General features: G+C 47.0%; 2 protein-coding genes across 2 annotated transcripts; both read right to left on the bottom strand.

The window, feature by feature from the left end:
* Positions 1–6423: 6423 nt before the first annotated feature.
* LOC130032352 (TRPM8 channel-associated factor 2-like) lies at positions 6424–7690 on the bottom strand. The gene is made up of 2 exons (XM_056123935.1): positions 7678–7690; positions 6424–7067 (listed from the first exon to the last, which is right to left on the bottom strand). Exons 1-2 carry the CDS (start codon positions 7688–7690, stop codon positions 6424–6426), a joined length of 657 nt encoding a protein of 218 aa, XP_055979910.1.
* Positions 7691–46075: 38385 nt separating this feature from the next.
* On the bottom strand, positions 46076–71002 carry LOC130032459 (TRPM8 channel-associated factor 2-like). The gene is made up of 8 exons (XM_056124016.1): positions 70416–71002; positions 58134–59116; positions 57421–57518; positions 55976–56189; positions 55234–55473; positions 52145–52482; positions 51116–51295; positions 46076–46138 (listed from the first exon to the last, which is right to left on the bottom strand). Exons 1-8 carry the CDS (start codon positions 71000–71002, stop codon positions 46076–46078), a joined length of 2703 nt encoding a protein of 900 aa, XP_055979991.1.
* Between the last annotated feature and the right edge of the window lie 854 nt (positions 71003–71856).

Here is a 71856-nt window from a genome sequence, read left to right as displayed (position 1 = left end):
AGAATTTACCAAGCTGCTGGGTAAACAAGAATGTGGGTCTATGATGATTTCATCTTAAAGGAATTTAATTTAGAAATAGGGATCAAGGGAGTGGAAGGGGAATCTTAATTTTCAAAACATGGACTTGAAAATTAGTACTTAGATTTGACATGTCTGGATTCTTTTCCTGGCAACTAGCACTTCTCCAGGAAAGTTGAGGTACGTTTAAAATGAAGCTAACTGGTTAATCTAGGGCTAGCTGTGCACTTTCTTTGATAAAGCTCAGATGAAAAAACATCCCACGGTAGGATCTAGCTACTTAGGTGTAGGAGACTGTAAACCAGGACAATAGAAACTGGGCCTGGACTATGGAGTGGGGATTCATGGATTTTGCTCCTTTGATAAAGCTTATGCTCCCCATGCATAAGGTCCTGGCTTCCATTTTAGGTACCAAAAAATAGAAAGGAAATATAAAAACTTCTTAGGGCTGGGGATGTACCATGCTTGGTGTGGTACATACCTCACATGTATGTGTGAGGACCTGATTTGACCTTGACAGTACATGACCCCAACCACCTCCTTTTTAAATTTTTTTTAAAATGTTTTTTCTTTTTGGGTCATATCCGGCAATGCTCAGGGGTTACTCCTGGCTCTGTACTCAGGAATTACTCCTGGCGGTTCTCAGGGGACTATATGGGATGCTGGGAATCGAACCCAGTTGGCTATGTGCAAGGCAAACGCCCTACCCAATGTGCTATCGCTCCAGCCCCACCACCTCCTTTTTAAAAAGAAAAAAAAAGACTTGGGTAAAAACATGGTAGTGTTTATAACAAGTTAAAGCTTCAGGAATCCAGGGAGAAAACTGAAATTATTTCAAGGAAATAAACAAAAGGAAAGTGTTTCACTGACTAAATTACATAGAAGGACAAGTACTTTACAGAGTGAAAATGCAGATTTTTTTTTTGCTTATTATTGCTGTTGGCGAAGCTTATATAGAAGAGATGATTTAAACTTTTTTCTTTCCAGTTCTCCTTCACAACACAGAGGAAGCCCTGGGCCCAAGCACAAGAAGGTTACCCAAAAAAAAGAGTTTTATCCTAATGGATAATGAACAGTTTCATTTCCATACAGGTCAGCAAGAAGGAGGAAAAGGGTAAATTTGGAAAGCATTATTTTCCGAGTTTTCTTTCAGTAGAAGCCCTTGTTTATTGAGTATGCTGCTTTTTAAAATTTTAACTTTTTATAACAGTGTAGTCTTTTAAATGCTTATAACTTAGACTTTTTTTGCTGTTTAATTTATGAAGATTATATAGGACTTTGTTTCGTTTAAAATACACTGAGACTTTTTCATAAAATATTTAGTAAATAGTATCCTATCTTCCTGTATTTCATCACCCAAAAATTGGTTTGTTCTGCTCCATTATCTCTTGCACTCACAGGTTAAATTTGAAATATATACATGTATGTATGAATATATGTTTGTATCCACACACATTAACTCTAGAATACATTTTGGAGAAATTATTTTTATACTTCTTAGATTATTATATCTATCCAAAAATGGTTCTCTTTCTACCATCATGCCATGTGGAATAATATGCTATACTTGCATGCCTCAAAAATCATCTTTCTAGGGGCTGGAGCAATAACACAGCTGGGAAGGCATTTGCCTTGCATGCGGCTAACCCGAGTTCAATTCCCAGCATCCCACATGCTCCCCCAAGCATGGCCAGGAGTTATTTCTGAGTGCAGAGCCAGGAGAATATCCTGAGCATCGCTCAGTATCACCAACTGTCTGTCACACTGTCCTCCTGTTATTCATCAATTGCTCTAGCTGATAGCACAGCAGGTAGGGTGTTTACCTTGCATGCGACCGACCCTGGTTCAATTCCCTCATCCCACTCAGAGAGCCTGGATAGCTACCGAGAGTATCCTGCCCGCACAGCAGAGCCTGGCAAGCTCCCTGTAGCCTGGCAAGCTCCCCGTGGCATATTTGGTATGCCAAAAACAGTAACAACAAGTGTCACAATGGAGAAGTTGCTGCTGCCCTCTCGAGCAAATCAGTGAACAATGAGAGGACAGTGCTATAGAATGTAACCCAAAAATTCAAAAATAAATAAAATTTCTTTTAAAAATCATCTTTCTAGTTATAAATACATAGCATAATCTAAAAATAAGTGCCATCAGTGTATTCAAAATCACATTTGGTTGGGAGGGATTATATCCAGAATGTGATTTGGGCATACTATTTTACCATTATCTATAAATAAGGTCATTATCTTAAATAAGGTCACACAACAGAAGATTTGTGTGTATGACTCGAAAATCCTATTAATAATTGTAACACACTGAAAGTGTAATAATGAATGGACAGTGAGTGAGTAGCTATAATAAAAATCCAGAAGAGGGGCTGGAGAGATAGCACAGCGGGTAGGGCATTTGCCTTGCACGCGGCCGACCCGGGTTCGATTCCCAGCATCCCATATGGTCCCCTGAGCACCGCCAGGACTAACTCCTGAGTGCAGAGCCAAGAGTAACCCCTGTGCATCGCCAGGTGTGACCCAAAAAGCAAAAAAAAAAATCCAGAAGAAATTATCTAGATTCTCAGGGTAGAAGAAACACACATATTTTGATTAACCCAAAATCAAGTAAACCTAAAATATATTTTTAACACTAGTTTTAGTTTATAGTGTTTCAGGCATATAGGTAGGGGGCCGTAGGAAAGTGAAATATATTTTATTTTTCTTTTGGGAAACAATAAAACTCAGAAGTGATTTCCCAGCCCTGAAGTAGCCCACAGTCATGAAAAAGACTTCCCTTTTTTTCAAATCCTAAACACTTTTGAGAGTTTCCACCCAGAGGCGGAATTCCAAACTGTACTCCAAAGCAGTAATAATTAAAACAGCATGATACTGGAACAAAGGCAGAACTGCAGACCAATGGAACAGGGTTGAATACACTGACATCTCCCCTCAATCATATGCTCATCTAATCTTTGATAAAGGTGCAAGTAATGTGAAGTGGAGTAAGGAAAGCCTCTTTAATAAATTGTGTTGGCATCACTGGACGGCTACATGCAAAAAAATAGGCTCAGAACTCTGCCTAACACCATGTACAAAAGTAAGATCAAAATGGATTAAAGACCTCAACATCAGACCAGAAACCATAAGGTACATTGAAGATAAAGTTGGCAAAACCCTCCATGACATTGAAGCTAATGGTATCTTCAAAGATGCCACGCCACTGGCCGAGCAAGTGAAAACAGAGATAGATAAATGGGACTATCTTAAACTAAGAAGCTTCTGCACCTCCAAAGAAACAGTGACCAAAATACAAAGACAGTCTACAGAATGGGAAAGGATATTCACCGAATACACATCTGACAAGGGGTTGATATCCAGGATATACAAAATACTGGTTAAACTCCACAAGAAGAAAACATCCAACCCCATCGAAAAATGGGGCAATGAAATGAACAGAAACTTTCTCAAAGAAGAAATCCGAATGGCAAAAAAGCACATGAGAAAATGCTCTGCATCATTAATCATCAGGGAGATGCAGATCAAAACCACAATGAGATACCATCTCACACCTCAGAGACTGGCCCACATTCAAAAGAACAAAAGCAACCGATGCTGGCGTGGATGTGGCGAGAAAGGGGCACTCCTTCACTGTTGGTGGGAATGTCCACTGGTTGAGCCCTTCTGGAAAACAGTATGGACGATTCTCAAAAAATTAGAAATTGAGCTCCCATTTGACCCAGCAATACCACTCCTGGGAATATATCCCAGAGAAGCAAAAATGTATAGTCGAAGTGACATCTGCACTTGTTTGTTCACTGAAGCACTCTTTACAATAGCCAGAAACTGGAAGAAACCTGAATGTCCAAGAACAGATGACTGGTTAAAGAAACTTTGGTACATCTACACAATGGAGTACCATGTAGCTCTTAGAAAAGATGAAGTCATGAAATTTACATACCAGTGGTACAATATGGAAAGTATCATGCTAAGCGAAATGAGTCAGAAAGAGAGGGATAGACATAGAAAAATTGCATTCATCTGGGGGATATAAAGTAACAAAGTATGAGATTAATACCCAAGAATAGCTGAGATCAGCACCAGGAGGATTACTCCATAACTTAGAGGCCAGCCGGGTATCCTAGAGGAAAGGGCAGTTCAGATAGAGAAGGGAGCACCAAATAAAGGATGTTTGGAGGATCCTCCCAGGACGGGAGATGCATGTCAAAAGTAGACTATGGACTGAACAGGTTTGCCACTCAATGCCTCTTTTGCAGACCACAACACCCAAAAGGAGAGAGAGAACACAGAGGATTGCCCTGCCACAGAGACAGGGGGGGATAGGGGGATTGGGGTGGGGGGATATTATCCATGGTGGTGGAAAATGGGCACTGGTGGAGGGATGGGTATCTGATCATTGTATAATCGAAACCCAAGCACAAAAAATTGTAAATCTACAACTGTAAAAAAAAAATGCTGACCTCTTAATTCTGTACATGAAGCTATCCACTAAAATATATGTATATTAAGTGTGAAAAAAAATAAAAATAAAAACAGAAAAAAAATAAAAATTAAAATAAAAAGAGAAAGCCCCAGGCTTATACAGACATTATAAAATACAGGAAAAAGAAAAGCAATGAGTACTTATATTGAGCAACTGAGCAAAGTCTATATTTACTCCTACATTTTAAAGTTAAATGGACTGAACTGTTAAAAATAAAAAGAAAGAAATACTCCTTCACCTACCTTTGTTTAAAAGGTGTATAAGGAGAAGGGCTTCTGCTTTTCTCTGGAATCCTTCTTTAGGAGAACCCTCCCATAATCTGGAAGCTTCCCTCCATTTCTTTTCCTTTCTTTCAATATATTCTTTTATGAATTTGGTAAAAAAAATAATTTTTTTAAAACAAAATCCACACTAATTGTGGATACGCATAAGGCCTAGAAACAATACTGAACCTACTCATTCTTGAAGATGGTACCAATGAGATGGTGGTTCCCAAATGTCATTTCCCTCTAGAAGAGACCAGGGCTCCTTGCAGAAATGGCTGGTGCAGGGTCTGGGGCCACAGACCAATGAGACAGACCTTGTTACACTGAAAAGCCTGGATGTCTGCGGGGCTGGCTCTAAAGGTTCTACAGTCCACAGAGTAGAAAGGCCGCTGGGCGGCTCCACAGTTCCCGGAGAATGCACCAGTTCCCAAAAAGAGCAGAGCTTATGCGGCCACACAACATCTCCGTATATATAAAGTGATCAATGGAAAGTAAATCATGCAACATTTCTCCCTGAAAATCAGGCTTAACTCTTATACAAATCACAACACCCAATAGGAGAGAGAAAACAAAAGGGAATGCCCTGCCAGAAAGGCAGAGTGGGATGGGGAGGGTGAGGGTGGGAGGGATACTGCGATCCGTGGTGGTTGGAAATGGGCACTGGTGGAGGGATGGGTATTCAAAATAAATAAATTAATTAATTAAAAAAAAAAAGGTTCTACAGTCACCCTGCAGAGGCTCTTGGTGACAGGCACGGCTCATTTTAGCACTGACAGAGAGACACGAAATGAAATACTTTCTTTCATGAGCATAATACTTCTACAAAAAATTTCATGAGCATCTCTGAGTTTGTCATGAGACTGAAAGAAATTCTTATGTATTGGTGACCTGGGGGTAAACACAAAATAATTCAATATTTTGGAAACGAGGTTTAGAAAAAGGAGGAAGAAATCAAGCTTGGCCTTCTCGAAGTCATCTAAGCCAACAGCTGACGAAGAGGAATTGTGTCTATAGAAGTTATTTTAACTTCTGAATAGAAGAAACATTAGAATTTCAAAGCTACTGTTTCTCAGCCATGAATGAATCAATGAACTTAGGGCTGGGGAGTGTTCATGGAAGATTGCTAGACAGACAGGGATGTGGAAGTAAGTCACTGTAAAGCGCTCAACAAACAGAATATATATATTCCCCTCTGGGGAATATATATATGTGTGTGTGTGTGTATGTATATTATTTTGGGCTGGAGTGCTAGCACAGCAGGCAGGGCGTTTGCTTTGCATGCGGCCAACCCCACTGACCCAGGTTCGATTCCTCCACCCCTCTTGGAGAGCCTGGCAAGCTACCGAGAGTATTTTGCCCGCACGGCAATGCCTGGCAAGCTACCCGTGACATATTCAATATGTCAAACACAGTAGCAAGTGTCACAATGGAGATGTTACTGGGCCTGCTCGAGCAAATTGATGAATAACGGGAGGACAATGACAGTGATGTATATGTTATATACATGACATAACTTCACTTAATCACTTAAGTGAAGGGAGCCCGGAACATGGCGAACGGTAGTTCATGAAGCAAAACAAAGAAAGAAAGGCCAAGGATGGCAGGTCGCTCAGGAGAGGCAACACCCTCCCTCTGCTGAGCAGACCACAGTCACTCACCTGACATGCAACGGGGTCTCGGGGATATTCTTAGAGACCTTGAACCGGCCCGTGTCCCCGTAGGTGTCGGTGAAGTACACTCCAGCCACGCAAGTCACCTGGTTCCCCGGGAACGCGGACAGCACCTGGTGGGCACCGTGCTGGCTTGCCCAGTACCAGGCCTGGCCCCCGATGAGCAAGCCCCCTCCGCGCTTCACAAACTGCACCAGCTCCTCACTCAGGCCGTCGCTGCAGGCGTCTATGCAGTAAACCCCCAGGGCCGCTCCTGGTTCCGACTCCAGCTGATCCTGGGTACCAGCACCCTGAAGGATGCCGTTGAGCGCTTCCAGGGACGGGTGCACGCCCACGGGAGCGCCGGGCGTGGAACGGAGCCAGTCCACGGCGTTGCAGAGGAAAGGGGACAGGCTGGCGGCCACCAGGTAGCCCTCGTGGGCCACCACCACCAGGCGTCCACGGCCGTACGTGGAGGCAGCGATGATCACCTGGCCCTTGTCGTTCACCATCACCGGGAAGGCGGCCTCGCCGATGAGCAGCAGCTCGCAGGGGACGGGGTCTTTGGGGACATCCCAGTGGGTTACGCCGAGCATGAGAGCCTCGAAAGCAGCGGCAGGAGTTGTCGTCGCTGCCATGGCTGGAGCAGCTGCAGGAGAGCAGGGAAGAGTCTCAGAGAGCACGAAGAACAATTGCGACACGCCCAGCACCCGTCGGGTCCCTAGTGCACAAGGAGCACCCCAGGCCACGCCCCCTTTCACATGGCAATGTGCGAGTCATAGCTTGTATGTGCTGTTAACTACAAAACCACGGGGCCGGAGCGATAGCACAGTGGAGAGGGTGTTTGCCTTGCATGCAGCCAACCCAGGTTCGATCTCCAGCATCCCATATGGTCCCCCAAGGACCGGCAAGAGTAATTCCTGTATGCAGAGCCAGGAGTAACCCCTGAGCATCACTGGGTGTGCCCCCAAAAGGAACCAAGCAAACAGACAAAATCAATAAAATCACACGAACCCCTACTAATTTCAAGGGATTTCCCCTCCTCCCCCCTTTTTTTGCATTTTCCGTCACACCCAGCGATGCACAGGGGTCACTCCTGGCTCTGCACTCAGGAATTATCCCTGGCAGTGCTCAGGGGACCATATGGAATGCTGGGAATCAAACCTGGGTCGGCCGCGTGCAAGCTGAACACCCTACCTGCTGTGCTATCACTCCAGCCCCATCCCCCCTTTTTCTTACTGTGAATGACTTTGCCTGACCTTCGCTGGACATGATCGTAGACCCTTATCTAAGATGTCCTTACTGCCCAGGAGTCCCGGTGTCTTTGCCACCACAATTGAAGTGTATCCGCAGTGTTACTGAGGCATAATACTGAGTGTGAATCCGAAGAGTGAGTTTGCAGAAACGCACCATAAAGCAGTTTGGGAGACCACCCCTCATGGATGATGCTCTCTGACCCCTTTGCTGTCTCGACTTAGCCCTTTGGGGAATAAAGGCTCCTTTGTGAGGCTCAAAAGCAGGCTCCTCAGAAGCCATGACAGGATGCAGCTAACATCAAATCTCAACTAGGCCCCAGTTCCTGTTTCCCCGAAGCAGGACTTGCAGTTTCTGGTAAACTCCCAGTTGAGTAATTCACCTAGATAAGAAACTGGGCAGTTGGATCTGGTCAGTCATGAGGGGTGGCCGCATCCTTCTTGCAAAGAACCCCAAACCGTTACTGGTGCCTATTGTCTAATTGCTGACAACTGTTGTAATAGGCCAATGTTAAAAATAGACCAGCATATAAACCGCTTCTTGACTGAACCCTATATAAGCTGCTTGTGATTCAGAGTCGGGGTCCTTATCAAGACTCCACTGTGTCGGATGAGACTTGGACCCTAGCTCGGGCTAGCGCTGGCTCGGGCTAGTGATAAAGAATAAGCCCTGACCATGACCCCAGAGACTCAGAAACAAATCTTGAAATCCAGCGGCTTTTGGCAGAAGTGAGTGTGGACCCCGCAGTAGGTTATTGTTGCCGGGACACTCCAGGGGTGAAGAGGTGCTGTTCCTACGCCTGCTCCCCCTAGGCGGCTTGGTGGCTGCCATTCTCCAGAGGCCACTGGACAGTCAGGTTTAGGCCCTCAGTGATGAGACACGGGGCCTCGTGGGATGGGGGTGGAGCCGGCCCTTTCCTCCCCATCCCAATGAGACCCTGAGTTGCCGCCCATGAATGGCCTTTCTGGCTCCTGATCGAGCTCCTTAACAGCCATGATCCCAGAGACTCAGTAACAAATCTCAGAACCTAGCAGGTTTTGGCAGAAATCCCTCCAGATACAATTGTTGAAATTTCGAAATTTCAAAATAGCGTGGCCACTACTGCAGCCACGCCACATCATATGTTATTCTTAACCAGCAATAGAAAACAAACTGTCTACTGTTCCTTTTTCAGCAGATCTGAGTGTTGGGGTAAAATCCCAAATAATAATGGTGGGTCTGGTGTCAAAATATTGAATGTGATCAAAGTAGAGAGAGAGAGTAATGTGGAAATCACCTGCCCTACAGGTAGGGGGAAGGTGTGGGATGGGGGCATACTGGGGTTTTTGGGGGTGGAGAATGAGCACTGGTGAAGGTACGGGTGTTTCATTCTATGAACGAGACTTAAACCCAACAGCTTTGTAACTGCTCTCATGGTGATTCAATAAATAATATTATAAAAAATGAATATTATAAAAAGTATGGTGGAGTTCATGCCCAATTCAATTAGCCTAATCAGTGGCTGAATAAATAGCAGTACTCCTACATAAAAAAAAAAGGAAAAAGCCCTGAGCACCTCCAGGTGTGTAATCCAAAACCAAGGTAAAATGATTAAATAACAACAACAAAACCAATCCCATGCTTTCTCTCCCTGAAGGAAGGATAACACGAAGCTTGCCATAATCATGTGGCCGGACCCCACGTCAGCCTGTTTCACTTGGGGCTGGGTGAAACCCCTCCATGCCCCAAGGGACCCAGCCCAGGCAGCCAAAAACCTCCAGAACTCAATTGCCACAATGTTCAAAGCTGCTCTCCACATGCTTAGGCCAAGATTCACCCATGAGTGAACCTATTCCTGGACCGCATGGTCCAGGAATATATTTTTTTACATATATATAGATATTTACACACACATATACATATATGTAAAGCACACAAAGGCTCAACCTGTAACAACATGTTAGTGATCTCTTATAGAAGGTCTTAATGGGCCCTGTTGAAATAGAACAATCTTCACACTCTTTCCTCTAAGGATACTTTTACTCACAGGTTTTTAATAACAAACAATCCAAAATATGTTATTTCAGTTCTGCTTTGGGACAGGGATTGGGGTTCTGGATGGAAACATCCGAAATATGGTGGTGGAACGGTGTAATGGTGTTGGGACTGGTGTTTGAATATTAAATGTAATCAAATTTTGTGAACTATCTTATGAAAAAAAAAACCTAAAATACCCTTTCTCCACTTCTTCCTTAGTAACTGCTCCTGGGAACTCGCCTTCAGAAGCGGGCTGATTCTGGAGGGGGTTAAGGGATGGAGGAGGGTGGGACAAGTGTCTGGAACTCGCAGGCAGGGCCCAGCCAACGCCTGGCTGCCAGGGTTTGATTCCTCTGAACAAGAAGCGACGCTGGCCTTTCACACGACTGCCCGTGCAGCTGGTCTGCAGCCGCTGGAAATGCCCTCTGCTTCCCAGGGCTGTGCCTGACCAGGGGGCTGTCTCTTGGCCCGGGTGTGTCCTGAGCTTAACTATTCTGTGTGACTAACGCTGACCTCTCTGCCCTGGGTGAACCCAGGGTGTAGGCCCGGTGGGCCCCTCTGCAGAAACAAAAGAATGTGCATCTCAGGTGCTGGCTTTGGAGGCTCAAAGGCTGCCTCCTAAGACTCTCCCTGGGTGGGTGGGCGCTGGAGCAGCTGTGGGTCTGGCTGTGCCCTTTCCTTCTTCCCTAAGGGGCAAAGCGTCAGTGGCCAGTGCTATAGCACAGCGGGTAGGGCATTTGCCTTGCACGCGGCCAACCCGGGGTTCGATTCTCAGCATCCCATATGGTCCCCTGAGCATCGCCAGGAGTAATTCCTGAGTGCATGAGCCTGGAGTAAACTCTGTACATCGCCGGGTGTGACCCCCTCAGAAAAGGGGGGTACAAAGTGGTGCAGGATGGTGGGGTTTGGGCACCCCCTGAAACCCCCTACCCCAAGGCCGGCCTCTGAGTGAGCCCCTCTATGTTGGGTGCTCACCTCCATCCACAGGTCACCCCCAGGTGGCAGCTGTACTGTGGGGGTGAGCTGACATCCACAGAGGGGATCAAGGTTACCTCCAGGGAGGAGGTGAACGCCCGTCACCCAGGGTGGCAAAAAGCCCCCTCCTGCCTTCCTCATCCTCCCCAGTTGTCACTCTGGGGGTGTAAGTGGGGGTTCCCTGCCCCACTAAACTACCTGCACTTCAGGCCCATCAAGGACAGAGACTGCTGTCCTCTCAGGGGTCTGCTCCCTCCAGCCTCCGGAAACCCACCTACTGTGACAGTCCACCAAACACCACTGGGGGCAGTTCATATTTAGTCGGGGAAGGACCCAGTATGGCTTTAAACCCAGGGTCTAGCCCCACCCACAAACGAGAGAGTAGACCACTGCAGTCTTCCCTTGGGGTTTCCAAACTCCCAGCCGGCATGTCCCTCCATCCCTGCGCTGTCTGGACTTCCAACATAATGCCCCCAATTTCTCCCCACCACTTTTAGGGGCTTGGGGGAACACAGCTGGCGGCAATATGGAATGCAGGTTGGCAGCATGCAAGGAAGTGCACGACCAGCTATACTACCTCTCCCAGCCCTAATGCAACTCTCCTTATCCCTTAAAAACTAATTTTATTGAGGCATCCCATATGGTCCCCACTGCCCCCCAAACCCCAGCCGGCCAGGAGTGACTCTTGTGCACAGAGTCAGCCCTGAGAACTGCCGGGTGTGTGACCACAAATCAAAGGAAAATAAAACGCATTCAAAAACAAAAAACCCAGAAAATTCCTTTTCCCAACTTCTGCCTTAGCAGTTCCCGGGAAACTGCCCAGGAGCGGGCTGAAGTGGAGGAAAGGGGAAGCATTGGGTGAGCCGCGCTCTGGGCTTTGGGTTTTTTGCTCCAAGTCGCACTCAACCCCCCCCCCCCCCCCCCCCGAGGCCAGGGAACGCCTCAGGCACTCGGACCTCCCGGGCGTTACAGGAAAAACCACCCGCAGCCCAGATGTGCCTCCCTCCCAGGGCGCCTCCTCGCTCCTCTGCTCGGACCCTCGGGCGCGCACACCTGGGAACCAGATCCAAGGAGCGAGAGCGTCTAGGGAAAAACGCAGGAAAGGAAACAGAGAAACCCCGAAGAAACGCACCAATGGGACCCGAAAGGAGACGCAGAGCCGGATCCCTCCAGCTGGGGCCTCCTGCCGGCCCTCGGCGTCCCGGGGCGCAGCTGCGCGTAGGTGAGCGGGGTCCCCCATGCCGCCCGGGCGCGCTCGTGGCAAACACTCACGCTCGTTTCAGGGTGCGCCGGGCCGGTTCTGGGAGCCGCGGCCTCTGATGGGTGCTGACCCCGGGCATGTGGGGCGGGGCGGGGCGGGGCGGGCCTGCGCCCTGCTCCTCCCAGGGCAGCGTTGCGCGTCCTGTCCCTGAGGTCCCTCACCTCCCTGCCATCCCTGCTGGTGCTCCCACCCCTGCAATGCCTGCCGGTCCTCCCATCCCTGCTGTCCCTGGCGGTCCTCCCATGTCTGTCCCTGCCGGTTCTCCCATCCCTGCCGTCCCTGCCCGTGCTCCCATCCTTGTCCCTGGTGGTCTTAACATTCCTGACGTCCCTGCTGGTTCTCCCATCCCTGTCTCTGCTGATCCCCGCATCCCTGTCCCTGCTGATCCTCCCATTGCTGTCTCTGCTGGTCCTCCCATCCCTGCTGGTCCTTCTGTTTCTGCTGTCCCTGGTGGTCCTAACATCCCTGCTGTCCCTGCCGGTCCACCCATCCCTGTCCCTGCCGGTCCTCCCATCCCTGCCGGCCCTGCTGTCCCTCCCCTCCCTGCTGGTCCTTCTGTCCCTGCTGTCCCTGGTGGTCCTAACATCCCTGCCGTCCCTGCTGGCCCTCCCCTCCCTGACCCTCTTCTCTCTGCAGGCTCTGCAGTCCTTTCTCTACCCGCTGGCCCTGCCCCTAAGTCGCCACTGGAATCTGGGTGTCCTCACGCTTTGAGGATCCCCGGGGAGACGGTGCCCAGGCGCTGCGATTCCGCGGGCAGGAGCGAGCTGGACGTCCCGGGAAACCGTGCGTGCGGCCACCGGCTCCTGTCCCCCGTGAGCCCAGTGGAGAGGGAGGGGGGACCCGCCAGGATTAGGTCCTACCCCGGGCGTTACTGCAGTCCGCGCTCCTGCGGCGCCGGCTGCCCCCCAGCGGCGAAGACCGGGCCTGGCACAAGGCTCGACTGAGAAGGATGAGTGTTCCTAAGGATTAATTAAAACTTGCTAAGGGGACTTTGGGGGACAGCCTCTGTCTTGAGCCCTTCTTCAGCCAGGTTCCGAGGGGCTTTGGCTGACGTGCGCAGAACTAAAGCATTTTCTTCTGCAGCCAGGAACAAGAGATTTTTTTTTTAATTTTTTAATTAGTGAAACACCATGAGGTACAGTTATAGACATACAAATTTTTGTGCTTGGGTTTCAGTTATACAATGATCAAATACCCATCCCTCCACCGGCGCCCATCCTCCACCAACACGGGTCCCAGCATCTCTCCCACCCCCTACCCCACCGCCAACCCACCCTGCCTCTGTGTCAGGACATTCCCTCTTTTCACTCTCTCTTCTTTTGGGTCCTGTGTTTTGCAAGAAAGGCATTGAATGGCAGGCATGTTTGGTCTACTTTCAGTATGCTTCTCCCACCCTGGGAGGATCCCCACAACACCCTTAATTTGGTGCTCCCTTATCTTTCTGAAATTCCTTTTCCCCTAGCACGTGTGGCTGGCCTCCAAGTCATGGAGCAAAATTCCTGGTACTATTCTCAGTCACTCCTGGGTGTTAGTCTCCCATTTTGTTGCTTTATATTCCCCAGATGAATGCAATCTTTCTGGGTCTATCCTGCTCTTTCTGACTCATTTCGATTAACATGATACTTTCCATGTAGTACCACTTGTATGTAAATTTCATGCCTTCATCTTTCCTAACATCTACATAGTACTCCATTGTGTAAATGTACCAAAGTTTCTTTAACCAGTCATCTGTTCTCTAGCACTCAGGTTTTTTCCAGATTCTGGCTATTGTAAAGAGTGCTGCAATGAACAAACAAGTGCAGATATGACTTCGACTATACTTTTTTGCCTCGCTGGGATATATTCCCAGGAGTGGTATTGCTGGGTCAAATGGGAGATCAAATTATAACTTTTTGAGAATTGTCTATACTGTTTTCCAAAAGGGTTGGACCAGTTGCCATTCCCACCAGCAGTGAAGGAGGGTCCCTTTCTCGCCACATCCACTCCAGCACCGGTTGCTTTGGAACAAGAGTTTTAAGAAGTTGCATGCGGGATCTGCGTGGGACAGATTGGGAACTGAGGCACATCTCGCGGAAACAAAGCTGTATGGCTCCGGGCACTCTCTCCTCATTCGAACAGGTACTGCCGGCGCCCAGGGCCAGGGACCCTTTGAGCTAATGCGGCCGCGAATTATTCTCCCACTACATATCCCATACGAACCATACGTCACCCTCTTAGATGGAACTTTCTCTAGGTTAGCTCAACCACTAGAAACACATTAGCCAATAACTCGTTAAGCGTGTCTCAACCCACTCTGCATATCAAGCAGAATAGTAACAGTGAACGTGAAGGACTAAACCACACTGGTTACAATGGTAAAGTAACCCAAAAGCCCACCAAACTTTCTTATTGAAGAGGCTAGCCCAGAAGACACCAACAGTACTGTAGTGTTAGACAGCGTCTCTGACAAGGAATTCAGAAGGGAGGTACTTAGGATGATTGGGGATCTAAAAGAAGCAATGGAAAGCCATGCCAATAAAAGACAAGAGGATTTGTAGGCAGAAATGAGGAAAATGCAAACGGAAATGTCAGACCTGAAAAACCTAATAGGCGAATTGAAAAACTCAGTGGAAGGCCTCAGCAGCAGAGTAAGAGCTGCTGAGAACAGAATCAGTGAGCTCGAAGATGAAGTTCAGAGACTCTCCAGAAAAGAGCAAAAAATGGAAAAGAGACTCACAATTCGGGAACAGATGGCAAGAGAAGATCGTGATGAAGCCAAGAGGGGTAACATAAGAATTATTGGAGTCACAAAGGGACAGGAAGAAAACCCTGATGAAGAAGAAACTGTCAAAGACATCATTGCTGCAAAGTTTCCAGAGATGAAGAAAACTTGTGACCACATTCAGGAGGCCCGAAGGGAACCAGCTAGAAGAAATCCGAATAAAAACACCCCAAGACACATTCTGATCAAAATGACCAAAACTTTAGACAGAGACAAAATTCTGAAAGCAGCAAGATCGAAGAAAGAAATTTCTTACAAAGGAGCATCCTTAAAATTCACAGCTGATTTTTCTGATGAAACCCTCATGGCCCGAAAACAGTGGTGGGACATAGTGAAAAAAACTCAATGAAATAAATGCCCATCCAAAAATACTTTACCCAGCAAGACTCTCATTCATAATAGAAGGAACAACACACAGTTTCACAGACAAACAGCAGCTCAGGAACTTCATAGACTCAGAACCATGGTTACAAGAACAACTAAATGGGCTACTTTAAGGCAAGACAGGCCCCTCAAATACACCAAATTTCAACAGAAAAATGGGACAAAATCCCATAACAATAATCTCTCCCAATGTCAATGGGCTAAACGCACCAATTAAAAGACATAGAGTGGCAGAATGGATTAGAACATTGAACCCAACATTCTGCTGCCAGCAAGAAACACATCTCAATAGTCAAAGCAAACACAGACTCAGAGTCAAGGGCTGAAAAACAATCGTACAGGCAAACAGCTCCCATAAAAAAGCTGGGGTAGCCGTCCTAATATCAGACCACATCAATTTCAGAGTGAAGAAGGTCACAAGAGACAGTGAAGGCCATTTCTTATTGATCAAAGGATCTGTACAACAGGAAGAACTTACAATACTAAATGTATATGCACCTAATGAGGGACCATCAAAGTACTTAAAACAACTACTCATAGATCAGGAAAAAGACATCAATAGCAACACAATACTAGTGGGAGACTTCAACACCACTTTGTCACATCTTGATAGATCAACCAGACTCAAGCTTAGCAAGAACATACTTCATCTGAGGGAAACAATGGAAGAAAGGGACTTAGTAGATATATATAGGACCCTTCATCCTCAAAAAGCTGAATACACATTCTTCTCAAGCGTACATGGAGCATTCTCCAAGATAGACCACATGCTGAGCCACAAAACATCCCTCCATAAAATTAAGAAGCTAGAGATTGTATGAACAATCTTCTCAGACCATAATGCACTGAAATTAGAAGTAAATCACACACCAAAACAGAAAACTAAATCAAACACCTGGAAATTAAACAGTGCGCTATTGAACAACGAGTGGCTTAGAAAGGAAATCAAAGAGGAAATCAAAAGATTCCTAGAAACAAATGAAAATGAGGACACGAGTTACCAAAACTTATGGGACACAGCAAAAGCTGTGTTAAGAGGGAAGTTTATAGCTCTACAAGATTTCCTCAGGAAGGAGGAGCGAGCCCACATAAATAACCTAACCTCACAGCTTAAGAGCTTGGAGAAGGATCAATAAAAGGAGCACAACCTGAACAGGAGGAAGGAAATAATAAAACTCAGAGCAGAGATTAACGAGATGGAAACCCAAAAAAAAATCCGAAAGATCACTGAAACCAAGAGCTGGTTCTTCAAGAAAATTAACAAGATCGATAAGCCTCTAGCAAAACTCACAAAGAAAGGGAGAGAGAAAACCCTAATAAACCGAATCAGAAATGAAAAGGGGGTCATGACAAAAGAAACTACAGAAATTCAAAGGATCCTCAGGGAGTACTTTGAGAAGCTTTATGCCACGGAACATCAAAACCTTGTGGAAATGGATAAATTCCTAGACTCCTATAGACTCCCAAGGCTGAACCAAGAAGACCTGCAATACCCAAACAAACCTATCACCATCAAGGAAATTGAAATGGTAATAAATATTCTCCCCAAGCACAAAAGTCCTGGCCCGGATGGATTCACTAATGAATTCTTCCAAATCTTTAAAGAGGACTTACTCCCAATCCTCTTTAAGCTTTTCCACAAAATTGCAATATCAAAAACACTTGCAGGAGGATTACTCCATGGCTTAGAGGCCAGCCGGACACTGTGGGGGAAAGGGCAGCTCAGCTAGAGAAGGAAGCACCAAATAAAGGGTGTTTGGAGGATCCTCCCAGAAGAGGAGATGCATGTTGAAAGTAGACTATGGACTGAACATGATTGATACACAATGCCTATTTTGCAGGCCACAAGTCCCAAAAGGAGAGAAAGAACAAAAGTGAATATCCTGCCACAGAGGCAGGGTGGGATGGGGGGATGGGTGTGGGAGGGATACTGGGATCCATTGTGGTGGAAAATGGGCACTGGTGGAATGATGGGTACTTGATCATTGTATAAACGAAACCCAAGCACAAACATTTGCAAATCTACAACTGTACCTCATGGTGTTTCACTAATAAAAATTTTTAAAAAAAGTTGCATGCAGGGAGGACCGAGCATCCTTTCCCATCATCCCTCCCCACTGCGTTTCCATTGCCCTTTCTTAGTTCTAACACTCCAGTTTCAGTTAGGTGAGGCACCGCCTACAAGATTCAGGAGAAAATGTCATTACCGAATTTCACAGGTCACTGGGCATGGACTTAAACCAAGAACACTAATCCCTACTTTTTACATTGCAGTGACTACAGTTGGCATTGCAATTAACTGTCTCGTTCGGAGTTGCACCTACTTAATATTCATAAACAGCAAAATAATTGACGGCCCAGCATGCACATGCAAGTAGAACTGTTATTGTTATGTGTGGTTCTCCATCCGTTTTAGTCCAATAATGTCTCTGCAGTACTCTAGTTTCTCATTAAGTCAATGCAGGCTCTACTTCATAGATCTGCTTCCCAGTGACTGGCTGGGGTTTAATAATCCTGGCCTCCTTCAACTATTTTTAAGCACGAGTTACACTGAATGAAGCCCCGAATATCTCTTCTCTGAGAGGCCTCAAGAATCTAGAGAGGATTAGTTGCGCTCTAATTTAGTAGTAGAGACGGATGAGTGACTCCACTCTGCATTTATCGGCATGAGTCACTGCAGAGGCTTACGAAGTCGTTAAGATGATACGGAGCAGGTGCCCACGGCTGCTTGAAGAATCAGGACTCCGGTGGTCTTGGAAACGCTCCTCTTGGTTCTCCGACTGCAGAAGCTACAGCCCAGCCTCAGCTGGTGTGCTCTGCATTCCTCAATGCCAACGCCATGCGTCCCAGGGGTGTTTCCTATCTAATGATGAAGTGTGGCAGGAATACCAAGGTGGACCAATTCTGGGGAAACAGGGAATTCTTCTGATGGGTGGGGGGGGTTTGACTTGACGATTGAATCTCTTGATTGGTCTCACTTTCAAAGACCCACACTCCAGTACAAGCCTTGTCAAACTTTCTGTTTCTCCTCTTCTTCTCTTCTGATAATTTCCCCAATATCCTCTGTACCCAGTTCCATTATCTCTCACATGTGTTTCCTTCAAAAAAAAAAACCTTCTCTTGCACCTCTTGTTTTACTTTGGTTTCTGGCACTTGGGGGTATCCAGGCTAATACGAGTACTGTCATAATTATATCTCTAACTTGAGTGGTTTTTTTTTAATTTTTATTAGTGAAACATCATGAGGTGCAGTTGTAGACTTACATATTTTTGTGCTTGGGTTTCAGTTATACAATGATCGAGTACCCATCCCTCCACCAGTGCCCATTCTCTACCACCACTGCTCCCAGTATCCCTACCACTCCCCGATCCCCCCCATTCCACCCTGCGTCTGTGGCAGGGCATTCCCTTTTGTTCTCTCTCTCCCTTTGGGTGCTGTGGTTTGCAAAAGAGGCATTGAGTGGCAATCATGTTTGGTCTATAGTCTACTTTCAGCATGCATCTTCCAACTGGAGTGTTTTTAATTCAGATTATATTACAGTAGGAGAAAAGAACAAAGTCATCAACATGAGTGCTTATGAAAGATTTACCCATGATGTCATTCATTCTGCAGGACATTTATGCTAACCTTTATTCAGCAGTAGCTTGATCTATCCTTAAGGGCAAGCTCTGGCCTGCTTGCTTTATTTAAAGCTTGAAACTGGACATTGCTGTGTCTCCTGACAGGTGGCCAGCCCTTATTGAGAGTTCTTAAAGCATCTATATTCTCCTGTGGTGTTTGTGTGAATCCACCCTGGGCCTGTCTAGAGCCTTTTGGGTACCAGATATGTGAAGCACATGTGTCAGAAGTCGATTATTTCTAATGAAAAAGACATCCTGGAAAACCTCTTTCACGGTCACTGTGGAGATACATAGGTTGAAACTTCCTTGTTCCAGTAAGAAACAAGAGAAGGATCTTCATATACAGCTACATTCCTTCCATCTCTAGGTTGAACATATAAAAACTTGTCTTATACTAAAGACTGTGGCCATCCAGGGCATTGATTTATTTATTTTTTTATTTTTCACTTTTTTAACTGAATCACTGTGAGACACAGTTACAAAGCTTTTGTGATCAGGTTTCAGTCAAACAATATTGCAAAACCCATCTCTCCATCAATGTACATTTCCCACATCCAATATCCCTCAATATCCCCTGCTTCTATGGAAGGCCCTTTTATTCTTTGGGGGACATTGATTTAAGGTCTTATTAATGTTCCCTAGAGACTAATTTTATGAAGAGACAATGGGAAGGATTTCCAATAAGCACCACCTTTGATAGTTAGACAATGGAATAAAGAGAACTAATATATTTTAGGTTCACTATATAGAAATTCAGGCAGAGTAGTGTGGTGGTGGACAAAAGAATTATTTCAGTGATCGTACCGCTAATCTGGGAACCCTTCTCATTTTTCAGGCTCTATCTCCATGTACAAACTCAATACATCAGGATCCTTCATGAGCTCTATTACAGATTCACTACCAGGATCTCACCATTCTGCAAAGAAGTAATCATCCATGTCAAGAGAGGGGTTCGGCAGGGTGATACCATTTCACCAAAACTCTTCAGTGCCACCCTCGAGAACATCATGCGACAACTGGAATGGGAAAGAATGGGAGTGAAGATAGATGGTCGGCAACTATACCACCTCCGCTTTGCTGATGACATCGTTCTAATAACACCAAACATCAGCCAAACAGCACAAATGCTGACCGACTTCGACCTTGAGTGTGGAAAGGTCGGGCTACAGATGAATCTACGGAGACAATGTTTATGAGAAACAGCCTCGTTCCTGACACTCCATTTAATCTCAACGGAACCACCATCTCCGAATGCAACAGTTATATATACCTAGGTCGAGAAATCAACATGATGAATGAACCGGCACCTGAGTTACACAGGAGGAAGAGAGCGGCTTGGAATGCCTTCAAGAGCATTGAAGAAATAACTAAGAGGACAAAGAACCTCCAGCTACTAGCACATCTCTTTGATTTCACTGTTCTTCCTGCATTAACATATGCCTCAGAGACCTGGGCCCTAAGAAAACAGGATGAGAACGCTATTCGGGTCACTCAAAGAGGAATTGAAAGAGCTATGCTTGGAATATCACGCCTCAGTCAAATGAGAGATAGAATCCGGAGTTCTGATCTCCGTCAACGCTCAAGAATCAGGGACGCTGTCTCATTTGCCAAGGCATCAAAAATCTGATGGGCTGGACACATAAAGAGGTTTACAGACAACTGCTGGACTAGAGCCATTACTGACTGGATTCCTCGGGACATCAAAAGATCGCATGGACGCCCACCTACAAGATGGTCAGACTTCTTCGTCAAGACCCTGAATGATCGGTTTGAGGCTCTGCATGTTCGTAGAATGAACAGATTCCATTGGGGTATGCTAGCACGCAACAGGGATGAATGGAGACATTACTAGCACCAGCTTGAGTAAATCGATGAATAACAGGGGATCAAGTGATCAAGTGATCTCCCATTTTAGAATCTAATGATAAACATAGAACATACAGAAGCTAATGCAGATAAGAAAGGTCTAGAGATCTAATATATTTTAGGTTCACTATATAGAAATTCAGGCAGAGTGGTGTGGTGGTGGACAAAAGAATTATTTCAGTGATTGTACCGCTAATCTGGGAACCCTTCTCACTTTTCGGACTTTATCTCCATTTTAGAATCTAATGATAAACATAGAACATAGAGATGCTAATGCAGATAAGAAAGGTTTTTAAACTGGAGCCTGAGTGCTAGTATATCAGGTCGGGTACTTGCCTCACACATGGTTGACTTGGTTTCATCCCTGGATCTTCTACCTGGTCCCCTGAGGCCCACGATGAGTGATCCCTGAGCACAAAGTGAGGAGTAGTCCTGAGCATAGCCAGGTGTGCTCCCCAAATAAACAAAGAACAAAAAAACAAAACAACAAACAAAAAAATCTGTAAATATATTTTCATTTATAAATGTTAGAGATGATTGAGAAGAAACAGCTTTCTAGAGATCAGGCATGTCAGGAAATAAGAATCTTGGAAGTCTGAGATTTCCAGTAAAAGGCCCTCCCGTTGATCATCGATTTGCTCGAGCGGGCCCAGTAATGTCTCCATTGGAGACTTTGTTGTTACTGTGTTTGGCATATCGAATATGTCATGGGGAGCTTGCCAGGCTCTGCCAGGCTCTGCAGTGCGGGTGAGATACTCTCAGTAGCTTGCCGGGCTCTCGGAGAGGGCGGAGGAATTGAACTTGGGTCGGCCATGTTGGCTGCGTGCAAGGCAAATGCCCTACCGCTATGCTATCGCTCCAGCCCAGTCTGAGATTTCCAGTAGATAGATGGTTATTTCTTCTAACACAGGAGGAAAGGTAATAGAAAGCAGATTGTGACATTCAGGGAAAGTGGTAATAATATCAAGGAAACTCATGTGAAACAAATCATCAAAGAAATAGGACTATAGGAAAGTACCATTTTGATCTATAATCTTAAAATGCTTTCAGGCATAAGAAGAAAAATAATGGAAAAAACAAAAACAGAACAGAATAAAAAAATACCCACTGGTTGGCCAATCTTGCAACACCGTTTTGGATATTCATCCATTCAACAAATATTGAAAACCTGTTAGCAGTTATCATAGTCACTAGTTGCATGGGCATATTTTGTTTTGCTTTTCTGTGGAACGTCCGCAGAGATCAAGACCAGGTTCTGTGAGTGGAAGTCATTGGAAGATATTTGATGTGGTTCCAGCTAGAGTGGAATGGAAAGACAAGAGTTTTGACACTCTTTGGGATGGTCTTAGTCAACATGAAGCCACTGAGACATTTTAGCAGAGTTTATTAAAAACTTTCAAAGTAATACATGCACAGGATAAAAAAATGAAATAGTACAGAAGGATTTAAAAGGAAAAAAAACCAAGATTTCTGACCCCATCCTTTTAAACTCTAGTCTTATCTCTAGAAGCAAGATGGTTTATTTTTCTTTTAAAAATTTTTATTTTTCAGATTTTCTGGTAAATGACTTCCTAGCATTAAATAATGTTTGAACAATAATTTCTTGACTTATTAACTTCAGACAATTTTTAACAATTCCCCCATTACAAAAGATAAGAATTTAACTACCCCTAGCTTTCCATATGCTCTTGGTGTGACTTTTTTAATGCTTCCATTGGTTTAATTTATCATTTTGGAAAGTACACTTTTTCAAGTGTACTTTTTCACTTGAAAAAGTGATACAAAGTCTCATTACTGTAGACTTTGCTTTTGATTCCTACTTCATTTTTATATAAATTCACCCTACTCTTCCTTCTCTCTCATCTATACAGAGTCTCAACATCTTTCTGTTCTTCTCCCTTAATTTGTCAGGATTCATTTTGATCTTCTCTGAATAAACTAAGTCTTTCATAATTTGCGTCTAGGCTGATCATACAGAACACAGAGTACCATCTTCATTATTGTGTCCATGTAAATATTGTTTACTGAGAGCTAAGCAGAGTATTATCATACACACCCAATGTCGTGATGCCTGTACCACTGAAAAAGAAACATACCCACCACTAATATTAAATGGAGACTTTTTACAATATATGGATATTTTGTTGCTGCCTCATGGGTATGAATTTCTTTATATCTTATTGTTCTGTTTTATTTTTTGTTGACTAAAGAATGCTTATTCTCTATATTCTCAAACACTCCAGCTTCTCAATGGTACTATCTATGACACTCAAGGTAGATTTTTTCCTGACAGCCTCAGACTTACATTCTTAACTGAAAGAGGTGTGCTAGATACCCATCACTCCAGTGGAGGTATCTTATTGGACAACTATCACTCCAGACTGAAGAATCCTGGCAGGTAGGTAACTCACTCTAATGATGCGTCCTGTCAAGTAACAGTCATTTGAGTGAGGTATCCTGGTGGGTCATCACTCCAGAGTGAATCACCCTCTTTGAAAACTGTGATTCTTGAGTGTGGTGTCTGTTGGATACCCATCCCGATAGGGTGAGGTATCCTCTTGTAATTGCCATTTAGGAGTTGTGTCCTGTTGGATACCGCCACTCTGGGGGTGCACTGTTGTTAATTGTTATCCAGTAGTGATGTCCTGCTGGTAACTGTCACTCTGGAGTGAGGTGTCATGTTGGATTATCATTACTCTAGAGTGAGGTATTCATCAGGGATAACCTACACTGGAGTGAGGTGTTCTGTGGAAATAACTGCAACACTAAAGTGAGGTGTCCTGTTGATAATTGTCACTCTGGAGTGAGGTCTATCTTGTGGGTAACCATTACTCTAGAGTGAGATGTACTTGGGAGTAATTCTTACTCAGGACGCGTTCTGTGGGGATAATTTTTACTCTAGAATGAGGTGTTCTGTGGAAATAACTGCCAATCTGAAAGGCAATGCCTTGTCGGTAAATGTCACTCTAAGGTGAGGTGTTCTGCTGGATAACCATTACTCAAGTGTGATGCCTCTTCGTTGTTAACTGTCACTCTGGAGTGAGGTGTTCTGTGAAGGTAACTGTTACTCTGCAGTAAAGTGTCCTCTTGGTAACTATCACTCTGGAGTGAGGTATTTTGTGTGGTTAACTGTTACTTTGTAGTGAGGCAACATTTTGCTATCACTCTGAAGTGTCCTGTTGATAACCCACTCTGGAGTGAGATGCCTTGTTGATAACTGTCACTGTAGAGTGAGATGTCTTGTTGTTACTCACTGTGGAGATGTCCTTTTGCGTGACTGTCACTCTGAAGTGAGGTATTCTGTTGGTAGCTGTCACTGTGGAGTGAGGTATCCTGGTGGTAAGTGTCACTTTGGAGTGAGGTATCTTGTTGGTAATTGTCACTCTGGAGCGAGGTATCTTGATGGTAACCATTACTTTGGAGTGAGGTATTCTGTTGGTAAATGTCACTCTCAAGTGTCCTGTTGGTGACTATTTTTTCTGGAGTGAGGTGTTCTGTGGGGGTAACTGTTGGGTATTGTGTGTGGAAATTGTTACTCTAGAGCGAGGTATTCTGTGGGGAAACTCTTAGTCTGGAGTGAGGTATTCTTTGGGAATTAACATTATTCTGGAGTGAGGCATCCTGCTGGAGAGCTGTGAATCTAGAATTATATCTAATGGGTGAGAGCCCCTGGCTCTTTTTCTGGATTCTGGATTCTTGTTACATAACTGATTACACCAACATCATTTGCCACCCTTTTAGGGTGGCATTTCTCTCAAGAGCTTTCCTTTCCTTCCTATTTTCAATGTTTATATTATGAGAGAAGCCTGTGGGGTTCTCACTTTCTTCAACACACTTTGCTGATCTTCTCTACTCCTATGACTCTAATATGCTGATGGATTAATCTGAAAAATCAATATCTTCTGCTTATATATCCTGACTGTATGTCTACTCAGTAGCCTCTGATGTACAGGAGGCATGCAAAACTATCAGGGCTGTTACAGGAATAGACTACTATATGTGTCTGATTTTGTTTATTTTCTTATCTAAAAAATGAGAAAGATACTATACTTAACAAAAGTTTACTGTAAGAATCATCAAAGTGTTCTCAGTTTCTTTCTACTTATGTTTCTGGATCACATAAAATATTGTTTGTCTCTATGTGTTCAACCCTCCAAAATATAAATCACTGGAAGTTCTAGGTTATTAAGTATATCTTGTAGAGATTTTCATACATAGACACATTCCTTAGCCATTAATATCCCTGCATCTTTCATCTTGAGTTCCAGTAAAATGAGGAAACACAAATCTTAAGTCTAATTATCATTTTTAATTGACTAAATTAGAAATGACAAAAGATCTATTTGAAAACATCATGGATTCATAAGTGGAGGACACAATTTTTTGTTCTTCTAGATGGTGAGGGAAGGGAGGCTTGGGTAACAGTTAGCAGTGCTCAGAGTTCACTTCTAGCTCTGTGCTCAGGGGTCACTGCTGGTGGTGCTCTGGGACATGTGTGTAGCTGGAGATCAAACTTGGGTCAGCCACATACAAGACAAGCATCTTAGGCCCTAACTTTCTGGCCCCGAAAGAGAAAGTGTTTTTAATTTGAAGACATGATTTCCAGTATTTGGCTATCTAACAGATATATTTTTAAAAAATTAATCATAATTACCATCAAGTTTAAGATATTTTAAAATAGTAAGGAAATACTTTTTGAAACAACTCTAGGAAATGAGAACTATTAAATAGTTCTAATATTGAGAACTATTTCCATAATTAATAGGATTTTATGGCCAGATGACCATTATCATATAAACATTTCCAGACTTACGTACTTACAAGAACCCTTTCCATTTCAATGTCTCACCACATGAACCAGCAGCAGTGTTCCAGTTCTCGTAGTACTAAAATGATGACTCTCATCAATATCTCCCAGCCTCTGTCTTTTTACTTTAGCAACCACCCTATTTTTTCACAGTCACAATTAATTTTTGTTAGGCTCTGTCTATGACTCAGGTAACTCTTCTGGGACCAAAGTGATAGCACATGAGGGAGGGTGCCACTCAAACCGGGTTTAATCCCTGGCATCCCGTATGATCCTATAAACACTGCTAGGAATGAACCCTGAGCACAGAGCCAGAAGGTGTTATGTCCTGGGAAGGGAGTTTCGCTGGCACATTGACTAGATTGGACGCGAGGGCACAAATGCAAGGCCCCTTTATTGCTAGCTCAAGCTACGGTCCAAGTCTCACCCAACGCAGTGGAGTCTTGACAAGGACCCCGACTCTGAATTATAAACCATTTATATAGGGTTGGGTTACATAGCAGCATTTTTTTCTAGGAACTGGCGATGTGGGTCCAATTCTGGTCCCTGTCCAGTCCTGTGACGCCACTCTTCTACTTCGCTGGGCAGCACTGCTCATGCCCCCTACTCTGATAGGCTGTTGCCACAGGGCGGTTTATCTGCCCAGGGTGATATTGTTTTTTGGGAAGTCGGGACTTTCTGATGGGGGAAACCGAGACTTAGGCCTGCTGAGTTTTGGTCTTAAAGTGGAGTCTGTCATGGCTCCACTTCGGCCTCCCAAAGGAAGTCTTTCTGAGCACTGCTGGGTGTATCCCCTACCCACCAACTAAAAGACTCTCCTAATTAGCTAGGAAAACTAATTTTTTTAGAATTATTAAAAATTATAGTCCATGTATACTTTGTAGTTGACATTAAAAATGAATATCTTTGGTTAGTACAGTCAATGAAGAATTTCTTTCCAAAAAAAATTTCCTTTTCAAGTATGTCTTTCCATGCAAAATCATTAGGACATTGAAATAAATGGAAATCTTAGATGCAGATTTTGAATCACTATATTTCACCATATTATACCAAAATTTCAAAATTTGCCAAAACATTCACCAATAACATTTCTCACTAAAAATTGATGTTTGATAGTTGGAGGAAGTCATAAACTTTTGATTTGATATTTAAAAATCTAAAGTATTTTGGTAGTCTAATCTGATTGCCATCTGCTTAAGTACTTCCATTTTGGGGGAAGCTGGGGAGGCTGTGCCTGGCTACGTCCCTGCAAACCATCTTCACCTTCAAAAACCCATATAGGGACACGCCCCAGGGACAGCTGGCCACTATGGGGGACACTCAGACCAGCATCCGTGTGTAAAGCTGGAAGAAGGGGAGCTAAGGGTGCAGAGGAAGAGAAAGGCAGAGACCTGGTGTCCTCGGGATGCATTCATTCGCTGTGGTTCCCATCCCAACATTCACTCTCCCCCCTTGCTTTGGGAGCCCCTGGGGTGCAGTGTCCCTGGCTCACCATGACTCCCCAACAGTGTTGCTCTAGATTGTGGATCTAAAGACAGTCCTGGGGAAGGGGTCACTTCTCAGGGTGTGTTTCCAGGGCGACGCACAGTGTCCCGTAGAGAAGGTGCCTTTGTGCTCCCCCTCCACGCCCAGACGTTGACGCACACCCAGTGTCCACGTCTGCCCCCGTCTTCACATGCTGCTTCCAGGAGCATCTGCGCCTGATTCTCCCCCGCACAGGCTCCAGGACACGGCGGGGGTGGGCTGGGACAGGGGGCTCTACGCTGTGGGCAGCGGTGACCCACCCTTTTCGGGGGAGGGTGGCACCCGATTAGTTTCCCAGGAGCTCCTGGGGACTGTGGGGAACGCAACCCCATCCCCCCGCCCGCCCCACCCACGAGTCCACCAAGGCCGTGCAGTCATGAGTTACTATTTTTTTTCAACATTTTTATTTTATTTTATCTTTAATTTTGATAAGTGAGACTCCAGGAGGTAGTATTTCAAGCGCTCTCCTGGGAACCCGAGCAGCATAAAAATCGCTGCAGTCTTCTCCAGAAGCTGTCATTCCGGTGTGGCTGCGCTGCACTGGAGAGCGTCGAGGGACTGCTTGGGCTCCGTCCCCGCCTGTGTCCACCGCGAAAGGGCCACCACCGTCTCCTCCTCTGTCCACGAGGCCCGTCCCGGCCACTGTGCATTGCTGTAGCACTGGCCTGCATTTGGGCCCCCTGGGGGCGCTGGTCCTGGGGGAAGGCCCAGCTCACAGCGGGGGAGGCTGGCTGCTGCACCCCCGGGAGACTCAGAGGGGGTGTTCCCAGATCGAAGGAAGGAACGTACAGGTAGTCTTCGTCCTCAGGTGGGTTCCCGTCTGCGGGAGGCTCGTCAGAGCAGACGAAGAGAAAGAACATGAATGGTATATACACTGCTGGGGACGGGGGCCTGTCAGATTGTGTTGCAGGTGAATGGTCAGTGTCCTCACGGACTACAAGAGCAGCCCCGTCGTGTTCTGGGTTTGGCAACTCCTCGCCATGGAGAGAGGGCAGAGCCTCGGGGAGCTGTTGCCACACCTGAAGGACCCCGATCTCGAGAGTTGCTGGGCCTCTGACCCCCCACACGCCTGCCCCCCAGAGGAACAGCACGCTGACTTCGGTCGGGGCATGGAGGCCACGGTCTGCACGGTGGTCTGGGGCCCATGGGCACAAGGACACGCCGTGGGGCCTGGCAGGACACAGGGTCCCCTGGGTGTTCTGGGCCGGGCTCTGCCTCACGCCCCCGACTCTTCGGCCGACTCCTGAGCGCTGACGTGGCAGCAGCGAGACTTCAGGCGTCAGAGGGCGGCCTAAGTGGCTGTTTCCCAGAAGGAACCTGGAGCCAGGGTGGAGCAGTCCATACAGAGAAGCCCTCTGTGTCCAAGGGGCGGTTAGAGAGGTGGATCTACTGAAGTTCAGCTGCTGGGCGCCCGGGGCAGCGGGGGCCATGAAGAGGCAGGGATGCTGTGCAGCTCGTCCCCAGAGTGCAGAAAACGGGGGCACGTGGTACAGAGGCATATGCTGGCGGCGGGGGTCCTGTGGCTGGAGCCATTGTCTGCAGAGGACACAGGGCACAAGGTTGGAGCCAGGAAGAGAGAGTAGAGGCCCGTGCTGACATGGGTGGGAGACCCCCGGTACCCCCCACAGCCTGAGCCCCTCCCCCCCACAGGTCCATGAGGTCACAGTAGCTCTGCCCTCTCCCAGGGCCTCCCCCCACCCCCATTTCGATGCTCACTGCACTGTGCCCATGGGAGCGCTCGGCCCTGAGGTGGCTGGATACGTGGGGAATAGTCACCTGGTTGGCCTACGGCTCTCCCGTGGTGAAGAAGGGCTCCTGCCAGGGAGGAAGGTCCATCAGGGGCAATGCACAGCTTCCCGGCCAGCCCTGTCCGAGCCCCAAGACCTGCCCAGCCCGTGTCCCAGGCTCCCTGAGGCAACTGCTCGCGGGGAAAGGCCGGACACACCAGCTCCGGGAGCCTAGAGCCCAGTGTCCTCCAGGGACCTACCGTTCACTCTCCTGGGAAACGTGGTTTGTCCTGTGTCCCCCGCCCACCTGGAGGGCAGTTCCACTGCTTCCCACCCTGGCGTGGTTCAGTGGGACCCCCGAGGTCTCAGGCTCTGCCTGTCTCCCTTCGACTCTCCTCCGATGCCCTCAGGGGGCCGCTGTCCACAGGGACATCTTCAGTTTGTGGCCTGGCCCGGATGGCCAGGACAGGGAATGTCCCCTGGCAGAGCCCGGGCGGGAACGCCAGCCCCCTCACCTCGGTGTGTGCAGAGCCTCTCCTCCTCCAGGCAGCCTTCCAGTGCTGAGAAGAAAGGGGGAATGAGGACCTGGGCCTCTCCGAAGCTCAAGGAGCCTCCCAGGCCTGGGCTCCTGCAGGGAACTGCACGCTGGGGCTGAGCTCTCTCGCCTGATTCAGTTCCAGGGACGCTGACCCCATTCTCAGTCCCTGTCAGGCCGCGCCCTGGTGCCAGCAGCACCCTGACCTCACAGAGGCTGTGCTGCCTCACAGAGGCCCTGGGCGCCCTCTGAGGGTCTCTCAGGTCACCACTGTCCTGTTGGCCCCCATGGAGGCCCCTGTGTGAGTCACCCCTGTCCCGTGGGGTCACTGACCGCAGGTCAGGGGGGAAGCGTGTACTCTCCCCGGGCCTGGGATCCCACAGGGACAGCCGTTTCTCCCACAGTGCTGGAGGGGCTCTCCCTCACAGACTCTGACCCTGAGGTAAACTGGGTCCCCCGGAACACCTCGCCCTGTCCCTCACGTCTGCAAGAGGACTGATGCTCTCTCCTGGCCAGACACCCCTTCTGGTTCTTACAAACACACCTGCCCTCAGTCCCCCAGGACGTCTCCAGACTCTACCTGGTGCTGTTGCTTGACCGCAAACGGGAAACAAGTCTCTTCAGCAAAATTAAAAAGAGGATTATTATAAAACCCGAGAGGTACGGGTCCTCAAGCGAGAAAACCAGCCACTCAGGCAGGGGTTGAGGGGTTATGGGAGAATAAGAGTTAGACTCCATTCGCATGAGATCAGAGAAGTAATCAGTAATCGCTTGCCTGTGGCAACTGAGCCAGAAAGCAGCAGGTCCGTTTATATACACTCTGCTGACATCACAGAACCCTGAGGAGTCACAAAGGGTCCCGGGCGGGGGAGGGGACCCCATGCATGGCTGCCACCGGCCCTGCCCCACTCAGGCCTGGGTGGTCTCTCTACCTGCCTAGGCCTCAGCTTCCCCTGCCCTCCCTTCCTGCCCCTTCCAAGCCTGGAGCCCTGCCTCCTGGGTCTGGCTTTGTTCTCTCAGGAACCCAGACACCCCCTGTGTCTGCGCTTTCCATCTATCTGCCTCACAGAGACTCTGACCCTGGCACTTTCCTCTCGGCAGTGTCCTTGTTTCAGGTCCTCTTTCCTCCAGACTCTCCCAGCAGAGTTCCCACATGAACCTGGCCCTTGAGCATCCAGCCCTCTCCCACTGCGTTGGAGCCTCAAAATCCCCCACATCAGTTTGGTCTTTGCTCAGCCTTTACTAAATATCTTTATTTTTTTAAATAAAAAATCTTTCTTTCAAACAAACAAATGAAACGATTATTTTACTATTGTGTACAGACAATAGACTCTCAAAGTATAATTTTTTGGCTTTTTGTTTTGTTTTGTTTTGGGGGGGCCACACCTGGTGATGCCCAGGGCTTCTCTTGGCTGTGCATTCAGGAATGACTCCTTGCGGTACTTGAGGACCCATATAGGATGCCAGGGATCGAAGCCAGCTTCTCCACGGTACTGTCTCTTAAGCTTTTGGAATTTTTAAGGAAAATAATCTGAATATCAATTTTTAATTATTTTACACATTTTATTTTCATAAAGTAGTTCACAGGAGTTCATTACAGGTAATATTCAAACACCCATCCAACCAGTGGGCATCTTCCCACCACATTAAGAGGGAAGTGTGTGAAGGTTGTTGAAATTCATTCTGGGGCTAAATATCAATTTGTAAGACTTTTCTATTTTGGAAAAGTTCTGGTAGCATTCTACTTTAAATATATAGAACTTTACTTGTTCCTTTCCTCTTTAAATTTTATTTCTTTTCTACTTCCATCATAGTTTTATCATAATTTAATATATTATCACAATTTTTGCTTTAAAGTCTGTTATTGATTACCCCTCATACATTTCACCATAAATATGTATAAGTCACGGTCCTCCCATTGTTCAACTTGAATAATTAAAAATTTATTAGACTGACTGGAACTGGGACTTATGAGGAGACCTGTAAAAATGTATTTTGCAGAATATATCGTAACAGTGACCTTTTCCAATAAGTTCAACTCTCTAAAATAAGTTCAGAACTGAAACTTCATTTTCTTATAAAAGTCCACTAACACTGTCTTTGGGCTGCTTTTAGTAGATTGCTAATGTTCACTACATCTAAAAATTATATCATTAATTTCCAAAAGTAATGGGTGCATCATTTTCCACAGTTTCCCCTCACCAGCAGGATGTATGCTGGCTGATAAAAGTTCAAAGGGACCCCTTTGAGTAGGAAATTTCTCTCAAATAGCTAAGAACAAGCCTCCATAGGAGTTTATATAATTTTACCCAAAACTACCCACCTGCATACTCCCAAGACAGAATAAGTTAATGACTGGCTGAAATGAGGATACATAAACCTGGCTCCCTTAGAGGTTAAGTTTGTATTCCAGAGCTTGTGAGAGCATGCTGGAGCTAGCCAAAATCGGATTTTTGCTTTACTTTACCCTTACCCTACCTCTTCTCCCCGGATATATCACTTTCACAGGATTCCCATCATGGTTTCTCCTTGCAGGAAAGTATTTCTTGTAGGAAATCTTGTGCTATACTAAAATTACAAAATATGTAGTTTGGCAATTAAAAAGCCATGGTATCTTCCATATAGAAAATAAAAAAATTTAAAAAAAACAGGAAAATTGATTGTTTAAAACTTTAAGGAACTGGAGAGATAGTACAGGGGTTAAAATGTTTGCTTGCATTATAGATAACTGATCCAGGTTTGATTCTTCACACCGCATATGATCCCCAAGCACCACTCGAGATAACCCCTAAATACTGATGGGGTTGACAACCTCCCCCCGCGCCCCACTATATCATTTATATCACTTGTAATCCCGTTGATCATCGATCAGGAGCCAGTAACATCTCCATTCATCCCTGTTGCATGCTAGTGTAGCGCAGTGGCATTTGCTCGCTCCAGAAACACGAAGATCCTCAAACCGTTCATGCAGGGTCTTAATGAAGAAGTCTGATCATCTCATAGGTAGGCAGCTATGCGCTCTTTGGATGTCCTGTGGAATCCAATTGGTAATGACTCTAGTCCAGCGGTCATCTCCAAATCTCATTACGTGTCCAGCCCATCTGATTTTCGACACCTTCGCAAAGGAGACAGCGTCCCTGATCCTCGATTGTTGAGGGATGTCATAACTCCAGTTCTTTCTCTCATTTGAGTGAAATGTGATACTCCAAGCATAGCTCTTTCGATTCCTCTTTGGGAGACCCGAATAGCGTGCTCATCCTGTTTTTGTAGGACCCAGGTCTCTGAGGTATATGTTAGTGCAGGGAGAATGGTGGAGCCAAAAAGGTGTGTCAAGAGTCGGAGGTTCTTCATCCTCGTAACAACTTCTTCGATGTTCTTGAAGGCTTCCATGCCACTCTCTTCCTCCTGTGCCGTTCTGATGCCAAGGTGTTCATCATGTTGAATTCTCAACCCAGGTATACATAACTGCTGCATTCGGAGATGTTTATTAGGTTGAGAGCAAATGGAACGTGAGGAACTAGTTCTTTTCTCATGGACATTGATTGTCTTTGTGAGATTCAGCTGCAGTCTGACCTTTCCACACTCATTAAGTTGGCCAGCAGTCATGCCACTTGGCTAATATTTGGTGTTATTAGATCATATATGTGTGTATATATATATGTATATATATGTGTGTGTGTGTGTTTGTTTTTGCACACATATATGTGTATACCACAATCTCTTTTTAGTTTTCATGAGTTAAATGGTATTAGATTTATACCAGACACTGGTCAATAGATAGCAATGAAAGGTTATCCTTGAAAAATTCAATCCATACTTAAGTCTCATATTTTACTGACTTCCCTCCTAGGGAGAATTTCGCACAGCAGAGAGTGAAGGGATCTTAAAGGGAAGCTAGCAATAAAGTTTGAAGTCGCTGGAGTGACTGTTGAACACAGCATCTTAGGAAAAACTGCTGAAAAATGAATGCAAAATTGTGTGTGGGTGGGTGGGGGGAGGAAGTAACCTTTTGGTATTTAAGAAAAGGCTGGTGTTAGGCACAAAACAAATCTCAACAAGATCTGACAGACCAGGCATTCCTTAGACATGAAGAGAATTCATTCAGTACTAGAAGATGTAGGATAATATTGGTTTATCTTTTCTGCCTTGACACAGGGAGCTTAGGTTTATTGGGTTAGTCCCATCACAGTGCTCCCACTCCTCTGTTTACTCGTAATCTCTTTGTTCTCTGCTTCCCCAGCCAGTCAATTACCTTTATTCTCCTAATCAGACTCTCTTAACCTGTAAATATTGCTTTTCTCTTCTCCTTACATCCTTTCCATAGTTGTCATTGTCATTGTCCTCCCATTGTTCATCAATTTGCTCAAGTGGGCCCAGTAACATTGTGAGACTTGTTACTGTGTTTGGCAAATGGAATATGTCACGGGTAGCTTGGCAGGCTTTGCTGTGCAGGCGAGATACTCTCGGTAGCTTGCCAGGCTAATAGTTAATTCAGAGTAAAGTCCTTTTTGTAAAGATACAGAAAGACAGCTAATGCTATGCTTTTGTAACTTGGGAGTTAATTGTCTCTGAATGATATTCACTCCTGGGCATCTGTTCTCTTGACATAAGCTTTAGTTTTCCTTACTTCCTAGCACCCCAAAAGCAGGATTCTGATGAGGGACTGGATAGACCTAGGGCAAGCTGTGAGCTACCCTGGCATTGAAATGGCAAAAGTGCCATAATATTTCACTGTACATTAAGAGTATGGTCATGGACAAATTCTGTCACGATCCAAAAAATAACAGCTGGATTAGGAAAGATTAATTTGGTCTGAGCACTGTAGTCTGAGATCTATATTGATATGTCCCTAGGAAAGCCACCCTACAAGCTTAATGTATTTCTTACCTTGTCCATACAAAATAACTAATAATGAGAAGTACAATTAAGATGTCATTTAAGATTTTAATTAAGTTATTGGACTAAGAAGAGGAGAAACACCCCTAGTTGGTATTTCCACCCTTGAGCCTGATGGGTAATCAGGAAGGACTTTTGATATGTTGATTGTGCCACCAGATGGGGTGTGGCTACCCCCAAAGGTAGGGAGTTGGTGAGAGACTAGAGACCAAGGCAGCGAATCAGAGTGTGGAGAGACTAGCAAAGGGAGGGAGGGAAGGAGGAAGAGAGAGAGAGAGAGAGAGAGAGAGAGAGAGAGAGAGAGAGAGAGAGAGAGAGAGAGAGAGAGAGAGAGACCAAGCTGTGGGGCTTCCTAGCTGCCTCCTGATTACACAAATAGTTTCAGTCTAGCTGAGAGAAGAGAACTAATGATACCTCAGGCATGCAGGTGAGACAACAAAATATTTTGCCTTTAGAATCAGGACTGTATGCTGGATTAAAAATTCATGATATATGCTTAAGGATGAAACAAAATTTTGAGACCCTTTTAAGGTTAATAATGTCAAAATTCAATAATAACAGGATTACAATTAATGAGTCACAAAAGCAATAACTTTTTTCTTCACTCACTAAAAAGAATGTTCTGTGTAATCACCAAAAAGACAGTTTGCAAATTGGAAGCACTCAAACAAACAAAAATGGAAAGAGGTTGTGAGATAAACTATTATGAAGCTTATTCTATCATGTGATGGCAGTACTGTTTATGCTTTACAGTGATTGGTTTTAATATTAGAAATGCTTTCAAATATCCAGATATTCATGGAATCACTAATATCAATTTTGGGAAGTACTGTAGGTCTTATGAGTTGCAAAAGTATAGCCAAGTTTTTACTTCACCTACGTCTAGTACACTATGATCATCACCAAAAGTCTACTTCAATTAACGACCATACAATTAACTTTCTTTACCCATTTTACTTATTTCCCATCCTTCCAGCTTTTTGATAACCATAACTTTGCTGTCAAAAATCTCTGTTTTCTTTGATCATATGCTTTGATTTATCTTTAAAAAATATACGGTTACTTGGGTTCTATTTCACAATACCCCGTTTATCTGTTCTAGTCTATAATGAACCAAAACATTAGGTTATTTTGTGCAAATTTTCTGAATACGTATAAAGCACAATCAGGATTGTGAATTATTATTGATAATCTATATCAACATTTCTCACACTATACATGCATATTTACATTCCAACGCTATATAATGAGGTACTTTAATAATTAAAGAATAGTCCATGGACCACACTAAGAGAATATTAGAAATACAGATGCACAGACCTACTATATCTAAATATTTCTGAGCTGTTCCAAAGGTTACTTGGAGGAGCATTAAAATTTGAGAAGCATTGACTTTGCAAGAGTTTTAAGTAAAAGTAATAAGAAAACATCTAAGCATGATTAGCTTAACAAAAATCATTCATCTTCAAACTATTTTTGCATAATTTGAAATAGTACTTTGCAGTGATTTTCCAGGGTGTATTAGAGACTACTTACCCAATATTTTCTTTTTAAATGGAGATACCCCACACTTGGTGATATTTATAAGACATTCTAATATTAATTATGAGTCTTAATACTTACCCTACCAATAAATATGTCTAACATTAGGCTAGAAGAGAAAGAAAATTTGAGAGCTAGACAAAGGCATTTCTATTCTCAGATCTCTAGACATTTTCACATCACCATTGAACTCGAGCAGGCTTGGAGATTTCAGTCCTTCAGACCCGCATGCCTGTGTTCCTCTGCAGGTACCTTCTAGACAGCTCTTCTTTGGCTCACTTCTATTTATTTCAATGTTTTACAGTTCTCTCTGCTTTGGGGGACTTTTGGTAGAGACAAGCACTTGACGTAAATTGTGATTTTCTTTGGATGCCTTTATCATTTCTCCATCATTAAAATAATTTTTAAAAAAATTTAATAATAAAAAGGGAGCCCAGCAAGCTACCGAGAGTATTCGATATGCCAGACACAGTAACAACAAAGTCTCCAATGGAGACGTTACTGGGCCCGCTCGAGCAAATCGATGATCAACGGGAGGGCCTTTACTTACTTACTTACTTATCTCATGACTATGTCATCTATTGCTTTGAATGTAGAAGTTGACTTTTCAGTCACCTTGGAAAATAACAACGGGCAGGAAGTGAGTTGTGGAGTCTTGGCAAAGTCTCTGCTAGCGATGATCTCAGTTAATCTTCACAATAATCTTAGAAGATGGAAACTCATTGCTCCCTGTCAGGTATGAGCAGACCAGATGAGATGAGCAGCGGTAAATTGCCTCAGCTACAGTGCTAATACGAGATGGATCTAGTCTGAACCAGGCCTTCTGGTTGCAGAATGGGTGTTAATAACCGCAGTTCTTTGAACACCCAAGTGAAAAGAGTATATGACAGACTCAGCTCTCCAGCGGTAGGACCTGTCTGTCCTCACTCACCTCCTGTTGCTCTGGCCTCCTATACTGGTTCCTCATCTGATTTCATTAGAACAAATGGTCCCTCTGATAATCCCAAGTGCCGGTTTAAAGGGAAAGTCTGAGGTGTTCCCCACTAGTTAGAGCTGGGATGACCCCTTTATCGTCATTCAAAGGCTCAACTTCTGGGCTGTTGGGATTTCAATCTTTCTAGTTTACTAGCTTGCTGGGTTTCAAAATGATGGGTCCCTTCGATAAAGGACTTAAACCCCGGAAGTCCCAGACTCTGCATGTTTTCAGCAAGAATATTAGATTCTCATCCATCCCTTCCTTCTTGATTCCATTCTCATCGCCCTAGGGTGACCTTTTAAAACTGGAAAGCTTATCCAAGTCAGTGCCCTGTGTGCAAGCCTCAAGCGGGACTTGGAACTTAAGATGATGAACTGAACATATAAGTTTACCTCCCCTCCCTCCCCAGGCCCCACTGAAATTGAAGTCAAGACATGCAAAAGCCAACTGACACCTCTCAGCCAAGCAAACGGACAAGATTTGGTTCTAAGCGAAGAAGAACTCAACCCAGGCCAGCCAGAGCAGGATAGTGGACACGCGGGAAAGCATCTTCCAGGCAGGACATAAGCTGATCCGAATCACACGACCCCCAAGAGACCTGGGCACGAGAAGAGGCTTATCTGTTAGCGAGTCATACGAGTTGTGAAGCTGAACCCCACTGAACCCCTCGACCCCACTTTCGTGCTCAGAACACAGGCAGTGTATTGCTACCGGTTTCAAGTCCCTTGTCACTGTTATTGTCATGGTGTTTTTTGCTGTTGTTGTTTGTATAAAGGAACTGAATAAACTGCCTGAGGAGAGGTAGGAGTTGGTGCTCCAGAATAAAAATCTTTCTTTCTTTCTTTTTTTTAGTGCAAATAAATAACCCCTTAGCCTATTAGCTAATTCTCTAATTAGAATTAGAATGAGACTCATCCCATCCTCACTCCTTCTCTAGTGCCTAAGTGCTTCCAGAGTCTTAGTAGAAAGAAGGCTTGAAACCCAATTGGTAAGGGCAGCAGAAAACCCATGCCAACTCCTAGAAAAGTCAACAGTTATATTGATTCCTCAATTCCAGCCAGGAATTCCCAGACATTGAGCAGAGAAAGGGGAGTCAGAGGGAGGGAGAATCAAGTGAGAGAATGTAAGGAAAATAACCAATTTGAGTTAAGAGATTTGAAATTAAACACACACACACACACACACACACACACACCTGGAAGAAAGTTTTTGGGAAAAAAAATAAGTAACTTAGAAATTTTAGCTGCAGAAAGATCTGGGGTATTTTTTTTTCCCCTTTATTTTATTTTATTTTTTTTAAAGTTGTAGATTTACAATTTTTTGTGCTTTGGTTTCAATTATACAATGATCAGATACCCATCCCTCCACCAGTGCCCATTTTCCACCACCATGGATAATATCCCTCCCACCCCCATCCCCCCATCCCCCCTGTCTCTGTGGCAGGGCAATCCCCTGTGTTCTCTCTCTCCTTTTGGGTGTTGTGGTCTGCAAAAGAGGCATTGAGTGGCAAACATGTTCAGTCCATAGTCTACTTTCGACATGCATCTCCCCTCCTGGGAGGATCCTCCAAACATCCTTTATTTGGTGCTCCCTTCTCTATCTGGACAGCCCTTTCCTCTAGGATACCCGGCTGGCCTCTAAGTTATGGAGTAATCCTCCTGGTGCTGATCTCAGCTATTCTTGGGTATTAATCTCATACTTTGTTACTTTATATCCCCCAGATGAATGCAATCTTTCTATGTCTATCCCTCTCTTTCTGACTCATTTCGCTTAGCATGATACTTTCCATATTGTACCACTTGTATGTAAATTTCATGACTTCATCTTTTCTAAGAGCTACATAGTACTCCATTGTGTAGATGTACCAAAGTTTCTTTAACCAGTCATCTGTTCTTGGGCATTCAGGTTTCTTCCAGTTTCTGGCTATTGGAAAGAGTGCTGCAATGAACAAACAAGTGCAGATGTCACTTCGACTATACATTTTTGCCTCTCTGGGATATATTCCCAGGAGTGGTATTGCTGGGTCAAATGGGAGCTCAATTTCTAATTTTTTGAGAATTGTCCATACTGTTTTCCAGAAGGGCTGAACCAGTGGACATTCCCACCAACAGTGAAGGAGTGTCCCTTTCTCGCCACATCCACGCCAGCATCGGTTGCTTTTGTTCTTTTGAATGTGGGCCAGTCTCTGAGGTGTGAGATGGTATCTCATTGTGGTTTTGATCTGCATCTCCCTGATGATTAATGATGTAGAGCATTTTCTCATGTGCTTTTTTGCCATTCGGATTTCTTCTTTGAGAAAGTTTCTGTTCATTTCATTGCCCCATTTTTGGATGGGGTTGGATGTTTTCTTCTTGTGGAGTTTAACCAGTATTTTGTATATCCTGGATATCAACCCCTTGTCAGATGTGTATTCAGTGAATATCCTTTCCCATTCTGTAGACTGTCTTTGTATTTTGGTCACTGTTTCTTTGGAGGTGCAGAAGCTTCTTAGTTTAAGATAGTCCCATTTATCTATCTCTGTTTTCACTTGCTCGGCCAGTGGCGTGGCATCTTTGAAGATACCATTAGCTTCAATGTCATGGAGGGTTTTGCCAACTTTATCTTCAATGTACCTTATGGTTTCTGGTCTGATGTTGAGGTCTTTAATCCATTTTGATCTTACTTTTGTACATGGTGTTAGGCAGAGTTCTGAGCCTATTTTTTTGCATGTAGCCGTCCAGTGATGCCAACACAATTTATTAAAGAGGCTTTCCTTACTCCACTTCACATTACTTGCACCTTTATCAAAGATTAGATGAGCATATGATTGAGGAGAGATGTCAGTGTATTCAACCCTGTTCCATTGGTCTGCAGTTCTGCCTTTGTTCCAGTACCATGCTGTTTTAATTATTACTGCTTTGTAGTACAGTTTGAAGTTCGGGAGGTTGATTCCTCCCATTTTCTTTTTCCCAAGAATTGCTTTAGCTATTCGTGGGGGCTTATTGTTCCATATAAATTTCAAGAGTGTTTGCTCCATTTCTTTGAAGAATGTCATGGGTATCCTTATAGGGATTGCATTGAATTTATACAATGCTTTCGGTAGTATTGCCATTTTGACAATGTTAAGTCTCCCGACCCATGAGCAGGGGATATCTTTCCATTTCCTCATGTCCTCTTTTATTTCCTGAAGTAGCGTTTTGTAGTTTTCTTTGTACAGGACCTTTACTTCCTTAGTTAAGCTGATTCCTAGGTACTTGATTTTCTGGGGCACAATTGTGAATGGGATTGTTTTTTTCATGTTGCTTTCTTCTCTCTCACTGTTTGCATATAGGAAAGCCATGGACTTTTGGGTATTGATTTTATAACCTGCAACTTTACTATACGAGTCTATTGTTTCTAGGAGTTTTTTGGTGGAAGTTATTGGGTTCTCTAAGTAGAGTATCATATCATCTGCGAATAGTGAGAGCTTGATTTCTTCCTTTCCTACCTGAATGACCTTAATATCTTTTTCCTGCCTAATCGCTATTGCAAGTACTTCCAGTACTATATTGAACAGCAGTGGAGAGAGTGGGCATCCCTGTCTCGTCCCTGATATTAGAGGGAAGGCTCTGAGTTTTTCCCCATTGAGGATGATGCTTGCTGTAGGCTTGTGGTAGATGGCTTTAATTATGTTGAGGAAGGTCCCCTCTATACCCATTTTGGCTAGGGTTTTCATCATAAAGGGGTGCTGGATCGTATCAAATGCTTTCTCTGCATCTATTGATATGATCATATGCTTTTTATCTTTTCTTTTGTTGATATGGTGGATTATGTTGATTGATTTCCGAATGTTAAACCATCCTTGCATCCCTGGGATGAATCCTACTTGGTCATGGTGTATGATCTTTTTAATGAGTAGTTGGATTCTATTTCCTAGTAGTTTGTTGAGGATCTTTGCATCTGTGTTCATCAGGGATATCGGCCTGTAATTCTCTTTCTTTGTGGTATCTCTAGACTTACATTCTTAACTGAAACAGGTGTGCTAGATACCCATCACTCCAGTGGAGGTATCTTATTGGACAACTATCACTCCAGACTGAAGAATCCTGGCAGGTAGGTAACTCACTCTAATGATGCGTCCTGTCAAGTAACAGTCATATGAATGAGGTATCCTGGTGGGTCATCACTCCAGAGTGAATCACCCTCTTTGAAAACTGTGATTCTTGAGTGTGGTGTCTGTTGGATACCCATCCTGATAGGGTGAGGTATCCTCTTGTAATTGCCATTTAGGAGTTGTGTCCTGTTGGATACCACCAATCTGGGGGTGCACTGTTGTTAATTGTTATCCAGTAGTGATGTCCTGCTGGTAACTGGAGTGAGGTGTCATGTTGGATTATCATTACTCTAGAGTGAGGTATTCATCAGGGATAACCTACACTGGAGTGAGGTGTTCTGTGGAAATAACTGCAACTCTAAAGTGAGGTGTCCTGTTGATAATTGTCACTCTGGAGTGAGGTCTATCTTGTGGGTAACCATTACTCTAGAGTGAGATGTACTTGGGAGTAATTCTTACTCAGGACGCGTTCTGTGGGGATAATTATTACTGTAGAATGAGGTGTTCTGTGGAAATAACTGCCAATCTGAAAGGCAATGCCTTGTCGGTAAATGTCACTCTATGGTGAGGTGTTCTGCTGGATAACCATTACTCAAATGTGATGCCTCTTTGTTGGTAACTGTCACTCTGGAGTGAGGTGTTCTGTGAAGGTAACTGTTACTCTGCAGTAAAGTGTCCTCTTGGTAACTATCACTCTGGAGTGAGGTATTTTGTGTGGGTAACTGTTACTTTGTAGTGAGGCAACCTTTTGCTATCACTCTGAAGTGTCCTGTTGATAACCCACTCTGGAATGAGATGCCTTGTTGGTAACTGTCACTGTTAGAGTGAGATGTCTTGTTACTCACTGTGGAGATGTCCTTTTGCGTGACTGTCACTCTGAAGTGAGGTATTCTGTTGGTAGCTGTCACTGTGGAGTGAGGTATCCTGGTGGTAAGTGTCACTTTGGAGTGAGGTATCTTGTTGGTAACTGTCACTCTGGAGCGAGGTATCTTGATGGTAACCATTACTTTGGAGTGAGGTATTCTGTTGGTATATGTCACTCTGAAGTGTCCTGTTGGTGACTATTTTTCTGGAGTGAGGTGTTCTGTGGGGGTAACTGTTGGTATTCTGTGTGGAAATTGTTACTCTAGAGTGAGTTATTCTGTGGGGAAACTCTTAGTCTGGAGTGAGGAATTCTTTGGGAATAAACATTATTCTGGAGTGAGGCATCCTGCTGGAGAGCTGTGAATCTAGAATTATATCTAATGGGTGAGAGCCCCTGGCTCTTTTTCTGGATTCCATGCCTTTCCTCTTGGACTTCCATTATTTTTCTATTTCACTTCTGGGGTTCCATTTCAGTTTTGCTAGAGAACTTCCTCAAGGTACCCACTCATTAGGGGTTCAGAGGGGGAGTGACTTTGAAAACTTACATATCAGAAAATGTCTTCCTTTTTAGGCGACTCTAAGGGTTGGAACTCTAGGAATGGTGGGGGAAAATACTTTCCATTTCTGAAGACGTTGCTTCACTGATTTCTCACCTTCAGTGGCCCTGATGAAAAATCTGCCAGTTCCTCATCCCTTGCTTATTGTAATAATTATAAAAAACTAAATTTAATTTCTCTCCAGGCACTTTTAATGTCTTCCCTCCTTTCCCAATATTCCACAGAGTCACAAGATTTGTACAGATCTAAGTAGAATGGGGGTCACCTCAATCTGAAGACTGTTCTGTTCATCAATTCTTTCCTTTTTTCATTCGTTTTTACTTCCAGAAGTTCCAGCAGTTAGATACTGACTCTGTCTCTTTCCTTTATTCATGCTTTCTGCTCTGCTCTTTCTTTTGGGCTCTGTATCTGTGAGTATTATTTTTCTCTTCCAGTCTACTATGTTTGGAAGTCTTATTTTAATTTCAAAAGGACTTTGAAAAAATTCTTTTATTTTCCCTGTATTTTCACCTTATAAAAATACCCCAGATCTTTCTGCAGCTAAAATTTCTAAGTTACTTATTTTTTTTCCAAAAATTTTCTTCCAGGTGTGTGTGTGTGCGTTTAATTTCAAATCTCCTAACTCAAATTGGTTATTTTCCTTACATTCTCTCACTTGATTCTCCCTCCTTCTGACTCCCCTTTCTCTGCTCAATGTCTGGGAATTCCTGGCTGGCATTGAGGAATCATTATAACTGTTGACTTTTCTAGGAGTTGGCATGGGTTTTCTGCTGCCCTTACCAATTGGGTTTCAAGCCTTCTTACTACTAAGACTCTGGAAGCACTTAGGCACTAGAGAAGGAGTGAGGATGGGATGAGTCTCATTCTAATTCTAATTAGAGAATTAGCTAATAGGCTAAGGGGTTATTTATTTCCACTAAAAAAAAAAAGAAAGAAAGATTTTTATTCTGGAGCACCAACTCCTACCTCTCCTCAGGCAGTTTATTCAGTTCCTTTATACAAACAACAACAGCAAAAAACACCATGACAATAACAGTGACAAGGGACTTGAAACCGGTAGCAATACACTGCCTGTGTTCTGAGCACGAAAGTGGGGTCGAGGGGTTCAGTGGGGTTCAGCTTCACAACTCATTTGACTTGCTAACAGATAAGCCTCTTCGCGTGCCCAGGTCTCTTGGGGGTCGTGTGATTCGGATCAGCTTATGTCCTGCCTGGAAGATGCTTTCCCGCGTGTCCACTATCCTGCTCCGGCTGGCCTGGGTTGAGTTCTTCTTCGCTTAGAACCAAATCTTGTCCGTTTGCTTGGCTGAGAGGTGTCAGTTGGCTTTTGCATGTCTTGACTTCAATTTCAGTGGGGCCTGGGGAGGGAGGGGAGGTAAACTTATATGTTCAGTTCATCATCTTAAGTTCCAAGTCCCGCTTGAGGCTTGCACACAGGGCACTGACCTGGATTAGCTTTCCAGTTTTTTAAAGGTCCCCCTAGGGCGATGAGAATGGAATCGAGAGGGAGGGGATGGATGAGAATCTAATAAGCTTGCTGAAACCATGCAGAGTCTGGGACTTCCGGGGTGTGAGTTTTTTACCGAAGGGACCCATCATTTTGAAACCCAGTAAGCTAGTGAACTAGAAAGACTGAAATCCCAACAGCCCAGAAGTTGAGCCTTTGAATGATGATAAAGGGGTCATCCCAGCTCTAACTAGTAGGGAACACCTCAGACGTTCCCTTTAAACCGGCACCCGGGATGATCAAAGGGACTGTTTGTTCTAATGAAATCAGATGAGGAACCAGTATAGGAGGCCAGAGCAACAGGAGGTGAGTGAGGACAGACAGGTCCTACGGCTGGATGGCTGGGTCTGTCATATACTCTTTTCACTTGGGTGTTCAAAGAACTCCGGTTGTTAACACCCATTCTGCAACCAGGAGGCCTGGTTCAGACTAGATCCATCTCGTATTAGCACTGTAGCTGAGGCAATTTACCGCTGCTCATCTCATCTGGTCTGCTCATACCTGACAGGGAGCAATGAGTTTCCATCTTCTAAGATTATTGTGAAGATTAACTGAGACCATCGCTAGCAGAGACTTTGCCAAGACTCCACAACTCACTTCCTGCCCGTTGTTATTTTCCAAGGTGACTGAAAAGTCAACTTCTACATTCAAAGCAATAGATGACATAGTCATGAGATAAGTAAGTAAGTAAGTAAAGGCCCTCCCGTTGATCATCGATTTGCTCGAGCGGGCCCAGTAACGTCTCCTTTGGAGACTTTGTTGTTACTGTGTCTGGCATATCGAATACTCTCGGTAGCTTGCCGGGCTCCCTTTCTATTATTAAATTTTAAAAAAATCATATTAATGATGGAGAAATGATAAAGGCATCCAAAGAAAATCACAATTTACGTCAAGTGCTTGTGTCTACCAAAAGTCCCCCAAAGCAGAGAGAACTGTAAAACATTGAAATAAATAGAAGTGAGCCAAAGAAAAGCTGTCTAGATTAATGAACTAACTTTAATTATAGACCCTCAATTATAGTTAAAGCTACAAGGTAATGAGAGGTTCTGAATAAGATCAGAGGAAATTTCAGAAAATCTTTATATGTTTTGTTTAAAAAAAAGGAAATTTGCATCAATTGTTCTGAGTTATCTTGCTCTAAAGGAAAGATTTCTCTCTGGGTGCACTTTCCTGCTTGGGGGCCACACCTAGTGATGCTCTGGGCTTATTCCTGGCTCTGCAGCCTGGGCTAACTCTTGGTGGGGTCGGAGGACCATATGGGACAATGGAAATTGAACCCAGGTTGGCTGCATGCCAGGCAAATGCCCTACCCGTTCTACTATCACCCCTGTCTGCACTTTATCTGCCAAAGTGGTAACTCCGGACAGTGATTGGAACCTGTCTCAACTGTGGAAACATAAGCACCTGGCCCAGGTCCTGAGCCAGAAGTCCATTGCTGTTTAAAGACAAACATTGTCCTGGTTTTTCAAGAGCTTTACTTCCAGGCTTCGTTTATTCAAAGGCAGGATATTGTTTTTTTTGCTTGAGAGACAGAACTGAATAAAGAGGCTGATCCTCAAGCAACACTGAAAACCCCATTGTGATTTTTAAATTCATAAAGCATTGTACCACAGTCTTTTCAGGGTCTGGCAGACCAAGCACAGGACGGAAGAGAATTCATTATACCGCATCTGTAAAGGCCAGTTTAAGGTGAAGCCTTGTTTTAAAATGAGTGAATTGAAAAATGAGTGAGTTAGGTATAGAACAGTGGTGGTCGATATTTCTCTCTCCCTCCCTTCCTCCCTCTCTGCCTCCCTCTCTCTCTTTTTCATTCATTTCCTCCCTCCTATTCATTGCTAGGTTCTTTTCAAATCAAAGGACTTTTCAAAGGACTACCATCGAATCTTCACAATAATCCTACAAAATAGATCCCATTTTTGAGATGAGAAAGGGCAAGAATTTGCCTGGAATCACACAGCTAGCCACGAAGAAGCCCACACTTGCTACTCCAGAGCTCGGCCTAGGTATGGCCCTTCCTAGCAGCTCCTGGAGAAAACGCCTCACATCACCGGGGTACTGGCTGGTGCTCCTGGCACATTCGGGTCTGCGCTGGGTTCTAAGGGAGCCTTGGGGGAGAACTGATCAGAAATACAAGCCCAGAGAGACCCCAGGATGTCAGGAGGAGGGGGCTCCCTTTGTGGACCCAGTCCAGGAGGTGACACTCTCAGAACAAGGCCTGGAAACAGGCAAGGACCGAAATCTGAGAGCAGAGCCATGAGCCTTGCAAGTCCCAAGACCTTGCTTCTGCAAAGCTCCGATTCCACCTCTCTGTGTGCTCTGAGCCTACTTCCTCCAGACAGAACTGGGGGTGCGGATCAGGGGGGATCAGGGGGTTACGGGGCTAATGGGAGCAGAAGACCAGGCTCGTGCTCTGAGTGACAGAGGTGGCGGAGCGAAGGCCCATTCTCTGCCTGCCTCCCGGGACCTCTCTAACCTGCCACCTCGCTGGGCACTCCTTACATCTGTGTGAGGAGTTACAGTTTCATTATATTTTCCTTCCACTCAGGTAGGTAGGCCAGGCTGGTTGCCACTTCCTTCTGGATGGGGCGTTCCGGTCCGTCCTTCATGCCCTACCGAGGTCACCAGTTTCCCCCCACGAGCGGCTCTCCAGCATGGCCACAGCCCCAGAAGCACAAGGACTTAATGCAGAACCCAGCAGCTTGGAGCAGAAAAGTGAATGGACTATGCGTTAATCCAGGCCATCATGTCTGTCCGGAGGGGAAAGGGTGTTGCCCCAGTCGCCCTCTCTTCTCTGGAAAGAAGGATGGCGGCCGCATGGGAGCCTTGTGAACAGCAGGTATGAGCCGGGGGTGTGGGGGCAACTAAAACTAAAACCTCATGGGAAGGGGGGCGTTCTGGTCTGTCCTTCACGCCCTACCGAGGCCACCAGTTGCCCCCCACTAGCGACTTTCCAGCATGGCCACGACTCCAGAGCACAGAAACCAATTTCTGAACTATCTGACTTTCAGTAGAAATACTTCCAGGGTCAATAAGTAAAATAGCAGAAATCCAAAACCAACATTTAATTCTTGAACCCAGCTGTAGAAAGCAAATCACTTCACAATGCTTTTTCAGCATGTCTGATTTGGGGGGGGGGGGTTAAACTCTAAATAATAGTGGTGAATCTTTTATTGAAACAATGAATCTAATCAAAGCAGATAGAGTGTTAACTAGAATTCATCTGCCTCACAGGGACTGGGAGGGGTGGGTGGGTGGGGTTTTATTGGGGTTCTTCATGGTAAAAAATAAGTATTGGTAAAGGGAAATGTGTTTGATATTTGCATGACTGAGACCTAAACCTGAAAGCTTTGTAACCTTTCCCACAGTGATTCAATAAATAAATAAATAAATAAAAATAAAAATAAAAATATTTTGAGAAAAAAAATATTCATATCTAATTGCTTAAAATATTTTGCTTAGTTTTGTTACCAGATTAATAAACATTTTATAAAATGGAGAAACAAAAGAAAAATAAACACATAGACCGATTCTGTGTCATGAGTTCTTCAAAACTTCCCAGACAAGACACAGCAGATTCTTGGTTAAAAAGGAATGGGGGCTTTAGATGAGTCACACGTCTTGCCTTGCTAAGGTAATCAATGGAAAGAACATTATTTTTTAATTATTTTTCTTTTTGGGTCACACTCGGTGATGCACAGGGCTTACTCCAGGCTCATACACTCAGAAATTACTCCTGGCAGTGCTTGGGGGACCATATGGATGTTGGGAATCAAACCCAGGTTGGCCACGTGCAAGGCAAACACCCTACCTGCTGTGCTATTGCTCTAGCCCCATAAAATGTTTTTAAAAATATATAATTTTTTCTGCAGTTTGGGTCTGTTAGTCTGGGGACATAATAGACACATCATTTCTCGTATGTAGAACTGCAGTTGGTGACAGATGAACCCACGATAGGGGATCGCTTGTTGTCTAAGTGTCTGCTCAGTCCAACTTCCCCCACTGGAAATGTGGGCAAGTTCCTTGCAAGCCCCGTATTTATGTGTTTTCTCCGCAACTGGGTGTAGCAGTAGCACTGACTCTCTAGCATGGCTCTGAGCAGAACAAACTAAAAACTGTCCCTGGCAGATTATGGATGATTGGCAAGCTACCGAGAATATTCGATATGCCAGACACAGTAACAACAAAGTCTCCAATGGAGACGTTACTGGGCCCGCTCGAGCAAATCGACGATCAACGGGAGGGCCTTTACCTTTACCTTTACCTTGCTAGACCAACGTTGACATCCTTAAAAGCAAATGTACTCTGGAATATAGATTTTTAGGCTCTTGGCTTTGGGCTGGATTCTAAGAGCACGGGGACTGTTTATTACAGCTTCCCCTTTGTCACAGTTCACTGACCCTTCCCCTGGAGCACATCGAGAATTCAATCAGCGGTTCCTCATGGACATGCCTGCTAGACTTGTCTTATCCAGGACAACTAAACCATGTGGTCGAGAGCAGACAACGCGATTCTGTTTAAAAGGGGCCATTTGTGAGCTTCTGTGTGTGCACCTTGCCCTTATCTGTGGCAGGATGCAGCTTGTGTGGCCTAGTCCCTGCAGGTCCAGGAGATACTGTTTTGTCTCCGTGATGTATTCATCGCTGTTGTGATTTGTGAGTGTCTTTGCTGCGGCTTGACTTTTCCTTGGCGAGGAGAATTATGTAGGATTTCAATCTCCCATTTTCCACGGACATTTTGTGATTTCACTATCATGGTCTTAGCGCCATAAAGACTGGGACAGTTAGTAGGACCCCCTCATGGATTTTCTTTTCCTTCCTTCCTTCCTTCCTTCCTTCCTTCCTTCCTTCCTTCCTTCCTTCCTTCCTTCCCTCCCTCCCTCCTTCCTTCCTCTTTCTTTCTTTCTTTCTTTTTTTCTTTCTTTCTTTCTCTCTTCTTTTCTCTTTCTTTCTTTCTTTCTTTCTGTCTTTCCTCTTCTTATCGTTCTTTCTCTTTTCTCCTTCCTTCCTTCCTTCCTTCCTTCCTTCCTTCCTTCCTTCCTTCCTCTTTCTTTCTTTCTTTCTTTCTTTCTCTCTTCTTTTTCTTTTTTCTTTCTTTCTTTCTTTCTTTCTTTCTTTCTTTCTTTCTTTCTGTCTTTCCTCTTTTTATCGTTCTTTCTCTTTTCTTCTTCCTTCCTTCTTTCTTTCTTTCTTTCTTTCTTTCTTTCTTTCTTTCTTACTTTCTTTCTTTCTTTATGCTTTAATTATCTCCTTCCACCTGTAACCCTCAACCAAAAGAATTGGCTCTCTTCAGATAATTGCACATAAAGGGATAGTGAACAGGTAGCCATCATGGGGGAAGAATTGTCTCACCCCAGCTGACCCTCCCCCATAAGGGTCCTTCTTAGTGAATTGAGATGGAAAATGTTCACCAGTGGACTCCATCCGGGCTGGCTCTACACCTCATCCTCTTGATATGAGGAGCATGACCCATGGAGACAGCACCCTCAGCCGAAGCCCTGGGCTGCTCTCAAGGGGCCAACATCTTTGTCTTCGGTAGTCTGTTGGTGGTGCCCACCTTCAGCCACTCCTCTTGAGAAGGACCCGACATGCTGCTGTGTGTCCTTCCATTCATTATCTCCAGGAATGATCTACGGGGGGCCAGGGGCTCCATGATGTTCTCATGCTGGGCTTCCTATTTTCCTTAGCTTTATGGCTTCAGAAGTTAGCTTATCTCGGAGCTTCATTTCTCATCTATGGGTTGAATCCCAGTACCTGCTCCAGAAGTCTGTGGTAAAGATTCCAGGACACAGTTAAAGAAACTCCCTCACACAGTGTCTGGTTCATCTGGACATGTATGTATGTGTTAAGTAACGATGTTGCTTGATTAACAAGTGATTCGCGAATCCCCAACCTGACCACAGATGCTCATGAAAGGAAAGGAAACTTTCTGGAATGGAGAGAAGGGTGTTCCTAAATCAGTTTTTCTGAGAATCCATTCGATCTCCACACAACCAGGGGAGTGGGAGTCAAAAACAAAAGAAAAGTGGTTTTAGATTGAGTAGGAGGGACGGTTAGTGGGTATCTCCTCATGCTAGAGGCAAAGCCTGAATTTAAATCCCACCGAGTCAAAGAACTGGGATGGCCTGGAAGGAGACTGGGCGAGCCCAGAGCGTGGTGGGTTGAGGATAAAGTGACGGTCTTGGTTCACTGTTCTCAGTATCCTAGCGGATCCCCACACCTCTCAGCATTGGGCAGCTGATAGGGATCATATGCAAGGCAGCTAAAGAGATCTATCACCTCCCTTGTGCTAAGAAAAAACAGGATATGGATTCTGTCCAGGTAACTAGGTGACTCTTGTCTTTAGTCGACACAAAAGTACTACAGTCTGCATTTGAAGTTAGTAAGGATCTTGGGCCCTCTCAGACCCCTTCCCCTTTCAGGGAGAAAGTGAGAATCAACTGAATTCAGTAGTGTGGGAGCAGCCAATCTGAGCTGTCAACACCATTCTTTGGTTCCGGTTATGAGCAAGACTCTTTGGGATGGGCGAGAATCCCAATTACTGTTAACAAACATGTCGGCAAATAGCACTGATGTTTATTGGACATTATCACCCAAGTACCCGAAGTGATTCTCTGAGTGAGACATTTTGCAAACTGTCCCCATAAACTGGATAGGAAGGCCATGTGGGACCACGCCGAGGACAAAGAAAACCCATGTGTAGGAGATACCGGGACTGTCATCCCCATGTAATAAGAATATGGACCCAGTGAGAAGTGATTTTTCTAAAGAACCAGAGCTGGTACCGGGCTCGCGGTACACCAGCCTGGCTCTTCTTCTCAGAGATTTCCAACAGGAAGAAATGAAGAGCTTGTTCAGAGAGGCAGAATTGGCTGGAGGAACAGCAAGTCCCTAAGGCATCCGTGTGCTTCAGAGCATCATTGTTAGAAAACAGAAGCGAGTGCCTGTAGACTTCAAGAGGCCACCGCAAAAAATTCACTGCGGGGAGCCGGACTGATAATCCAGTAGGGAGGTCGCTGCCTTTGCATCCGGCCTACCCGGGTTCGATCCCTGGCTTCCCATATGCTCCCCCAAGCACCCCCGGAGTGATTCCTGAGTGCAGAGCTAGGAGTAGTCCCTGAGCACTGCCAAGTATGCTCCCACCACCCATAAAAAAAGAAACAAAATCTCGGAGGTTGAGGAGGAGGAGGAAGAGCAGGAGGAGGAGGAGGAGGAGGAGGAGGAGGAAGAGCAGGAGGAGGAGGAGGAGGAGGAGGAGGAGAAGGAGGAGGAGGAGGAGGAGGAAGTGTCTTGCTGAGAGCTGGAGCAAGAAGAAATAGCATCAAGGGTCATCTTCCTGCGAGGGCTGGTTTCATTTTGTCTCTGGCCCCTGGCTGCCATCCAGAAGACACGCTAGGGTGCAGGGTCCCGGCTCAAGAACAAAAGGCCACGGACGTGGGGCTGCTGCTGGCCACTGCGCTCGCAGCACATCCTGCATGGCCTTTACTCCTCAGCACACACGTAGGTCCTCATGGGGTGGTCCTGCCACGGAGGCAGATGGGCCAGGCTCTTGGCCACATCCGGCTGCATGGGCCAGCCCCAGGTCTCAAAGAAAGGGACCAGGTTCTTCTGCACTTTCTCAGAGAACTTCTTCACCCACAGATTCATCCGGCCGGTGTTGGTGTTGGGGAGGCCTGAGAGGGTCTGGTACTCTGCGAAGAGCTGAGTGAACGGCTCCCACCCAAAGGCCTCCTGGAGCTGGGGAGACAAACAGGAAAGTGAGGAAGGGGATGCAGAAGTTGTGGTAGTGGCTGCAGTGTGCATGCATACGTGTGTGTGTGTGTGTGTGTGTATGTGTCTAGATGGTTTTCACTTCCCTTCCTTCTTTTCCTCCTCCCTCCCTCCTCCCTCCCTCCTTCCTTCTCCTCCACCTTTCTTTCTTTCTTTCTTTCTTTCTTTCTTTCTTTCTTTCTTTCTCTCTCTCTCTCTCTCTCTTTCTTTCTTTCCTTCTTTCTTTCTCAGTTTCTGGGTCTCACCTAGCAATGCTCAGGGCTAAGTCCTAGCTCTCTACTCAAGAATTACCCTTGACAGAGCTCAGTGGACCATATAGGGTGTGGGTATCGAACCTGGGTCTACTGCATGCAAGGCAAGCGCCCTCCTGCTATACTATCACTCCAGCTCCCATCCTTTCTTTCCTTGGGGTGGGGGTGGCGCGCTTGGTCATATGTGGTGGGACTTGAGCACTACTCCCAATGTGGCACTGGGGCTCCCCATGAAGCGGCAGCAACCGATCCCAGGGTCCTCACACATACAAGGCAAGTGCCGACCCCCATTGGCAGGGCTGACTTCGAGTTTCCCCTCCTGCCTTATCACAGCCCTCGGTTCTCCCAGTGAGGTTTTCTCCTGTAACACTTCTCATTTCCTCTGTGCACCATCAGAAAACCGGGGAGCAAACGGAACGGGAGCTCCTTTCCGCACCTTATAGCATTGGCATCCCGAGTCCAGGGAGATGGGATGAGGGGTTTATGCTGGCAGGGCCCATGAAGGGGCTCCTGGTCTCTGGGGTGCTACCGGGTAGAGGATGCCCCCCGCAAGTCTGTGCGGTACCTGCAGGTAGGTCTCCAGAGCTGTCCACATGCTCCAGTTCTCCAGGGGCGCCCCCTTGCCCAGGTGCTCTCTGATCCTCTTGTCTCGTTCCACAGCACTCAGGTCAGGGTGGGCCTGAGCCCGAGGGATGCTCAGCACCGTCTCGTGCACGTAGACTGACCAGAGGTTGCATGTGGCTTCCGTGGTGTGCGGTGGGAACTCCCACCCGTCCTGTTGCTGGTTGTGACCCAGCTCGTGGATGAGCCCCCAGAGGCCCTGGCTACGGATGCTCTCGATACTCAGCAGGTCCTGCACCGACTCCACGTGGCACATGATGGGGTACCCGGAGTGCATCCAGCCTGGGGTGCGGTGGGGAAAGTGGCGGTCAACCTTAATCCCAATTCCGGCTCCCTCTCTGAGACCTTCCACAATCCCAGAATCTCCAAGGAGAGGAGAGAACCATGGTCCCCCACTTGGGGGGGGGGCCCACACCCACATGCCAGGGAGTGGACCCCTGCCCACTCTGCTTCTTCTACTGGTCTCCAGCACTGTCACCTAAGCCCAGCGCTCCTCCCTGTATCACTGGACACAAGTTCTACGGGTTTCTCTTGTGTGCAGGTCTTCCCCGGATGTCCCAGGCTGGGACCTGACTCCCTCCAGGCTAGAAGAACCTCTTGCCTTCTCCCATGACTGCTGTCCTGATTTATATTCTCCCTGTGTTTCACAAGGAGAATGAACCTCCTCTTTTCTTTCTTTTTTTTTTTTGATCACACCCAGTGATGCAGAGGAATTACTCCTGGCTCTACACTCAGGAATTACTCCTGGTGATACTTAGGGGACCTGTTTGGCCGCCTTCGAGGCAAACATCCTACCTGCTATACTGTAGCTCCAGCTGTGAACCTCATCCTTTATTAAGCATAAGGAAACAGGTTTAGGGACAGAGACACAGTACAGTGCTTGCTTTACAGGTGGCCACCCTACGTTTTATACCTGGCATCTCGGGCTGGAGCGATAGCACAGGGGGTAGGGCGTTTGCCTTGCACGCAGCCAACATGGCCCACCTGAGTTCGATTCCTCCACCCCTCTTGGAGAGCCCGGCAAACTACCGAGAGTATCTCATCCACATGGCAAGCTACCCATGATGTATTTGATATGCCAAACACAGTAACAACAAGTCTCACGATGGAGACATTACTGGGCCTGCTCGAGCAAATCGATGAACAATGGGAGGACCATAACCGTGATCCCGTGTGGTTCCCTAAGCCCCACCAGGAGTGATGCTTGACTGCAGAACTAGGAGTAAGCCCTCAGCACCAGCAGGTGTGGTTCAAAAGCCAGAAGGAAAAACAACCACCACCAAGCAAACAGGTCTGGAGGAATTTTCCAGAGTCCTTACACCTCTCTAGATGTTCTCTCCCCCAAAACACTCAACAGAAACCTCTTTACTCCCTTGCCACTGATGCCTGTGATGTGTGCTAGGAAAAAATAGTTCACTGAGAAATTCCAAGAAAATATTAAGGCACCATGATTAACAAATTCATAGTGAGTTTCAGGCACACAATGATCCAGCATTAGGCCTGTCCCAGGGTTCCCGGGATCCCTCCGAGGCCCCAGCCTGTCTCTGTGACAGGCACATTTTGAAGTCTGGTTGCTGTCTTTTGGATTGAGTGCTTGCAAAAAGGTTGGTTTGGTGGCTCAGACTTAAACACATACAATTCCTCCACACCCCTAGCTGTGCCCAAGGCTTCTGCCCCCTCCTGTTACCCCCTGTTTATCTCTTTTTACAGCCCCCCTTCTTTCCCTATCATTCTCATTTCTACATTTTAGGGTCAAGGGTAATCATAGGTAATCTCTGCCACCCCCAACGCTGATATCTCGCATTCTCTCCTCAATATTCGTCCACATACCACAGATAGCCCAGCGGGTAGGGCGTTTGTCTTGCATGAAGCCAACCTGACCAACCCAGGTTCGATTTCTCCGCCACTCTCGGAGAACCCAGCAAGGTAGCGAGAATATTTTGTCTGCATTGCAAAGCCTGGCAAGCTCCCCGTGACGTATTCGATATGCCAAACACAGTAACAGGTGGAATGGAAATGTTACTGGGCCTGCTCGAGCAAATCGATGAACAACGGGAGGACAGTGACAGTGACCACAGACAAGCAACATCACCCGGAAGGAAATATTTCTGTTTCAGCCTCTCCTGGAAGCAATGCCCCTTGCCTCTGAGAACTCCCAAGGCCAACATTCCTTTTGTTTGCTTTTCATAAAAATAATTTTGTAATTAATGAAAGAACTGCGACTAGGTGAGTTTTCGGCATATATTTCAACACCAATCCCACTATCAGTGTCAACTTCCCTCCACCCGTGTTCCCTTACTTCATCCCCCTCCCCCACTCCCACCTGCCCCCTGCTCTCCACTCCCACCACCTTGACAAGCACTTTACAAAGTTCAGTAGCTGCAGCTTGCTCTCATGGTTTCAGTGTTGTAGAGTCTGTGCTCTGGTTGTGGAACTATCCACATCATCAGGTAACCAATGCCCTGACCTGTTTCCTGCCACCCCCTTCCCCCTTTTCATCTTCTTCCTCCCCCATTGATTGCCTCTGTCCTTCCCTAAGCTCTGGGGTCAAGAATGGTCTAGGCATTCCCCCCTTTATGACATTTCGTTTCCTCATCCGGATCAGTGAGAGCCTCCTTGTGTTTGCTCAGGCCACTGATTCTGAGATGTCCCTGCCCATCCCTACCCATGAGCTCACCCGACTCTCCTCACCACGCACATGGAAACACATTGTCATCCCCATCAAGGCTATGTCTCTCCCCTGTCTCCTCCCCCACCACATGGCTTTACTGCCACCTTGACTACCGCACACTGTGAACCTTGGGGCTGGAGCGACAGCACAGTGGGTAGAGAATTTGCCTTGCAGGTGACTGACCCGGGTTTGATCCCTAGCATCCCACATGATCCCTTGAGCACCGCCAGGAGTAATTCCTGAGTGAAGAGCCAGAAGGAACCCCTGTGCATTGCCAGGTGTGACCCAAAAAGCGCACCGTGGGCCTTAAGAGGCAACCCCTCCCACTCTGCCCCAGGCAGCCCCCTGTCCCAGTCACATACCTGCCGAGATCTGCACGTCGGCCACGATCCGCTCGGGGCAGTGGAAAGGGAAGGGCTGGGCAGCCAGCTTGGCGATGGCCAGCATTATCTCGTCCCAGAGGCGCAGCAGGGGCTCAGGGTCCTCCAGGGTCCGGAGGTCCGCAGTGGGCACTGTCAGGATGATGTTGTCCGTGGCCAGCTCCCCCCAGGGGGCCGGGCTGTGCTGGACACTGTGCCGCCACTCCGCCAGGGATGTTTTACCTGGGAACAGTGACCAGAGCGGGGCCGGGGGCCAATAGCACCGGGAGGGAGCCTTGACTGAGCGAGCACCCGCCCTAAGTTATGCCCTGAATTGCACGCCCCCAGCACCCCGGAACCGAGAGCACTGCAGCCCCAGCAATAAACCCACACTACTGCCAGGCAGACTGTTCATGGTGGACAGCGACCTGTGCGCCCTGGGGGAGTCAAGAAACAAGATGGAAAATGTCTCTCTATATCCACAGCTCCCTGGTGGCAGAAAATGCTGGGGGCTGCGAGGGGCGGGCAAACACAGAATGAACAACTATCAACAAGGGTCTCAGGTCTTCCCTCTTTGGTCCCCAAGTCTCCACTGGACACAGGATGCAGGATGCAGGGAGAAGACACTGGACATGAGGCACAGGGGATGGGGCATGGGGTCTCCCATCTCCTGCGGGCCCCACCCCACAGTCCTCCCCATCCTCTCCAGCCGTAGCTCACACAGCCCCTCGGTCCCCACACTCACCCAGCCTGTAGTAGGGAGCAGGCACGGAGCCGGTGATGGTGAGGGACACGGGCCCCAGTTGGCTGCCCTTGGGCACGATGACATAGATCAGACCCCCCCAGAGACAGAACACGGACTCCGTGGCTTGGTCCACGCAGCACTGGTGAGTGACCACCGGGGCCCGGGATAGCTGGTGGGCATCGCTCAGGTCGTCTGTGTGGCAGCCGATGAGAACCTGGAGGGAAAGATCCCGGGGTCCCCCTGTGTGTGGGAGAACAGAGCCCTGCAGGTCTGAGGGGCTGAGGGTGGGAATGTGTGGATGGAGGCTGAGACAAAGTCCAGGCTCCCCCCGTGGGAGCAAGGCCAGGCACCCTCAGAGACCTGAGCGGGGGGCCACGCTGCGGTGAGCCACAGGGGTGCCACAGGGGTGCCCGGAGTAGGGAGTGGGTCCAAGCCAAGGTGAGAGGATGCCTCCCCGTGTGTTTGGGGAGTCCCTGGGCTATCTGGCTGGGGTCCTGCAATTCTCAGGGAAGACGCTAGGGGGCAGGAAAGAGACCCCAGTGAGTAGGAAGTGAACCCCCAGGACAAGGGAGGAGGAAACCGACTTCTGGCCCAATATGGGGGATGACAGGAGGAGGTATGGCTACAGGGACCTGGGGGCAGGTGTGGGTGTGCCCCTGGGTGCCCCTGGGTGCCCCAGCTCCCAGCCAGGAACATCACCGCTCCCTACCCCAAAGGCTTGGGCCTGGCTAGTTCTTAGGAGCCCCGAGACTCAGCTGCTTCCTCCAAGGCAGTTACCCCTTTCATTCAGACGCCGGGATAGAGGTCCCTATTCCCAGGCATACCTGGTTCCCACTGCCAGGCTCTCCAGCACTCAGCCCACAATCCCTTCCAGCCACCAGCCGGACTCCCTGACAGTTAGTTTGAAGTTGAACTGTTTGGGCCACAGTGCACAGACATGTCACCTCTACACTACAGAGGAGCCGAGACCCCTGTTCTCTGCCCATGACTTCCTCTTCTCCTTCCTATCCCTCCTTTCCTTAGCATGTTTTTTTTCCTTTTCTGCAGGGGGGGGGGGGGGGGTCACACCCACTGATGCTCAGGAGCTCCTCCTGGCCACACTCAGGAAGTACTCCTGCCAATGCTTGGGGGACCATATGGGATGCCGGGGATCAAACCGGGTCGGCCGCATGCATGGTAAACAGTCTACCGGCTGTACTATTGCTCCAGTCCCTCCTTGGCATCTTTGTTTCTGCGTTCTTCTGCCTTTGCCCCCTCCCACACCCCACACATGCCACTGGACCTCGCACAGGGCACTGAGAATGGCCAGTGTTAGGCCTCATCACCCACTTCACAGAAAACCTTCCAGCACCCCATCCAGGGGGCCGCGGACCCATCCTATGCTGCCGGGGGCCAGCGAGTGGCTCTGAGCCTGGAGGGGGCTGAGCACGGGGCTGGGGCCTCACCTTCAGCCCAGCAGAACTAGCGGAGTCTGGCAGGGAGAACTCCGCTTTCTTCCCGTTCAGCAGGTAGCGGCCCGTGCTCATCCAGCGTTCCCCTGGGCCTGGAAATTAGCACAGGGAGGCTCAGTCCCTCATCCCCTCTCCCCCCAAACACACCTGCTCCCAACCCCCTTCCCTGTACACTCACTTCTGGCCATCCAAGCTGACCCTCCACCCCAACTTCCTTCTTTGTTTGGTTTTGGGGCCACACCTTGGGATTCAGGCACTTTCTTTCTTTCTTTCTTTCTTTCTTTCTTTCTTTCTTTCTTCCTACCTTCCTTCCTTTCTTTCTTTTCCTGCTTTTTGGGCCACACCCAGCGATGCACAGGGGTTACTTCAGGCTCAGGAATTACTCCTGGCGGTGTTTAGGGGACCATACGGGATGCTGGGAATCAAACCTGGGTGGGCTGCATGCAAGGCAAACATTCTACCCGCTGTGCTATCACTCCAGCTCTGGGTCTCAGGCTTACTCCTGGTTCTGCACTCAGGGGACTCCTCCTGATGGCCTTGGGGTAGCCCCTAGGTCAGATGCTGGACACTGCACCCAGGTGGGCCGTGTGCAAGGCGAGAGGGAGCCCTCCCTGCCGCACCCTCCCTCTGGCCCCTACCCCAACTGCCTGGGGCGTGGGGACACCCCACCCAGGGGGACCCCGTCAGCCCCTCTGCGCGCTGCACACCTGGGTTGCAGGCGTCCACCTTCATGGTGATGCTCCGCTCTGCGGGGTCCGCGTAAGCGCAGCCGCCCAGCCCCGCGGCCAGCTGGGTGCAGTCAGTCCCCGATCGCGCCAGCTCGGTGGCCAGGCTGAGCATGGCAGCCTCCAGGGAGCCAGCGGCCACCGGGTTCTTCTTGCTGACGGCCGGGAGGCCTGCCAGAGGCAAAGTCTTGAGCAGGAGGCGGTGCACGGAGGCGTAGGCGGGGATGCCCCGCGCTGGGATGCTCAGGAAGGCGGCCCCGTCGCTGCCCAGCTTGGCCAGCCTCCTCTGGTCCACGCAGCCGCGGCCCTGTTTCAGCTGCTGCAGAAAGGCCGCCAGGGCCTGGCGGAAGTGGTACCTGAGCATCTCAGGGGTGGCCGCAGGGTAACACTCTGGTTGCAGGGTCCGGGCTGTGATGCTGAGGCCCAAGCCATTGAGGAGGCGGTTTCCCGGGAAACGAGCCAGGGCGGGGCGACCGGGGTTCTGTGAGGCCCACCACCAGGCCTGGCCCCCCAACAGCAGGCCACCGCCCTCGGCCACGAACTCGCGCAAGGGCCCGGCCTCCGCGTCGCTGTAGGCCTCACAGCAGTAGACCTGCAGCTGGTCGGTCAGCTGGGACTCCAGGCTGCACTGCAGGCCACTGCCGTCCAGCAGGGCACACAGGCCCTTCAGGTTGGGGTTCACCCCCACTCGGCCCGCGGGGCCCCCGGCCAGCCAGTGCACGGCATTGAGCAGGAAGGTCCCCAACTTGGGGGCGGAGAGGAGGCTCTCGTGGGCAGCCAGGACCACCCGGCCCTTGCCATAGCGGGCGCCTGCCAGGAAGCAGCCCAGCGAGGGGTCCATGCCCAGGGGGAAGGCCAGCGCCCCATGCACAAGCAGCCTGGACGGCAACTCCCCGGTCTTGATGTCCAGTTCCGAGATCCCTTTCAGGAGCTGCTGCTGGTCCTGCCTCGTGTCCTCCCCACACCTGCAAGGGACACAAGGGACAAAAGGGGTCACAGTCGGTTAGCAAAGAGCCAGGGGTCTCCAGCCTGAGGGCTGAAATTGCGCAGGGCCTGCCTGGTCCATGGTCTTCCCGACCCCAGGGTGAGGTGAAAAGGTGTTGATGCCACTGCCCACACCGGAGTTCAATTCCTCCACCCCTCTCAGAGAGCCCGACAAGCTACTGAGAGTATCTCGCCTGCCTGGAAAAGCTTGGCAAGCTACCCATGAGGAATTCGATGTGCCAAACACAGTAACAAGTCTCACAATGTTACTGGGCCAATCAATGAAGAACAGGAGGACAGTGCAGTGCTACAGTGCCACTGCCCGCAGCACCTACCGGTAATTACGGGGCTCTGTGTGTACCCCAGGAGGCCTTGGATGGATTTGGAAAAAAGAAAACAACCACCACCACCTAAGAGTGAGCTGGCCGGTTTGGCACACCTCAAAACCTACATTCTCCAAAGTTTCAGTCTGGGAATTCCTCTCAGACAGGAATGCCCAAGGGTCTGATTCAATCGATGTCATCTCTCCATCCATCAGTCTTGATGAAGCCTGCCCTGAGTGGTGCCAGGGTCAACCGTGGGGCCTCATACATGCCAAGGATGTGCTAACCTCCTTTGGCTACAGCTCTGGCCCCAACCCCTGTGTCTTTTTATTTTTTATTTATTTCATTTTTAAAAAATGTTTTGGGTTTTTGGGTCACACCCGGCAATGCACAGAGGTTACTCCTGGCTCTGCACTCAGGAATTACTCCTGGCAGTGCTCAGGGGATGATATGGGATGCTAGAAATTGAACCCGGATTGGTCGCGTGCAAGGCAAATGCCCTACCCTAGGTGCTATCGCTCCAACACCCTCTATGTCTTTTTAAATAATACAACATACCACTGGTTTAAATGACATAGCCTTCAACTCTGGAAGTCTTCATTGTACTCATACTAGATTTAAGACGAAATTTATTGATGAGTTCAAGAGAGTGAAGGTTACATGGGTCCCACACCAGCCGGGAGCCAGTAACCAACCACATTCTATAGGTGCCTTCCTTCCTTCCTCCTCTCATTCTTAGGTTGTCTCAGCTGACCTCTGACCCTAACAACTAGTTTTCACTAGACACCGTCTGTTCCCTGGCTTGGTTCCTTTATATACTGTCTCTGAGTGGGATTGGCTGGTATACTTGCCCTTCTCCTACTGACTCATTTCACTCAGCTTGATTCCATCTAATTCCATCCACGCTGCAGTGAGATACTCTGTTTTTCCATGGCTGAGTAATATCTCACTATATAAATATACCACACATTGATCCACTCATTTGCTGTTGGGACACCTGGGTTGTTTCCAGATCATGCCTGTTGGAACACTGCATGGAACACAGGAGTTTGCAGATCTTGTTGACATCCTTAGTTATCATCCTGTTGTGAAAATGCAGTGTATGTCTTTTGGTTTCAACACGGTTTCTTTAGAAGATTGTGTTGTTATCACTCCTACCAGCCAAGGGCCAATAACCCACAAACTTAAAGAACTCAGGCGTTTTGATGTTATCTCTTTGATTTATTTGCTCCTCTTCTGAAAGACGGTCACCCTTTAACGGCTGTGAAGACTAATGTTCAAGGTCTTGAAGGCTGCACTCCCACATCTATGTGGAAGGAGATAATAATTTGAGGTTAATGCTTTCTGCGGGCATGTCTGAACTGTGGTCAGAGGGCAGCAGGAGCCTTGCAGTTGGATTTTACATCCCAGTTACCGCAATGCCTCCGTGCGTTGCACAAACACAGGTGTGCTTCTCCTTGGGGATAAGACATCCCTTGAGGCCCTTCGGCTGATTTTTATTTATTTTTTATTTTTTTATTTTTTGCTTTTTGGGTCACACCCGGCGATGCACAGGGTTTATTCCTGGCTCGTGCACTCAGGAATTACTCCTGGCAGTGATCGGGGGAACATATGGGATGCTAGGAATCGAACCCGGGTCGGCTGCGTGCAAGGCAAACACCCTATCAGCTGTGCTATCACTGCAGCCCCCTTCTGGTGATTTTTAGAGGTGGCCTCTCCCCTAGCCAGATGGGGCAGTTCCTCCCTCCAGGAACTGCAGAGCCTTCCACAGCAATTTGAAAGAACAGAACCTGCTCAGTGAGGAGGTCCAGGAGCTTTTGACCAAGATGGGTTGACAGGACACTTTGAACCCGAGCTGAGTGAAGGGACAGCATTGAGGGCGTTGGCTGCATGTCAGCGCATTCCTGGAGCTGAGAGCTGCCAATGCTGGTCAGCCCCAGCTCAGTTTAGGCAGGAGACATCTGAGACCAGCCCCTCTGTGAGTCTCGTCACGAAGTTGTCTGTTGGGCGATTCATCACAATTCTAGGTCACCCTTTGTCTTGGAATGGGTCTGGATGTTTTCTACTCAGCTCTGTACTCCAGGTGTTTTGATCAGTGTTACTCAGGCACTGGTGCTGCCCACAGAAATTCCTTGTCAGTGCATGAAAAGTCATTGCCTCGGAACACATGATACCCACGCGTGTCCATATAGCAGTATTATCATCACAATCACGATCACGATCATCCTGTTGTTCGTCGATTTCCTCGAGCAGGCACCAGTCTCCTTCTTCCTAGCCCTGAGATTTTAAAAGAGCCATTTCAATGCTCTTTCAGGATTAGGAGAATGAGACCCATCATTGTTACTGGTATTTGCCATATTGAATACGACACAGGAAGTTTGCCAGACTCTGCCGTGCGGGCAGGACACTTTTGGTGGCCTGCCAGGTTCTCCAAAGGAAAAATAAGATAATAAGATATCGGGAGTTGGGTTTTATAGTCTCTGCGTCTTGGCCGTTGATGGGACCAACCTGGCACTGGTGACAGCTGGTGGGTGTGACGCCTACCTACTGGAAGATGGGGGGTCTGGGTGGAGAAGGCCCAGTCCCAATCCGAGTAGGCTTGGAGACCTCAGCCCCGGGCCCCGCATGCCTGGGTTCCCGCCTGGGCTCCTCTGACAGTTCTTTCATGCGTGAGGCCCGTCTGGACGTGTGGAGAGGAGTCCCAGCATGGCCGTGGCTGGCTCCAGAGGTCCTCAGCTGCTGGGGCTCTGCTCGAGGGCCGGCGGGGGAGAAACTCAACCCTTCCCCCTCCAAGGGGCCCTGGTGAGGACAGCCAAGCGTGGGGACAGGAGACTAGTACTATCATATGTTGGTAAATATTATTACAGAGAATGGCTTGGAGTGATTGTACAGCAGGTAGGGGGCTTGCCTTGCACACAGCTCACTGGTTTTGAAATCCAGCATCCTATAGAGTCCCCTGAGCCCCACCAAGAGTGATCCCTGAACACAGAGCCTAGAGAAAGCTCTGAGCACAGCCAGGTGAGGCAGCAAAACAAAACAAAACCAAAACCAAAACCAAAAAAAAAAAAAGAAGGTTTTGTTTCTACTTTAATAGTTTAGAAGTGGTTCTGCAGGTATAAGGTTGGAAGTCACAGATCTAGAGAGGCACTAGAGTGAGCATGTGGGGAGGTGGTAACAGGACATAATCACTGGGGCTTTCCCTGGAGAGTCATGGGGGGAGTTTCCAGCAAGGGACGGTGGCAGTGGAAAGGGGATCCTTGTTTCCAGGGGTCCCTACAGGAGAAGCATCCAGGAGGCTGTTTTGAGTTGAAACTGAATAAGGGGAATAAACTGGTTTTTCAAGTCCTGAGGAAAAACTCAAGGGTTCTTATTTTTCCAAGCGCTTTATAGTCCACCTATATGGACATAGGGCTGGTGCGATAGCACAGCGGGTAGGGCGTTCGCCTTACAAGCGGCCAACATGGCCGACCCGAGTTCGATTCCTCCGCCCCTCTCGGAGAGCCCGGCAAGCTACTGAGAGTATTCGATATGCCAGACACAGTAACAACAAAGTCTCCAATGGAGACGTTACTGGGCCCGCTCGAGCAAATTGATGATCTACGGGAGGGCCTTTACCTTTACCTTTACCTATATGGACATTATTTTCATAAGCTCGGTAGCACTGTAGTCAAGTTGTTCATCGATTTGCTTGAGCAGGCACCAGGAATGTCTCCATTGTGAGACTTGTTGTTATTGTTTTTGGCATATCAAATACGCCACGGTAAGCTTGCCAGGCTTTGCTGTGCGAGCAGGGTACTCTCAGTAGCTTGCCGGGCTCTCTGAGGGGGGCGGAGGAATAGAACCTGGGTTGGCCATGTGGAAGGCAAACGCTTTACTCGCCGTGCTATCACTCTAGCCCATAAGCTCGGTATTATTTATTTATTTATTTATTATTAGTGAAACACTATGAGGTACAGTTATAGACTTATTAAATTTTTGTACTTGGTTTTCAGTTATGCAAGGGGACATGAAGAAATGGAAAAATGTCCCCTGTTCATGGATCGGCAGAATTAACATTGTCAAAATGGCAATACATCCCAAAGCACGGTACAAATTCAATGTGATCCCTATAAGGATATCCATGACATTCTTCAAAGAAATGGAGCAAACACTCCTGAAATTTATATGGAACAATAATCCCCCACGAATTGCAAAAGCAATTCTTGGGAAAAAGTAAATGGGAGGAATCAACCTCCCTAACTTCAAGCTCTACTACAAAGCAGTAATACTTAAAACAGCATGGTACTGGAACAAAGGCAGAGCTGTAGACCAATGGAACAGGGCTGAATATACTGACATCTCCCCCTAAGCATATGATCATCGGTATCATTTAGAACAGAGTTTTATTTCTCAACTTTTGTCTATTAGATCATGATCATTTTCCTATTTCCTGTACGTACCTCTTGAATATGTGACTTTTAATGGTTGAAAAATTGTTCTTCAGTCTAAACTGCGTAATACAACCTAATCACCAAAGCAATGTTGATAAATATGTAGCTTCTTCCCAGTATATCACTTAAGAGTGAAAAATCCTATTAAAATGCCTCTTGCTAAATGTTTGCCTTCGAGCCCATTTTTCCCAATTCCTCGTGTCTGAGTGTCTTCTGGAAGAAGATGCCATAGTGGCCAGGGAGATATGCAAGAAGGACGGATAGTGTAAACCCATCCAGAGAGCATCCTTCAGAGGCTAACTGCCCTTCAGTCATTTCCCAGGAACTGACTCTAAAACAGGTGAATTTAACCATCTTTATCAGGGCACTGTTTCCGTTCTCCCTATGAGCTGTCAATTTCATGACTAGAAATGCAGTACAAACAAGCACACGGGTATTTAGTGCAGTATATATGCAATAGACCACTGAAAATTTTCAAACTATTAGAAATGTACAGTGACTAAAGATGTAACTTAATGAATTATACTGCATCTACACGCTAAAATTTAATAGAATATATTGTATATTATTTATATAATAATATAGTGCTATAGTGAAGGAATAATATCACATTGAAAAGGTGAAGGAAAAAATCGTATAGTATGTCACTTCCCTATGCAAAAAGCAAACTGATATATGTGTATGTCTTTCTATATAAATGAATATTAGAATAAGACATTTTTTGAACAGAGAAAGGAAGAAAATTCATAAAGCAGACAAAAACAGAGGGCAGACTTCTTAATCTTTGATTTTGGATCCACATAATCACTTTATATAATTATGAAATATATTAATTTATGAAAGCAATTCCAACGAAGCAAAAGTGAAACATCCAAATGAACATCATGTTGGTGGTATTGCCACAAAGATAAGTATTATTCTATTATAAGGCAATTTGACTGAAGATATCAAACAAAATATAACACAAGGATAAAGAGCACTGAAGGCATCTTTGATTGTTCTGAGGGTAAACAGTTTCTTGTATTTTACAACCATCTTGTGTGCATTATGAGTAAAAGCAAATGAATCACCGAGCAGTGCACTTTAGAATTGGGACTTTTCATCCTGGGAAGAAAGTAGGCGCAGATGGACGAGCATTGAAATGAAGCACAAGCTTGGAGCAGTGCATCTGTCTGAAGTATCAGTCAAACTCAGGAACCCGAGAGATAGTAAAAGGCCTGGTATGATATATGGTCCTGGCATGTGGCCTGCCAGGTTTGACCCCTGGCACCACATTTGGTCCCTTGATCATCCCGAGGAGTGATTCCTTAGCACAGAACTAGAAGTAAGCCCTGAGCACCACTGGCTCTGGTCCCTAAACCAGATAAATAACAAACTCAGAGCAAACCACTGTATAGCACCGTCTTCCTGTTGTTCATTGATTTGCTTGAGCCAGCACCAGTAGAGTCTCTATTGTGAGACTTGGTGTTACTGTTTTTGGCATATCAAATACTCCACGGGGAGCTTTCCAGGCTCTGCCACAATAAAAATTCGTCGATTGCCTCGAGCAGGCCCCAGTAACGTCTCCTTCATCCTAGCCCTGAGATTATATTCAAGGTTCTTTAAGAGAATGAGACCCATCATTGCTACTGGTATATGGCATATTGGGTACGCCACGGGGAGTTTGCCAGACTCTGCCGTGTGGGCAGGCTACATTCGGTAGCCTGCCAGTTTGTCCAAAGTAAGAATGAGATAATAAGATGTCATAATAAGATGTTGCGCAGTCGTGAATGCGACCGCGCTGTTCTGGGAGGTGGTTTTTATAGTCTCTGGGTCTTGGCCGTTGATGGGATTACACGGCGCCAGGGGGCCAGTTGGTGGGTGTGACCCCCGCCTACTGGAATTTGGAGGCTCTGGGTGGAGGATGCCCGGCCCCAATCTGAGTAGGCTTGGAGATCTCGGCCCTGGAACACGCGTGGCTTTGTCCCTCTGCCAGTACCTTCATGTGTGCGGAGAGTGGTCTGAGCATGGTGGTGGCTGGTCCTGGAGGTCTTCGGCTGCCGGAGCCCTGGTCGGGGTGGGGAGGAAAGCTCAACCCGCTCCCCTCCAAGGGGCCCCGGCGAGGGCAGCCAGGAGCGGGGACAGGAATTACAACGAAAATATTTTTTTAAAACAAAATCCACACTAATTGTGGATACTCATAAGGCCTAGAAACAATACTGAACCTACTCATTCTCGAAGATGGTACCAGGGAGATGGTGGTTTCCAAATGTCATTTCCCTCTAGAAGAGACCAGGGCTCCTTGCAGAAATGACTGGTGCAGGGTCTGGGGCCACAGAACAATGCGACAGACCTTGTTACACTGAAAAGCCTGGATGTCTGCGGGGCTGGCTCTAAAGGTTCTACAGTCAGCAGAGAAGAAAGGCCGCTGGGCGGCTCCACAGCTCCCGGAGAATGCACCAGGTCCCAAAAAGAGCAGAGCTTACGCGGCCACACAACATCTCTGTATATACAAAGTGATCAATGGAAAGTAAATCATCCAACGTTTCTCCCTGAAAATCAGGCTTAACTCTTATACAAACCACAACACCCAATAGGAGAGAGAAAACAAAAGGGAATGCACTGCCAAAAAGGCAGAGTGGATGGGGAGGGTGAGGGTGGGAGGGATACTGCGATCCGTGGTGGTGGGAAATGGGCACTGGTGGAGGGATGGGTATTCAAAATAAATAAGTTAATTAATTAAAAAAAATAAAGGTTCTACAGTCACCCTGCAGAGGCTCTTGGTGACAGGCACGGCTCATCTTAGCACTGACAGAGAGACACGAAATGAAATACTTTCTTTCATGAGCATAATACTTCTTTAAAAAAATTTCATGAGCATCTCTGAGTTTGTCATGAGACTGAAAGAAATTCTTATGTATTGGTGACCTGGGGGTAAACACAAAATAATTCAATATTTTGGAAACGAGGTTTTAAAAAAGGAGGAAGAAATCAAGCTTGGCCTTCTCGAAGTCATCTAAGCCAACAACTGAGGAAGAGGAATTGTGTCTATAGAAGTTCTTTGAAATTCTAAATAGAAGAAACACTAGAATTTCAAAGCTACTGTTTCTCAGCCATGAATGAATCAATGAACTTAGGGCTGGGCAGTGTTCATGGAAGATTGCTAGGCAGACAGGGATGTGGAAGTAAGTCACTGTAAAGCACTCAACAAACAGAAAATCTATCTATCTATCTATCTCTATCTATCTATCTATCTATCTATGTATATGTTGGGCTGGAGCGATAGCACAGTGGGTAGGGCATTTGCCTTGCACGCGGCCAACCCCACTGACCAAGGTTCGATTCCTCTGCCCTTCTCAGAGAGCCCAGCAAGCTACCCAGAGTATCTCGCCTGCACGGCAAAGCCTGGCAAACTACCCGTGACATATTCGATATGTCAAACACAGTCACAAGTTCACAAAGGAGATGTTACTGGGGCTGCTGGAGCAAATTGATGAATAATGGGAGGACAATGACAGTGATGTATATGTTATATATAGTATATAACATATATGTAAAATATACGTATGTGTAAAATATATTTTAAAATATATGTACATATGTACATATATTTTACAATATATGTACCTATGTACGGCAAAGCCTGGCAAACTCCCCGTGACGTATTTGATATGCCAAACACAGTAACAAGTCTCACAATGTTACTGGGCCCGCTAGAGCAAATCGATGAACAATGGGAGGACAGTGACAGTGACAGTGACATATGTACATATATATTAAACCATAAAAATGAATGATGAAGTTAAGAAATTATTAATTTTTTCTTAGGTGTGACAATGGTGCTTGGGTTCTACTTGCAAGAGAGAGGGTCCATATCTTTAGAAGGAAAAAGTGCTACCATTTTTCCAGGGACCACCCATTCTCAGAAACCTCCTCCCGGTCCCTACTCCATGCCTGTTACTCCAACCAATCGCATCTTAGAAACTTTGGAAGGCCCCACACAGACATCAGCTTCAGGCGGTCCCTTAGCTCACTGCCCTGGGCGCCTCTTTCACACATGTCCATCACTCTGGTTTCTTGTTTTAATTCCTTTCAGCTTCTTAAAGGTCAGAGAAGCCTTCCACGCTGGCGGTCATCTCTAACCCCATTTTTCTGTGATGCTGTATGGCTGTGTCTACACTGCTGGATCTGTGACTGTGGGTCTACACCACTGGATTCCCTCTCCCCCAGGCTGCTGGTGGATTCAAATGGAGGAGGTAGAATCCAGACAGCAGGAAAAGAAGGAACTGATATGGTGTCTCTCGATCTGTCCAAGTCCCTGGCACACTGTGTCTTCTGCAAGACTTCAGATGCCGGCAATAACTTTCCACAGGAGCCATCAAGGCCCTGCTGAACCAGCCTCAGAGGCCACAAGCTTCACCCACGCCACCCCCAAGGCCACCTCAGTGTCCCTCCCTCCCACAACCTGCAACTCGGAACTATGGTACCTCTTTCCTCTCTCCTGGGGGCTGGGGGTTCCAGCTCCGGGGTCCCCTGCTTAGGGTTTTTTGTTTGATTCTTGGCTCACACCTGACGATGCTCAGAGGTTACTCTTGACTCTGCGCTCAGCAATAATTCCCGCTCAGGAGGCCATATGGGATGCCGGGGATCAAACCCACACTGGCTTCATGCAAGGTCAGCATCCTACGTGCTGGACTAGCTCTCTAGCCCCCCCCCCCCCCCCCCCCGCTCCGAGTTAAACTCCTGGTGTTTGACTGCTGGTGGGAATGCTGACTGGTTCAGCCCTTTTGGAAAACAGTATGAATGATTCTCAAAAAATTAGAAATTGAGCTCCCATTTGACCCAGCAATACCACTCCTGGGAATATATCCCAGAGAGGCAAAAAAAGTATAGTCGAAATGACATCTGCACTTCGATGTTCATTGCTACACTGTTCACAATAGTCAAAATCTGGAAAAAACCCGAGTGCCCAAGAACAGTTGACAGGTTAAAGAAACTTTGGTACATCTATACAATGGAGTACTATGTAGCTGTTAGGAAAGATGAAGTCATGAAATTTACACACAAATGGCACTACATGGAAAGTATCATGCTAAGTGAAATGAATCAGAGAGAGAGGGACAGAAAGATTGTATTCATCTGGGGAATATAAAGTAACAAAATAGGAGATTAACATCCAAGAATAGTCGAGATAAGTACAAGGAGTTTCACTCCATGGCTTGAAGACCAGCCGCACATGCGAGGGGAAAAGGCAGCTCAGAAAGAGAAGGGAACACCAAGTGAAGGGTGTTGTGAGGATCCTCCCAGGATGGGAGAAGCATGCTGAAAGTAGACTATAAGAACAAACATGATTGCCACTCAATGCCTCTTTTGCAAACCTCAGCAACCAAGAGGAGAGAGAGAACAAAAGGGAATACCCTGCCACAGAGGCAGGATGCGATGGGGGGTGGGAGGGATACTGGGATCATAGGTGGTGGAGAATGGGCACTGGTAGAGGGATGGGTACTCAATCATTGTATAACTGAAATCCAAGCACAAAAACCTGTAATGTCTACAACTGTACCTTATGGTGATTCATTGATAAAAATTTAAAAAATAAAATAAAATTGAATTGCCATGAGATTAAGATAGAAATAAATAAATAAATAAATAAAATAAACTCCTGGTGTTTGAAACGCCAGCGTTCAACCTGCATGCATTCCCTCAACTCTGAGCCTTCCCGGAACTCTCTCAGTGAGAGTCCTCTCCTGCCCCCACACCCCTCCAGCTGCTGTTCCTGTTTAGCTGGCCTGACTTTTCCTTGTTAGAACAGGAAACCGTTTGTTTCCTTGACGGCCTAAATATCCCCTGGAATACAAGTGTGGGCACAGTACGACTTGGCCACGTGGAGTCTGGCCTGCGGACCATCTCACACAAACATTCCTGTTTGCCCAAGAGGGCTGGACATCCTCTCTCCATGTCCCCGGCATGAGACATGAGGCGCAGGCTGGTGACTGAGCTCGTTTCTAGCCTGACTGCTACTTGGGGCCTGCGGCAGAGCAGGGAGGATGCAGTGCCTCCTGGAACCCGGTGAATCCCAAACGGCCTGATTTTGATGCGAGGTGGGTCTTAAAAACACATGTTAGAACTGCAGGGTTTTTATTTTTTTTTGGCCCTTTTTTTGGGTCACACCCAGCGATGCACAGGGGTTATTCCTGGTGGTACTCAGGGGACCATATGGGATGCTGGGAATTGAAACCGGGTCGGCTGCTTGCAAGGCAAACGCCCTGCCCGCTGTGTTATCTCTCCAGCCCCTAGAACTGCAGTTTGGACCAGAGACACAGGACGGGGTCACCTGCCTTGCACACAAAGCCCAGCTTTGATCCCTGTCACCACAGCGGATGCTCTGAGCACGGGCAGGAGTGATTCCTGAGCACAGAGCCAAGAGGGAGCCCGGAACATGGCGAACGGTAGTTCATGAAGCAAAACAAAGAAAGAAACGCCAAGGATGGCAGGTCGCTCAGGAGAGGCACCACCCTCCCTCTGCTGAGCAGACCACAGTCACTCACCTGACATGCAGCGGGATCTTGGGGATATTCTTAGAGACCTTGAACCGGCCCGTGTCCCCGTAGGTGTCGGTGAAGTACACTCCAGCCACGCAAGTCACCTGGTTCCCCGGGAACGCGGACAGCACCTGGTGGGCACCGTGCTGGCTTGCCCAGTACCAGGCCTGGCCCCCGATGAGCAAGCCCCCTCCGCGCTTCACAAACTGCACCAGCTCCTCACTCAGGCCGTCGCTGTAGGCGTCTATGCAGTAAACCCCCAGGGCCGCTCCTGGTTCCGACTCCAGCTGAGCCTGGGTACCAGCACCCTGAAGGATGCTGGTGAGCGCTTCCAGGGACGGGTGGACGCCAACGGGAGCGCCGGGCGTGGGACAGAGCCAGTCCACGGCGTTGCGGAGGAAAGGGGACAGGCTGGCGGCCACCAGGTAGCCCTCGTGGGCCACCACCACCAGGCGTCCACGGCCGTACGTGGAGGCGGCGATGATCACCTGGCCCTTGTCGTTCACCATCACCGGGAAGGCGGCCTCGCCGATGAGCAGCAGCTCGCAGGGGACGGGGTCTTTGGGGACATCCCAGTGGGTTACGCCGTGCATGAGAGCCTCGAAAGCAGAGGCAGGAGTTGTCGTCGCTGCCATGGCTGGAGCAGCTGCAGGAGAGCAGGGAAGAGACTCAGAGACCACAAAGAACAATTGCAACACGCCCAGTACTGGTCGGGTCCCTAGTGCACAAGGAACACCCCAGGCCACGCCCCCTTTCACATGGCAATGTGCGAGTCATAGCTTGTATGTGCTGTTAACTACAAAACCACAAGGCCAGAGCGATAGCACAGTGGAGAGGGTGTTTGCCTTGCATGCAGCCAACCCGGGATCGATCTCCAGCATCCCATATGGTCCCCCAAGCACCGGCAGGAGTAATTCCTGAATGCAGAGCCAGGAGTAACCCCTGAGCATCACTGGGTGTGCCCCCAAAAGGAACCTAGCAAACAGACAAAATCAATAAAAGCACACGAACCCCTGCTAATTTCAGGGGATTTCCCCTCCCCCACTTTTTTGCATTTTGGGTCACAGCCAGCGATGCACAGGGGTCACTCCTGGCTCTGCACTCAGGAATTATCCCTGGCAGTGCTCAGGGGACCATATGAGATGCTGGGAATCGAACCTGGGTCGGCCGCGTGCAAGCTGAACACCCTACCTGCTGTGCTATCACTCCAGCCCCATCCCCCCTTTTTCTTACTGTGAATGACTTTGCCTGACCTCCCTAGACTTGATCGTAGCCCCTTATCTAAGATGTCCTTGCTGCCCAGGAGTCCCGGTGTCATTGCCACCACAATTGAAGTGTATCCGCAGTGTTACTGAGGCATAATACTGAGTGTGAATCCGAAGAGGGAGTTTGCAGAAACGCGCCATAAAGCAGTTTGGGAGACCACCACTCATGGATGATGCTCTCT

Source organism: Sorex fumeus, unplaced genomic scaffold, assembly GCF_029834395.1.
Source record: "Sorex fumeus unplaced genomic scaffold, SorFum_2.1 ptg000048l, whole genome shotgun sequence".
NCBI lineage: Eukaryota > Metazoa > Chordata > Mammalia > Eulipotyphla > Soricidae > Sorex > Sorex fumeus.
Note: the sequence above shows the minus strand (reverse complement) of the source record. Positions and strands in the feature narration are given on the sequence as shown.

Bases quoted from the DNA above. Each gene is read 5' to 3' on its own strand.
- LOC130032459 (XM_056124016.1), bottom strand. From the start codon at position 71,002: ATGCACGGCGTAACCCACTGGGATGTCCCCAAAGACCCCGTCCCCTGC. The intron at 57,519-58,133 runs GTGTGCAGCGCG...GCTAATTTCCAG, and splicing joins GGTGGACGCCTGCAACCCAG to GCCCAGGGGAACGCTGGATG. The intron at 46,139-51,115 runs GTGGCCAAGAGC...CGCCCCATCCAG, and splicing joins GCTGGCCCATGCAGCCGGAT to AAGGAAGTGGCAACCAGCCT.